This window comes from Dendronephthya gigantea, unplaced genomic scaffold (genome assembly GCF_004324835.1).
Source record: "Dendronephthya gigantea isolate DGI-Jeju-01 unplaced genomic scaffold, DenGig_1.0 000458F, whole genome shotgun sequence".
NCBI classification, from domain to species: domain Eukaryota; kingdom Metazoa; phylum Cnidaria; class Anthozoa; order Malacalcyonacea; family Nephtheidae; genus Dendronephthya; species Dendronephthya gigantea.
Window position 1 is genome coordinate 1 of NW_021163468.1, and position 56945 is coordinate 56945.

The 56945-nt window shown below is 37.7% G+C and overlaps 3 protein-coding genes and 2 long non-coding RNA genes across 10 annotated transcripts; 3 read left to right on the forward strand and 2 right to left on the reverse strand.

Moving 5' to 3' along the window:
- Positions 1-1027: 1027 nt before the first annotated feature.
- LOC114543445 (ATP-dependent DNA helicase RecQ-like) lies at positions 1028-2013 on the reverse strand. Its single transcript, XM_028562419.1, has 3 exons — positions 1702-2013; positions 1377-1516; positions 1028-1144 (listed from the first exon to the last, which is right to left on the reverse strand). Exons 1-3 carry the CDS (start codon positions 1989-1991, stop codon positions 1080-1082), a joined length of 495 nt encoding a protein of 164 aa, XP_028418220.1. The 5' UTR covers positions 1992-2013; the 3' UTR covers positions 1028-1079.
- A 24261-nt stretch (positions 2014-26274) lies between these two features.
- LOC114543448 lies at positions 26275-26764 on the forward strand. The gene is made up of 3 exons (XR_003690042.1): positions 26275-26316; positions 26396-26482; positions 26723-26764. It is a non-coding gene; the product is annotated as an uncharacterized LOC114543448 (long non-coding RNA).
- Positions 26765-31589: 4825 nt separating this feature from the next.
- LOC114543443 lies at positions 31590-32028 on the forward strand. Its single transcript, XR_003690037.1, has 3 exons — positions 31590-31629; positions 31830-31905; positions 31988-32028. It is a non-coding gene; the product is annotated as an uncharacterized LOC114543443 (long non-coding RNA).
- A 229-nt stretch (positions 32029-32257) lies between these two features.
- On the forward strand, positions 32258-38938 carry LOC114543446 (calcium/calmodulin-dependent protein kinase type II delta chain-like). Of its 6 annotated transcripts, none has more exons than XR_003690040.1 (5): positions 32258-32299; positions 32528-32704; positions 32790-32960; positions 33306-33386; positions 38925-38938. XR_003690040.1 is itself a non-coding variant. In XM_028562420.1 (4 exons), exons 2-4 carry the CDS (start codon positions 32693-32695, stop codon positions 33381-33383), a joined length of 261 nt encoding a protein of 86 aa, XP_028418221.1. In that variant the 5' UTR covers positions 32258-32299; positions 32528-32692; the 3' UTR covers positions 33384-33523. The 6 variants fall into 6 exon arrangements, 2 of the variants coding, with proteins under 2 accessions (XP_028418221.1, XP_028418222.1); XR_003690039.1 differs by lacking the exon at positions 38925-38938 and adding an exon at positions 36097-36136; XR_003690038.1 differs by lacking the exon at positions 38925-38938 and having other exon boundaries at positions 32528-32640; positions 33306-33523.
- Positions 38939-50028: 11090 nt separating this feature from the next.
- LOC114543444 lies at positions 50029-52630 on the reverse strand. Its single transcript, XM_028562418.1, has one exon. The coding sequence runs from the start codon at positions 51950-51952 to the stop codon at positions 50039-50041; it is 1914 nt and encodes a 637-aa protein (XP_028418219.1). The 5' UTR covers positions 51953-52630; the 3' UTR covers positions 50029-50038.
- Positions 52631-56945: the final 4315 nt, after the last annotated feature.

Here is a 56945-nt window from a genome sequence, read left to right on the forward strand (position 1 = left end):
TGATTGAATCATTGTCCAAAAATGAGAATTTTTTAGGCACACAAAATTGTATTCTGCTACAGGTTTTAAAATCATGGCAATAATTGTCAATCATTTTGGAACCTCAGGGGCATGCAATTATGTATGTTCAAGAAATAGTTGTTTTGGAAAATGTTTAATTTGCCCATACTATAAATATAGAGTAGTATTTGAGGCTCATGAATTGAAAAGATGAGAAATTTGTTATGATTTGTTTTATTTATTGACAATGTCGATTGTATCGATTTTGATTGTATCACACATTTCATGAAACAAAAAATTGTTTTCAATGGTTGTAATTGTAAAGAAATCTAATACTTACAGAAACTTTAGTAGAGAATGCACTATTAGCCTATAGAAATTTTTTATATCAGTTTTATATAAATGTATTGTAAATAACACATTTGCACTTGCACTGGTCATATGAACACAAATCTTATGAATTTGTACATTGTAGATTTTAAGAATTTTTTTTAAAAGAATATATATAAGTATTGGCAAATTATTTACACTAATTGCAATTTTCCTGCCTGTCAGTCATTCAAAATTACAATAGAGGAATGGTGATTGACATTGACAATGCATTGTCTGAAACCTAAACAGTCCCATGTTCCATTATTACAATAATTACCAATCCTCTACTGCAAATTTGATTGGTTGTCCATAATGTTCAAGCACAAGGAACAAATACACTGCTTCTTACAAACATCACAACAAAGGTGGAGTGGGTTAATGTATGCATCCTGTTCGTAATCGAGCGATTTCAGCAGTAACTTCCTAAGACATATATTGTCACTTGAGCAAAACTCACGCATATCATCTTGCATGCCCACCCTATTTTTTGCAATGTCCTTGTTGTTGTAGTGCAAGTGAGCTGATGAAGGTTTGCCATCTCTGCCAGCACGTCCTGTCTCCTGGAAATAGGCCTTTACAGTACTTGGAGGCCCAATATGAATGACCTGACGAATGTTGGGAATGTCCACACCCATCCCTATAGCCAGTTGCAAAAACCACACGAATAGTACTCTGTCCAGAACAAAGCTGTTTTAAAATTTCATCTTTCATTTGTGTGGTTTGAGGGGCATGAAATTGTGCAAACAGCCGGTTTGCTGGGATTGAAGCAGATCTGGGAGGAAAATATTGTTCAGCACCAAGAACATGTTCGAACATCCTGTACACAAACCCACATAATCGTAATGGTACATAAACAATTGTTAATGGATAGTTTATTTTCTCCAGTAAAAGACCCTTTGCTATCGGTATTAAAATTGATTGAACTGTATCAACATCTTGACCATGTCGAAAGGTTTTTTGGTAGAAAATATTTTTCCGATCTGGATTGGCAGTGACACACTTACAATTCTTTAGTCCTAATGAATCCTGAATATATTTAATGTCAGTCTGACTTGCTGTTGCTGTCATTGCAATTACAGGCACATCTGGGAACAGTGCACACAGCACTCCTAATCTGCCATAATCCTTTCTGAAATCACTTCCCCTGCAATGAAATTGAATGTATTAAACTTAAGCTTCACATTGAGCACATTATATTGACATAAGGCTTAATTTCTGAAAAACTACTTACAGTATTTAAAAATTGATCAGCCTAGATTTTTATAATGCGATCCTAGCATGAAAATCAGAAAACACTTTTAGAAACGTAACTTGATAGTTGATACTAACCAGTCTAATATACAATGAGCTTCGTCTATAACGATTGCAAGGACATTTTCTTGGTATATTTCGCTTAACAATAATTCGCGTCCATATTTGCTTGAAATAAGTGTTTCTGGATGCGCAAAGACAATGTTGTATTGACCATCGCGTAACTTTTTATCTTCACATTCGCTGAAGTCAACATCTATATTTTGGTCTTGAGAGTCGTCGTCAAATTGTTCCCTTCTCGATTCTTTTACACCAACAATAGACGCTCGAATGCCACTCATACTTAGACGCGATACTTGATCACTCATTAGGGAATTTAATGGCGATACAACAATGACAATCGAGGTAACTAACATCTTAGAAATACCTCTCGGTGCTCGGATTAAAGCGTCACGCAAATGGTATTTTGCAAAGAGGAACAATGGCAAAAGATGAAAAATTAAGGATTTGCCATAACCGGTCGGTAAAACACATACCACGTCCTTCTTTAGATACAAGCTCTCTAGACAAATAACTTGCTTTGGTTTCAGAATAGTTTCTAGGTATAAACTATTTAAAACCGCAAATTCTACACACGATAAGAAGGCAATGTAGTCCAGCATGGCGGAAACGCAACAGAAATTGCCGTCAAGTGGAAGTTTGTAATATGACACTTCGCCCACACCCCCTAAGGCGATGAAATTTTGGGGGCTCACGTGACCAGCCGCAGCCAGGGTCTTTACTCCCCACCACCACGAGTAAAGACCCTGGGTACGAGGTTGTAACTTTACATGTCAAACTCTTCGCTCGTTGATCAATCATCTCGGTCGGGTTCACAAGAGTGATCGGGATTTCCATGCGCTATGTGGCATTAATGAATGTCCACGTACGTACACGAACTATTTCTCTCTGCGAAACCATTTTGTCAACAAGCATAGTCAAGTACTTCAAGCAGAGGAAGTTGTTGAACGAGATCCACGTGCCAACGACGAGGGAGATGAACTTGACGTTTATAATGGTAAAAACGATGACGATGATTTTTTCGTCTTTGTTTGCGAGGTCGAGAGTAATCAACGATCAAATGTATTGGGCTTAATCAAGGTCAAAGAGGAAGGCAAGGTACCCCAAACGATTGTCAATTCGATGGTGCAACATACCACCCAGATTGTCGAGAACAGCGTCGATGCACTTCAGTCTGGTCTCTCGCAATGTTTATCGAATGCGGGTTTGTTTACCAAAATACGCATAAGTTTGTTTACCAAAAGTTGTTCAGTACAGTCTGTATATATATATATATATATATATAATATATATATATATATATATATATATATATATATATATATATATATATATATATATGTATATATCCAAATATCCAAATAATTGACTGTAACAAAAAGATCACAGAACTTGACAATGGTTGGAGAGCGCTCAATACCATTACTGGCAGAGCGATAATATATATTTATTGAAAGACTAGCTTAGCTACTCGGAGTTTCACGCTATAAAGCGATCATCAGGCTAATGGCAGGTCTGGTTGCTATTCTCTATATTTACATCGTGATATAAGGTGTCGAATTACGTGTCTACATTTCGTAAAGAGTTCAGAGCGTTTGTTCAGCAGTGTTCTAGTTTTGTCTTTCATGATATGGAGTTTCTCCTCAAGGCAGAGGTTGCATCTTCTTGAACCGGCTTTGTAGGCTGGGAATATATATATATATAGTTGTTTCAACTCTAAGGGTAGTTTCGACTGGGGTCAAAACGACTCTACAATAGAGTCTTGTTACTCTACCAAAAGGTAATGTTACTCTTCGAAGGAGTCAATTTGACTCTAATTGCAAAGAGTAACCGAACTACGAAAATTACCGTTTCGTCTAATTTATAATTATGCAAACGTTGTTTTGTTGATATACTGGTTGCGCCCAATCACACTGATCAGTGATCACACACGGCAATAATTTTCAATTTCACTGAGGCAAACAGTTATACAGTATTTATATAATCATGCACATGCACAGCGAAATCGAGAATTCTTACCTAGAATAATGTTCTTGAGAAATTCTTATTTTAAGCAAAATTTTGCTCAAAATATGTAAAAGGGGATAAATTATTCTTATCAAGAATGAATTTTACTTGAATAAGTAAACTTTTTTTAAGCAAGAATAACCGTTTCTTAAAACAAGTAAATGTTCTAGCTTGTATTCTAACTAAGAATTTTGGTATTCTTAAAACAAGGAAGGCGTCTTTGTGGATTCTTGGCAAGAAACATTGTTAACTTAAAACCGGCAATCAAAAACGCTTGTTGCCAATTCACTTGCCAAGAATACTAATTTCAAACAACCAATTTATTTCAAACAACCAAGAATATTTTTACATTCTTACTAAGTAACATTTAATAACCGAGCAAAGATTCGCAAGTTTCGTTTCATATGCAGACGAAATGAAGGTTTTAATGCCTATTTAAGCATTCTGAATGGACGTAGTTCGTTTCTTATGAAAATATATATTTTAAACTTCGCTAACTGCAACTGGCGGAAAGAACTGTGGATTATTGTGGATTACTGTGGATAGGATTTACTGGACATTATGTCGCAAAATTTCCTGCAGAAGATTGCGCAGATTGTTTTAAAAGTGGCTGGGAATCTCAGTCTTCTAAGAGGTAAGGATTTAAAATTATACGCGCAAACAGACGAAAGCTATTTTTGAATTTGCCGCGTAAACAGTAAACGTATTTATAAACAATAAACAGATATATTCACAGTTTTAATACTCATCATTCCCGATAAATGAACGACGTTTATATAAATATATTATAACGTGGTTATACTATAGGCACTATGCCATAAAAAGTGTACGTGATATTGACGTTAGCTATAAAACCATGGTCAAATTTTAGCTGAAACATTTGTACTCAATCTTAGGATCATGATATACTGAATCTTGGTTACTGGATATACATAAGTTTTGATTAAGAATTAGGATGAAATAACTGTTTTATTGCCTTTTAAATTTTTTTATATGCATTCTTAGATGGTGGATTAACAAGTGGTGATGTTTATGTCTAAACCTGTAATGAAAGAGGTCTCATTGGAAAGTAATATCTGTGGTAAGTAATGCATTATAAGGAATTGTGCAATGCTGTTAGATTATTCACCTAAGCATATGGCTTAGTTTTTAATGTATAATATAATATACCGGTAATTATATACTTATTGACCAATTGATTATATACTTATTTATCATGTAATAGATAAAAGGAAAAATCATTGACAGCTTACCAGATGACTACCCTTTATGCCTAATTTTATATCTGTCAGAGCATGCAAAACTGTGCATAGCATCCCCAATCATATATTTCACACATATTATGCACTGCTTAGTTTCTTTAACATTTGTTATCTTAACTCTGATTTCTCAAGTATGCTTGCCTTTTTGTTTTATTAGGAACATGGATTGAGGTAGTGAGCAAGAAATTCAGTGGAAAATTTGCTATACCAATGGTTAATTGGACCCACAGTGTTTCAGCACTTAATTTTCAAGGAAAAAAATACTCCAGGTGATCTTATAAATATTTTCATGTTTGGCATGATATACAAAATTTAAGAACAGCTGGTCAATAATCAAAGGGAAACATTGCTCAGGAATGAATGACTTTAGCTTATGTGTAATAATTGAAGACATGCAGTGAGTTTGCATAGATGTGTTTGTCTTCTTCCATGAATATTTTTATTCAACTACTTCATACAAGGGCTTAATTTCATTATCTGAGCTCTATCGGATACTTTCCTAAACTTGCCAATTGGCAATTTTTAATTAAGTCCTTGAAAGACTTGTTTATTTGAGCAAGGTATTGCACAAACCTAGCAGTACTTTGAAAAAACTATTTCTGTCAGATGTAAATGTATGGCATTTATATATTTAGTATGGCCACTAAATAAGTAATTTTAATATTTTGAACTAAAATAATGTATAAGAATAATGTATCTGTGATGTTTCAAAGCCAGCTAATAAACTTAATTACTAGAAATGTTTTCTTTTGTCTAAAAATTTTGTACTTATTATAAGTAAAATTATTCTTGTTTTAAGTAGTTTTTTTTATTTGTAACATTCTAGGTAAGAATTGTGTGAGTAGGTTCCTTAATATGCAATAATAATTTTGCTTATTTCAAGCAATGTGTTACTTAAAACGAGTATTTTTTCTTTAGAAAATTCTTGTTGCAAGAATTGTTTTTCTTAAAATGAGATTCCAGGTAAGAATAATATTCTTGCCTGGATTCTTGCCAAGAATAATATTCTTACTATACTGACAAGAACAATTTTACTTGTTTGTATTTTTTTTCTTAAAATAAGACTCACGATTTTGCTGTGTGCATGTATTATGGATTTGGCTTGATTTACATGAAATTAGGTTATAAATTATACAGGGACTGAAAAGCGTAAACATGCAGTGCTTCCACTTCCAACTCTAGGCCTTTATGTAATGTGATTTATTTACGCATAGATATATTGCCAGGCATGAATTTTGCATACCCTTTCCGCAGCTCAGTTTTCTGAGCATCAATAATGACACATTAAATTTTACGCCGTTTTGGGATAATTTTGGCTAGGAGTAATGGTTCTCCTAGCCGCTTTATTTCTGTTAAACAAAACGATATTTATTAATACATTGCATTAAAATTCCAAATAGTTACGCTCAGAAAAGGGTGGAGGCAAATTACCGCCAAAACAACGAAGCAAAGCAAGTTGACCCCACCCCAAGGAAAGGGATGCATGCAGAAAGTTTCAGAAAGTTTCGTAATACATTAATACAGGATCAGCGGTCTGCGCGACCGTATAAACGAACATGGGCAAAAAGGCACTTACAAAGCCCGTTAAAAGGCATAGATTATCGCCCTTGCTGATAATCTACACTTAACTGATATTAGTTTAGCAGAGTCACAATATTACCGCGCCCAGAAGAAGCTTCTCCATCACCCTGTTATAAGCACTTTATTCCCCCCCCCCGGAATGCAAACGATCGCCCTTGCTGACCATGTGCAAGCTGAGGAAGAAATAAAATAACCGCACAATTCGAGCAGAAAACTCCCCGCACGTTTTACGCTCGAAAATTCATCCAAACTATGTTGATAGGGAAGAAAAACGTATATATTTGAGGAATGCGTTCGATTTCCAACGCCCCATAGTTCGAATTTGGGCATCAGAGTGCCCGTGTTCAGCTGCGTGGGAAGCGGCGCCTATTCGAAATGAATGAGACTTATATTTGGAAGTATCGAGTCCACAGAAGCGGAAAGCCTTTTTAAGAAGATTGGCAAACTCGTCACACGAGACTGGAATGCCCAGTTGTGATAGAAAAATAGCTCCGGGCTGGGTACCTCGCAAAATCATGTACTCCTCTAATAAGCGAACAGGACAGCATGCCGTTTGCCTGTAAATTTCCAAACTAAAAGGTCTACTGTTATAATTGTGCTTGAAGTCCTCGAAAGTCAACCTTATGCCTGCAACCCGGCCATCATCGGGAGATATTTTGGAGAGTTGTCGCAATTGAAGGGGTTGGTTATTTGACTTCTTAGTTATTTCTCCAATTCTCAGGAACGCGAAAAATGCTAAAGAGCACATTGCCCGGTATTGACATATTTGGTACGGTGACCCAGCAATATGAGGCGCAGCCTCAATAAGACGATTGAGAATTGGTAAAGTTATAGGCAACCTACTATCTAAGCGGAAGCCTTTCTTACCATACCCCTTTAAGATTTGCGTTACGTAGAAAACTCTCGTTGGATCCGGTAGATCGGACATGCGATGAGTATAACCAAGTGCAGATACATAAGTGTTAACTGTTGAAGAGGCGTACTTGAGGTCAAATTAGTACGGTATGAATAACGCAACGACTGAGGGCGACAAAGGCAAAGTGAACGATCCCTCATTAAAAATTGCCACATGAAATTGCGTAAAAAGTGCCCATGCCCGTTTATAAGTCGGCACTGAAGAAGGTTGCAAGCTACTTTGAGCTAATTGAGAAACTATAGTCGCCAATTTTCCGGCAGCAGGTGAAAGGGAATAGGCGTTGGAGCTCGATGCATGTCGGCCGGCGCCAATTGTGAAAATTTTTGGAGCTGTAAACGAGACAAACAATCAGCTAGGACATTTTGTTTACCCGGTATATGCTTTGCTTTGAATAAAATATTGTATTCTAAACAAACTAAAACCATCCGGCGAACGAGTGTCATGATATAAGAATCCTTTGATGTTTGCTTATTAATAACAGACACCAAAGCTTCATTATCCGTGAGAAACAAAATACAATGATTGCGCATTTTTGATCCCCATAAACACAGGCTGAGGACAATCGGATATAGCTCTAGAACGGCAATATTGTAACTCCGCCAGTCAGTTGGCCATGCGCCATAGCACCAGTCGCAACCAAACAGGGCCCCAAAACCAATACTACCCGAAGCGTCAGTATATAAATTCAAATGGGAGTTATTACGCCAATGGTTGTGCAAAAAGAATGATTTGCCGTTGAAATTCGACAGAACCGTTTGCCAGACACGAAGATCATGTTTCACACTTTGCGTTAAGCGAATAAAGAAATGAGGGTGTGAAATGCCATGCGTTAGATCAATTAAGCGTCGCAGGAATGCGCGACCTGGCATAATGACGGAACATGCGAAATTAAGTAATCCAATTAAGGACTGAAGTTCTTTGAGTGTAACCTTTTTACGAATTAAAAAGCGTGCGATAGATTGAACACATTTCTCGATTTTATCCATCGGCAATCGGGCCTGGAATTGTATTGTATCTAATTCAATCCCAGCGAACGTTAAGGTTGTTGAGGGACCCATGGTTTTTCCCGGTGCTATAGGCACGCCAATGAAATCACAAAGAGCAATGAATACTTGTAAGTTTGTTTTACAAGCAGAATAATCCGGTGCAACAAACAGGAAGTCGTCGAGCAAATGAAGGAGTTTGCCGATGTTAAGCCTTTCCCTAGCGATCCATTCGATAGCCGTACTAAAAATCTCAAAAGTGCGACACGAACTGGAGCAACCCATTGGCATTGCCCGGTCGTAATAATACAAACTCCGCCATTTTATGCCAAAGAGGTGATAATCCGCTGGGCTGATAGGAATGATTCGAAAAGCATTTTTTATATCTGTTTTCGCCAGGAAACAACCCCGGCCCGCTTTTTTAATAAGTTGAATAGCGTCGTCAACGATAGCGTACCGCACAGATGTTTCGAAATCGGATATACCATCATTAACCGATGCTCCCTTTGGAAACGATAAATGATGAATCATGCGAAAATCACCCGGTCGTTTTTTAGGAACCAGGCCCAAAGGCGAAACACGAAAATTTGGAAAGGGCGGATAATTAAATGGCCCAGCAAGGCGAGATGCCTCTAACTCTTTCGTTAATTTTTGGTCAACCGCTTCTGGTTTGTCAAGAGCAGACCGTAAATTTATTGCTTCAAACGACTGTTCTGTGCCAGAGAAATGAATGCGAAAACCCGAAGTAAATCCGGAAATTAGTGTATCAACAATACTTGGATTATAACCTTCTAACAATATTTGTAAATTATGAAGTTTTACGGGTGTTGGCAACGGACGTTGTTGAAATAGGCCTAGGCGATCGATCAGTGGGAGATGAAAATTACAATTCACGGCACGGTGCGATCCGTTGCATTTAAAACAAATGTGCTTGAAATCACAACCGGCACAAAACGTTCCGCGATGAAACTTAAAACAATATCCCCGAGGAACAGACACTTTTGAAGGGTGGCGCGTATGATTGCTGCCTTGCGTGTTCGGCTTAGAAGTAGTGGGATATTGACATTTCAACCATAACTCCCAGTGAACAGTCGCCCAGGGAACGCGCGTGGCCTGTGTTTGGCGCAAAAATCGAAAATTCTCATCGTAGTAAAACCAATTATGACCCCTATTGGCCAAATCCTGGATGATTTGACAATATTTCATGAGCGCGGGGGACTCATGGGGGTACCGTTGTGTATAAATGGAAACAAAAATATGAAACGAACGAAGCCAATCGCTAATAGTTTTGACCCTTTTGGATTTCGCAGTCGGCTCAAGGAGAAGAGAAGCAGGTTGACCGTTGTCAGAGGTACGTACACTAATCTCGTATTTAGCGGCCGCGTCTGGGCCACCTGACAAAGTACTTATATCGACAAACTCCTCATTCCATATTTTAAGCTTTATTTTATCCGGAATCCGCGAATCAAGAGGCAAAGCGGCAGAGTGGAACGATTCCCGTGGACCCGGGGCACTTGAACATTGAAGAGAAAAAGGAGTGGTCTGACCTGTAAGGTTTTCTTGTATGGACGTGAGCGCGTCGTTGACCAGAGAATCTGCATTGGGACCCTGGTTTGAGATTTCGATTCCGGAGGTAGAATCCGTTGGGGCAGACGCCATTGTGGATGTGGAAGACGCAAAGGTTGGTAAAAAAACAGCTAGCTTTTGCGTGACTGCCTCGGTAACCGAAGACACCAGCGTTGAGATAAGCTCACTCGAAAGAGAGGGCAAAGTCACTTGACTCACGGGCACAGTTGACGTTGACGGGGCGGCACCAACAGATACAGCATTGGACGAACTTCGAGTTCGACGAGATGTTGTTAGTTGGTTCTGAACAGACTCTCGCAAAAACGGCTGATGGAGCGGCGACACGCTTAGAACGACGTACGGGTGGCATTCTAAGAAATAAAACTTTAAAAGCAGAAATAGATACTTATGGCGTAATGAGTTTTTAGATAGTAAAGCAACCGCACCCAAATTTTGTCGTTGTGCGAGAAATAAAACTATCCCCCGTAATGGCGAACATTCAATAGTGAGGATTCGTCCGTTTTTTGTCGTAATTGAAAATTGGAACTTGTGAAAGAATGATTAGAAAATCAAACGTCAGCAGGATGAACATGGCAGATCCGAAGATCGCCGCACCGTTCACCCTGTGGCCAACAAAACTCACAAAAAGTGTGAGAACTCTCATACAGATGAGAGATAAAGACAAAATCAAACGTCAGCAGGATGAACATGGCAGATCCGAAGATCGCCGCACCATTCACCCTATGGCCAACAAAAAACTCACAAAAAGTGTGAGACCTCTCATATAGATGAGAGATAAAGACAAAATCAAACGTCAGCAGGATGAACATGACAGATCAGAAGATCGCCGCACCGTTCATCATATGGCCAACAAAACTCACAAACAGTGTGAGAACTCTCATATAGATAAAAGATAAAGATATAATAGATAAAGGCGCTAAAGCGGTATTTAAGAAGTAATCACGAGTAAAGTTTGTCAAATGTCAAGGTTATATTATAAAAGTAAATGTAATGTACGACAGCTTGTTATATATATATAATATATAATATATAATTATATATATATATATATATATATATATATATATATATATATATATATATATATATATATATATAAATATATATATATATATAGTACTATAAGGTTTCATAAAGTACTACGAATTACTTATATAGTAAATAATCACCAAAACGTTTAGGAGGCCAACACTGCCTTCTTGGTTTAGGCGATAGCTATCCGTTTTGACGCGAAACTTCACAGTCACGACCGCTGGACTCGATTTCTTCAACAACTGTTTCCGAGACAACGTGTCCGCGATGTTTTCTGGACCCGGAAGATTTAACAGTAAAATCATAATTCTGCAATCTCAGAACCCACGTTTCGACTCGTGCAGAGGGCCTATGGGTTTTGGAATAAATCACTTCTAATGGTTTATGGTCTGTCAAAACCTCAAAGTGAATCCCGAACAAATACACATGAAAACGCTCACAAGCCCATACTATACTTAATGCTTCTTTCTGCGTCTGAGAATACCGCCTTTCCATGTCAGAAAGACATCTACTAGCATATGCCACAACCTTCATTACATTTTGTTGCTTTTGCACAAGCACTGCACCAAGACCAACAGGACTAGCATCTGAGATTATTGACGTTTCTGCATCTTTATCAAAAAAAGCCAATGAATCAGCGGTAGACATCGTATTCTTAAGCTCTTGAAACACCTTATTCTGTTCATTACCACAAACAAAAGGTGTAGTTGTCCTGGTTAACTTCCGCAGGGGTTCAGCCGTTATAGCTAAATCTGGAATGAACAGACTACAGAAATTTACCAGACCAAGAAAACTCCGAACTTCAGAGGCTGTTTTCGGCTCCGTAGCATTCACCACAGCCCTGACTTTCTCCTCAGTGAGCCCAATTGTAGTGTATATGCCTTGTCTCTGATACGGATTGATACAGATTGATCTAGTCTTCATAAAATGTTTTATTCTCTTTTATTCTATGTTACAGCATCATCCAGCAAGCCAACAACGCTGCTAATTACGCATGCATATTTATACCTTACAGCCTAATTAAATATTCAATATATATATCACATAGACTACAAGATCTGGAGCTGAACGCCCATGGTCATTTAATTTACTTTATCCTTTTCACAAAGTTCATAATGAAAAACGGTTATGGTAGGATTCGAACCATCGATTTAACACTTCGGAGACCATTGTTTTCGCCACTAGACCACAAGGTCTTGTGCTGAACGGTTATGGTTATTTAATTTACTTTATCCTTTTCACGAAGTTCATAATGAAAAACGGTTATGGTAGGATTCGCACCATCGATTTAACACTTGGGAGACCATCGTCTTCGCCACTAGACCGCAAGGTCTTGTGCTGGATGACCCTGGTTATTTAGTCTACTTTATCCTTTCACGAAGTTCATAATAAAAAATAGTTTTGGCGGGATTCGAAACATCAATTTAACACTTGGGAGAAAATTGCCTTTGCCACAAGACCACAAGGTCTTGTGCTGAATGACCCTGGTTATTTAGTCTACTTTATCCTTTCACGAAGTTCATAATAAAAAATAGTTTTGGCAGGATTCGAAACATCGATTTAACACTTGGGAGAAAATTGTCTTAGCCACTTGACCACAAGTTCTTTGGGTGAACGGCTATGTTTATTTGATCTACTTTACTGTTTTAACGAAGTTCATAATGAAAAAGGGTTATGGTAGGATTCGAACCATCGATTTACCACTTGGGAGACCATCTCCCTCGCCACTAGACAGCAAGATCTTGTGCTGAACGGTAATGGTCATTTAATTTATTTTATCCTTTTAACGAAGTTCATAATGAAAACGGTTAAGGTAGGATTCGAACCATCGATTTAACACTTGGGAGACCATCGTCTTCGCCTCTAGACCGCAAGCTCTTGTGCTGGATGACCATTGTTATTTAGTTTACTTTACCCTTTCCACGAAGTTCATAATGAAAAACGGTTATGGTAGGATTCGAACCATCGATTTACCACTTGGGAGACCATCGCCCTCGCCACTAGACAGCAAGATCTTGTGCTGAACGGTTATGGTTATTTAATTTACTTTATCCTTTTAACGAAATTCATAATGAAAACGGTTATGGTAGGATTCGAACCATCGATTTAAGACTTGGGAGACCATCATCTTCGCCTCTAGACTGCAAGGTCTTGTGCTGGATGACCATGGTTATTTAGTTTACTTTATCCTTTCACGAAGTTCATAATAAAAAATGGTTATGGTAGGATTCGAACCATCGATTTACCATTTGGAGACCATCGCCCTCGCCACTAGACAGCAAGATCTTGTGCTGAACGGTTATTATTTAATTTACTTTATCCTTTTAACGAAGTTCATAATGAAAAACGGTTATGGTAGGATTCGAACCATCGATTTACCACTTGGGAGACCATCGCCCTCGCCACTAGACAGCAAGATCTTGTGCTGAACGGTTATGGTTATTTAATTTACTTTATCCTTTTAACGAAGTTCATAATGAAAAACGGTTATGGTAGGATTCGAACCATCGATTTACCACTTGGGAGACCATCGCCCTCGCCACTAGACAGCAAGATCTTGTGCTGAACGGTTATGGTTATTTAATTTACTTTATCCTTTTAACGAAGTTCATAATGAAAACGGTTATGGTAGGATTCGAACCATCGATTTAAGACTTGGGAGACCATCATCTTCGCCTCTAGACTGCAAGGTCTTGTGCTGGATGACCATGGTTATTTAGTTTACTTTATCCTTTCACGAAGTTCATAATAAAAAATTTTGGCAGGATCCGAAACATCGATTTAACACTTGGGGGAAAATTTTCTTAGCCACTAGACCACAAGTTCTTCGAGGGAACGGCTATGTTTATTTGATCTACTTTATCGTTTTCACGAAGTTCATAATGAGAAAAGGTTAAGGTAGGGTTCGAACCATCGATTTAACACTTGGGAGACCATTGTTTTCGCCACTAGACCACCAGATCTTGTGCTGGATGACCCTGGTTATTTAGTCTACTTTATCCTTTCACGAAGTTCATAATAAAAAATAGTTTTGGCGGGATTCGAAACATCGATTTAACACTTGGGAGAAAATTGTCTTAGCCACAAGACCACAAGTTCTTCGGGTGAACGGCTATGTTTATTTGATCTATTTTACCGTTCTTACGAAGTTCATAATGAAAAACGGTTATGGTAGGATTCGAACCATCGATTTGCCACTTATGAGACCATTGTCCTCGCCACTAGACGCAAGATCTTGTGCTGGATGGCCATGGTTATTTAGTTTCCTTTATCCTTTTACGAAGTTCATAATGAAAACGGTTATGGTACGATTCGAACCATCGATTTAACACTTGGGAGACCATCGTCTTCGCCACTAGACCGCAAGGTCATGTGCTGGATGACCCTGGTTATTTAGTCTACTTTATCGTTTCACGAAGTTCATAATAAAAATAGTTTTAGCATTGATTCGAAACATCGATTTACGACTTAAGAGACAGTTGTCTTAACCATTAGACTGCAAGGTCTTGTGCTGAACGGTTATGGTTATTTAATTTATTTATCCTTTTCACGAAATTCATAATGAAAACGGTTATTGTAGGATTCGAGCCATTTATTTAACACTTGGGAGACCATCGTCTTCGCCACTAGACCACAAGGTCTTGTACTTGACGGCCATGGTAATTTAGTTTACTTTACCCTTTTACGAAGTTCATAATAAAAAATGGTTTTGGCAGGATTCGAAACATCGATTTACCACTTAAAAGACAGTTGTATTAGCCGTTAGACTGCAAGGTCTTGTGCTGAACGGCGATGGTTATTTAATTTACTTTATTCTTTTCACGAAGTTCATAATGAAAAAGTCATGGCAGGATTCTAACCATCGATTTACTACTTGGGAGACGATTGTCTTCGCCAGTAGGCTGCAAGATCTTTTGCTGAGCGGTTATGGTTATTTAATTTGCTTTATCCTTTTCACGAAGTTCATAAAGAAAAAAGGTTATGGTAGGATTCGAATCATCGATTTAACACTTGGGAGACAATTGACTTAGCCACTAGAATGCAAGATCTTGTGCTGAACAGCCATGGTTATTTAATTTACTTTATTCCTTTCACGAAGTTCATAATGAAAAACAGTTATGGTAGGATTCGAACCATCGATTTACCACTTGGGAGACCATCCTCCTCGCCACTCGACTACAAGGTCTTGTGCTGGATGGCCATGGTTATTTAGTTTACTTTCTCCTTTTACGAAGTTCATAAAAAAAAAAAGAAAGCTTTTGGCAGGACTCGAAACATCGATTTAACACTTGGGAGACCATTGTCTTCGCCACTAGGCCACAAGGTCTTGTGCTGCACGGTTATGGTTATTTAATTTACTTTATCCTTTTCACGAAGTTCATAATGAAAAACGGTTATGGTAGGATTCATCCCATCGATTTAACACTTGGGAGACCATCGTCTTCACCACTAGACCGCAAGGTCTTGTGCTGGATTACCCTGGTAATTTAGTCTACTTTATCCTTTCACGAAGTTCATAATAAAAAATAATTTTGGCGGGATTCGAAACATCGATTTAACACATGGGAGAAAATTGTCTTTGCCACAAGACCACAAGTTCTTCGGGTGAACGGCTATGTTTATTTGATCTATTTTACCGTTCTTACGAAGTTCATAATGAAAAACGGTTATGGTAGGATTCGAACAATCGATTTAACACTTGGGAGAAAATCGTCTTCGCCACTAGGCCACAAGGTCTTGTGCTGCACGGTTATGGTTATTTAATTTACTTTATCCTTTTCACGAAGTTTATAATGAAAAACGGTTATGGTAGGATTCGTCTCATCGATTTAACACTTGGGAGACCATCGTCTTCGCCACTAGACCGTAAGGTCTTGTGCTGGATGACCCTGGTTATTTAGTCTGCTTTATCCTTTCACGAAGTTCATAATAAAAAATAGTTTTGGCAGTATTCGAAACATCGATTTAACACTTGGGAGAAAATTGTCTTAGCCACCAGACCACAAGTTCTTTGCGTGAACGGCTATGTTTATTTGATCTACTTTATCGCTTTCACGAAATTCATAATGAAAAAAGGTTATGGTAGGATTCGAACCATCGATTTAACAGTTGGGAGACCATCGCCTTCGCCACTAGACCAAAAGGTCTTGTGCTGGATGGCTATGGTTATTTAGTTTACTTTACCCTTTGTACGAAGTTCATAATGAAAAACGGTTATGGTAGGATTCGAACCATCGATTTACCACTTCTGAGACCATTGTCCTCGCCACTAGACTGCAAGATCTTGTGGTGGATGGCCATGGTTATTTAGTTTACTTTATCCTTTTACGAAGTTCACAATAAAAAATAGTTTTGGCAGGATTCCAAACATCGATTTAAAACTTTGGAGAAAATTGTCTTGGCCACTAGACCACAAGTTCTTCGGGGAACGGCTATGTTTATTTGATCTACTTTATCGTTTTCACGAAGATCATAATGAAAAAACGGTTATGGTAGGATTCGAACCATCGATTTAACACATGGGAGACCATCGTCTTCGCCACTAGACCAAAAGGTCTTGTGCTGGATGCCCATGGTTATTTAGTTTACTTCATTCTTTTCATGAAGTTCATAATGAAAAATGGTTTTGGCAGGATTCGAAACATCGATTTACTACTTAGGAGACAGTTGTCTTAGCCACTAGTCTGCAAGGTCTTGTTCTGAACGGCCATCGTTATTTAGTTTACTTTATTCTTTTCACGAAGTTCATAATGAAAAAAGGTCATGGCAGGATTCGAGCCATCGATTTAACACTTGGGAGACAATTGCATTAGCCACTAGACTACAAGATCTTATGGGGAATGGCCATGGTTATTTAATTACTGTATTTCTTTTGACGAAGTTTATAATGAAAATCGGTTATGGTAGGATTCGAACCATCGATTTACCGCATGGGAGACAATTGTCTTCTCCAATCGACTAAAAGTACTTGTGCTGAACGGCCATGTTCATTTAATTTACTTTATCCTTTTCACAGATTTATAATGAAACACGGTTATGGTAGGATTCGAGCAATCGATTTGCCACTTGGGAGACCATTTCAGTTTGACAACCTTCAATCCAGCTGTTTTTGTAGCATTCTAGTAAAATTTTGTATGTTCCTTCACAGGCAGCTAGTGATCTAGAATAAAAATAACCAATGATTCAATATTTTGTCCACCACCACCCAAGGTGTGTGTACATAGCTTTTACTAGTAAAAAACTCTAATATGTCTTTCCCTGAACAAGTAAAGGTGTCGGGTTTAAATAGAAATAAACACACTTACAATGATTTCACAACTTCTTCTTCTTCTCGTTCCCGTTTGCTTCTATCCGATTCGTTAAACAAGTTTTTAAAAAAATTCTCTAAAGCTGATAACGTGATGTTATAATTGAATCACCATCTTTTGGTGTATGGAAATGAATATTGTGTTTTCGTACTGCTTAATTCACGACCAATATGTCGGTTGGTCGGCAGCTCTATATATTTTTTATGATATTTATTTCATCTAACGAGTTTCGTACATCTCGACCAATTAATATGGCATTTAAGAGTACTAATTGCACGGATTTGGATGGATTGGCTGCGGATGGCATAACCTTGAGTATTTGTGGAGATATTGCTTTTCGATGTCGGGTCAACATACAACGAGTTGGTTTTGAATCTAAATACAAAGTCTCATTTGCGATTGCTAAAGAAACGAAACATGGATTTGTTAGTCTAGTCCTGTGTACGAAGCCTTCAAGCAGGATCTAACAATGTGTGTGGATGTTTCGCCTAATCCTGGTCCTCAATCTTTTGATAATAATCAGTCGGATGAGATGTATCAACATCGAAAGCAGTTACGTTTGATGAACACGTTTCGACCCGCTAATAATCCTGAGGAGCTTAGTTCGATGCTTGGGCAGTTGAATCTACAGAAAGGTTGGTTGTTCCATATGACCTATAGGAATATTTGCTATAATACCTACTTCGCAAACACCACCGCCACACTATACAATCACTATCATCCTGCAAATCATCAGGAAGCTATCCCTGTTAGAATCACGGACCGTGTCCCAAAGCCTGTAAATATATATGGCAGAAATTATATTAAGAGAATCAATCTCATCAATATTCCTTTATCAGGCATTGCCAACACTCCTGATACAGCTGTTACTCAGCTTTGTTCTTTTGGTCTTCTCAACTGACGGTCTATTCGGAACAAAGCGAATTTAGTCAAAGACTATGTGGTTGAGAATGAATTTGATATATTTGCGATTACAGAAACCTGGCTTCACCCTGACAAATTTGATCATATATCTTTTGGGAATTTCACCCCGAAGGGCTACTCCTTTAACAATATCTCGAGACAACAAGGTAGAGGGGGAGGCATTGGTATACTATACAACAACACTTTAAAAGTCAAGCTGGACTCGGCGAAAATGTTCTCACATATTAAGTCTTTCGAAGTGATGGGTATGCAAATCAATGTGTCATCTCAAATTCTAAATATAATCGTATTATATCGACCTCCATGTAGACGATAAGTCGGAATTAACAACAAAAAAAATTCTCAATCTTGTTGATTCTTTTAATCTGGAACAACGGTACAGCAACCAACACACTTTGCTGGTCACACGTTAGACCTTATCTTGTCTCGCCATGAGGAAAATATTGTTCAATCTATTGACGTTCATGATCCATCTATATCTGACCATTACACGGTTACATATGAACTCAATTTTAAAAAACCATTGTTTCAGAGAAGGGTCGTGGAGTCACGTAAAATTAAAGCAATCAATATGGACTCGTTCCTTAATGAAATTAGGCTATCTCCGATTAACACTGGGAACACGGCTGATATAAGTGCGAAAGTCAACCAATACAACTCGGAGCTGCCCAAAATTCTGGATCATCATGCACCACTTATTTCCAGAGAGATAATTATTCGTCCAGCTGCACCTTGGTACACTGAAAAAATTAAAAACGAAAAACGTATCAGAAGGAAACTCGAGCGGGTATGGCGTAAGTCAAGACAATCCTGTGATCGTCTAAAATACAGTCAGCAATGTCGCCGTGTCAGTGAGCTATTATAGGAAAGTCGTACTCGTTATTATTCTGAAATTGTTAGAGATAATGGGAGTGACCAAAAGAAATTATTTAAAACCGTTGGAAAGTTACTACATTATACCCCTGATTCTCAATATCCTGTGTGCCAATCTGATGAGAATCTAGCTAACAATTTTATGACTTTCTTTGAGGACAAAATTAATAAAATATATGAAGATCTAACGGAATCCACTTAGCTAAATAAAATGTCGTTGTTTGCAGCTAAATGAAATGTCGTTGTTTGCAGTAATCCTCAGTTATTCTCCTGGTTTCTCATCGTTCCCAGTCTCTTCATCCTTACTGCGAAAACTGGTTTGAAAATATTAAAGATTTGGTGGAGAAATACTTCAAGTGTGTGGTCTTCTTTTTTCTTTATATTTTGTTATGTAAAAATGTAATATTTTGGTATGTTGATTTTTGTTTAAGTTCGTGATGTATTTCTATGTAGCCTCAGTCTTATCCTAATGGGAATTTTTTTTTAGATGTGAAGAGAGGACGGCCAACCGAATTAAAGCTCTAAATGTGCTTTGTAACATATTAGGAACGTTATCTCCACTATATGAGGTATAAAATTTTAGTACTTTGAATAAATTTTAGTCCATTTTTCTAGACATTAGCGATATTATGAATCTTTTTCTAGTTTTATAACTCCTTGTTTTTTACAGGAAGAAATACTTGAGAATTCAGTGTTGCCACATTTAGACCACATTGTCAAAGATCGGGATATTTCTGTGCGGATCCGAGCTGTCCAGCTTCTGGTCGATGTTATTGAATCCTCTGATTCACCGAAAGTTTGCGATGTTTTGCATATAATCGAGAAGGTACTCAATACAATCATTTTCAGACGGTTTCATTTCTCCACTCCAATTTCCCTCTTCATTCGTGATGAGCTGATACTGTACTTCAATAGAAAACTCTTTCTTATCAGTGAAAGCTTCCTGACCTGAACCTAACTATATATCCGCAAATTGGATCGTTTTACACGGGGGTCGTGAATGCAAACGCATCAGTGAAGTAAAAGGATATACATTTCATTTATCAATTCCAGATTGCCACTGTCCAGTTGATCCTCTCAAACGATACGTTAAGCCGTCATGTAAAGAACATGTAAGGTAATTATAGAGACTGCAAGGTATATGTAGGAACATCTAGAGACATAAAATTACATCTAATCACTGTAATTTGTCTTTGTTGCTGCAGCCTCAGGATGAAACAGCATAGAAAGACATCAAGAAGGCTGTATTAGGATTAGTACGCTTGTTCAAGGTAATGAAGGACATGCAGAGATTGTCCACACATATTCGTTCATTGTGATGAAGTTATTTTCGTGAACAAAAATAAGTGTAATTTAATGCCACACTTGCTTCTCTTTCAGTAATTTCATTCTATTTTTGCAGATGAAATTGTTTCGTAAACCTCAAGAACGAGCCGAACGAATATTCAATATATTAGTGTACCACATAAAAACTCATTATGACAATGGCTATCGGACGTATAGTGCATCGGAAATACGGCTTTCGGTAAGGCAAATTCAATTCTATTTCTCGCGATTTTTCTATGATGTCTCACATTGTGTTTTCTTAAAGATTCTTCAATGTTTCCTCAGTCTGCGAGCTGACAACGTCTAGGCCTTGTGCAAGACAAAAGTAGAAAAGTTTAATTCACTTCGTATTTTGTTTGTTCTGAAAAAATGTTGGTTAATGACGATAGTGCCACGTATGTCAGGTATTCTGCTTCCAAAATTCCTTTTCTTGTTTGCGTAATACATTCTCATTTTTGTTTTAGTTCTGCAGAAGATAAGACAAACGGGATTGTTTCACTGCCTTACAGCGAGGCGATGAATGTTATTCTTGTGTTTACAAAGGAAACTTTTCTATCATAATATATCATCTGGCATTAAGTTTCGATTGAAGTTCAACTTTCTTCATTTTCTAGGAATTGGAATGGGAGGTGTTGGATGTTCTTCTGAGGAACTTTCCAGAGGCACTGCAAGATAAAAACTTGATACTTTCTGGAAAGCAATATTTACGTTCAATATCTACAGTCTTCTCTAAAATGGGAAGGGAAGTGAAGTTGTGTACTTTTCACACCAAAATCATGAACTAAAAATTTTACTTTGCATTCAGGTTTCAAATTACGATTTTCTTCCTGGATTATTTCGTGTTCCTAACGATATGCGCCGACCTCATTTGTACGCTAGAATTTTCCAGTACGGTTCTTATCAATCAGTTTTTTGCATATATCATAATATCTTACCATAAATATACCAAAACCATACCATACCATAACCATACCATATCATATAACAATCATATAATCATATCATATAATCATATCAATAATCATATCATATAATATCATATAATCATATCATACCATAACTAACCATAACTAAATCATACCATACGATAACCATATCTTACCATAATAATATCACACCATACCATACCATAACGAAATCATACCATACCATAACCATGCATATCATACCATAATTATATCACACCATACTAATGATTTAATTGGATATTTTATTGTAACACGTGCAGGTATTAACGGAGCTGTGTACGTACCACATTTTATTGGTCAAGATGAACAGGTAAGAATCTGCGTGACTTTATTTCAGCGGTTGTCTGTTCTTGCTTAAACGTTGTTGTATATTTCGTCTAGTGTTGTCTGATGCGTACTTGGTTGCTCATTTCGCGACGTTAAGCGTATCTTGTCTCACCGTATGTATGTTAGAAATGCCTTCAGTTATGGCAAGGTATGGCTACTTAAAATAGTCTGGAATTTGAGACGTTTTTTATTTCCATTAGCACTTTGTAAGAATGAAGTTGATTTAAGTAGTTGCAGCGTTTTAGAAGTTTATTTCTTTGGAGATATTTGAAATCGTGCCTTGATAATGTGCTCAGTGAATTTACAGAAACGTTTTTCAATAAACTCCAGCCTAAACGTAACGTCTCTTGTGATGCGAGATACTCCTTCACAAATATATGATTTTTTAAGTAATAATTACTAAATTTTCTGTCCTTAGACTGCTCCCACAATATCTGGAAAAGTTACTAAACTTTCGCCAACGTCTCAAGTTGCCATACCACTGCTAGAATTTCCCTCTGGTATGTTTCTTGAAGTTACGTAAATTATGAAATCTGTTACAAAATATCAATGTACCCCCTAAAGAGAGCTAGGTTGTGTAAACACACAATCGTATTCGGCGAAAAGTTGGTAACATTCTTTTAAATCGTTTAAATCGCATTGTAACAGCTTTGTGCTTTGTACAAAAACTTCACAGCGATCCAGTTGAAACAAGTCTTTGGAATATGTTTGCCTTACACAGAATCATCGAAGTTGGCTCAACGCGATAACATCTAAACTTTTTATTATTGGTTTTGTCAAAATGATTAAAATATAAACGAACTGATATGTTTCACCTTAGATACTCTCAATACACTGTAGCTCTTGCTGATAATGTCATTCCATCCTGGTTTGTCAACTGTCCGCTATTGTTAAGAAAACAATTCGTGCCATTTACGAAAGTAAGTCCACATGTCATTCTATTGCCAGGGGATTGCTTGCTGAATTTTCAATAGATATATTTGCAAGAGCGACCAAGTTTTAATATTCTTCTAGTGAAAGCTCTTAGGAACGTATTTGTCATTTCCAGGCTTCTTCAACTGATAGAAAAACTCGTGCAGATGATTCTAGCCAGGTGCCAAACACAAAATTCGATACCAAAGCATCTGACCTTCTTACCCGCGATTTAAAGCCCACTGGTACCGTAGGCTCAGTACAGAAATCTTGTGACTCAAACATCTTGTGACGACCAGCGGTGGGAAAGACTGAGATTTATGAAAGTTTAATTCCAAAACAACTCTTTGGTAAGGTCAACGATGGGTCAAACCTGTTCAATGTTTCGGTTGGGCATTCCGTTGGCGGAATGTCAAATTGATATTGTATTTCAGATGATTTATCGCCGAACTCATTAAAGAAGGAGCCAGAAAACGCCTTGAAACTACAACAGAACTTCTTAGCAAGAGCACAGACAGCGTACATTGATTGTAGATCTTGTCAAAGATCGCCTCGCATCGTGTAGAGAAGAAGGAAACTAATATTGAAGATACCCGGGATGATGTTGAAATGAAGAAAACCGAACTCAAGGAGTCAGGTTAATGTTAAAACAGATCGGCCATTGTTCGCGCATTTACGAAATGAACAAATTATCTGCCAACATTTTAGACAGCGCAGAACAAAAGATGCTGCTTACAGAACACGGCAGATCTTCACCCTCGTCGATTTTATTACAAGATTCCGGTCAAAAGTTGAATCTTGGTTCGGCATTGTTCAACGAACTCGATATTTGAGTCGCAGTCCGAGATATGGACCAAGCGCTTTTATGGTAAGAATTTCTCTTCAAACTCGCTTTGCATGAAATTTATTTCGCGCAAGAACATTCACTATCCATCCCTTATATTGCTACTAACACGACTGGCAGGGGAAGCAGAAAAGAAAGAGATCTTTGATTTAGACTAGCTTTTTCATTTACAATCGTTTCAGATTGATGTCGTACCAGATTCCAAAGACACTGTTTTACACAAGGAAGAAACTGAAGGCAAGCGAAATTACCTTTGCAATATGGAGGAAATATATTATAAATAGACTATATTTACCTATTTTCTTTCACAGGGAACAGTCAAGGCTTATTAACTCGTGAAGAGTTTCAAAAGGTAGCAATTAAGATCACGAATCATCATCGGCATTAACTCAACATCTGTTAATTTTAGCCTGTCCTGGTAATCCCTTCTGGATGCAAGTCCTTTGAAAACTTTTTGAGTTAAGACGAGGATAAACTTAAATGAATCCGTAAGTCAAGTAATAATAATGATAAATTGGTCTTATACGGATTATTAAATACTGAGCATTATAAACCGGTAAACTCAGAAACCGGTAATCTCAATTTTGCACTTCGAATTACGTAATTTAATCCTTGTGGTTGAAGGTGAGGACTTGCAACGTTACTTATTTATTACAGGGTGACGATAGCGTGGGGAATTCAGGGGTCGGTAGACTTAGGGAAAGACACTCGTAATATAATAGATTTTACAAAATATATCCTTAGGTTTTCCTATGAGTTACAATAAAACCTTTACAATTGTTCATTGATGAGCTCAGAATGTTTCGTTATCACGTGGCCTATGCACGACTCTTAATGGTTACTGTTAATCTGTTGTAACCACCTGCTGTACTGGTACGATTATTATCACATTTTGTTTGAGCTTTACATACCCGGGGAAAACACTCAGCCACGTCGAGGTTATTAGCTAATTCCAACAGCTTGTCGTAGTATTCATTGTGGAATAAATCTACAGAGGCACGTAGTTTTGCCATTTCATCCTTTAAAAGATTAATCTGTTTTATTGATTCCGCAATATCGATTTTTTTTTTCTTTAATTGGACCGTCAATGACAAAGTATGTTCCAGAACATGTTGGGTGATAATGAGAGCAGCCATAAATTCAAATTTCTCCACGTTGCGAAAATGAGACTGTGCGTCACTAGCTAATCTAGGAAATGGCCCTTCCTGCGATCCTCCAAACTGCATAAAATTGAGTGTTTCGTAGATAACTTTGAATGCATCCAAACAACCATCGCGGGATCTTATTCGTTCTACCCATCGTGTCGTGGAAGGCTTTGCGAGCTTGTTACGGGTTAAACCAAACTCTTTCATCTTTTTACTTAGACACTGTGAGCGGATAGGGAAACTGATAAAAAAGCTGGCGATATTTTGTGCCTGACTCAAAATATTTTTCACTGGAAGAATTGAACACGCTTTGGCAACAAAGGTTTAAACGATGACTGGAGTAATGAACATGCAACGCCTTCGGGTTTTTCTCTAATATTCTCCCAGAAATACCTTTTACCTGGCTGGACACAGCACTAGCACCGTCATATCCCTGGCCTCGACAATTTTGAAGGGAAGCCCGACATCTTGAAGTGTACTTTGACTAATGAACGGAATCAAATCCAAAGGCGAAACAGTTCGGTATACAAATGAAAATGTTCTTGAATCATGTAAAACTTCAAATTTATTCAAGGTATGTTATATAATTAATAATGCATAATATATTTTCGAAATATTATAAATTTGAACTTAAAATCAGTGTCTACCGTCTACTTTTTTGCATATTATAAAAGTAGCAAGCAAATTCAAATGACCATAAACCCGGCATTATTTTAGAATTCGAAATTTTGACAGGATATAATTTTGTAGTTTTGATAGTTTATACACCCCAACAGCCAAACAATTTTATGATACTTATCCCTATATTGATCATTAAACCCTATAAATGTATTAAATTATCCAGAAAGTATAAGCTTGGAGTTATCATTAAAAAGTGCCTTGCACCAGGTGAACTATATTTATTCAAATCTATTTACTAATTATTGTATTTTACTAATTTTGTATTTACTAATTATTGTATTTACTAATTATTGTATTTTACTAATTTTGTATATACTCATGTGTATGTTATAGTGATAATTTAACAATAGAGTTGATGTTCGCGGTCATAAATGTGTTTTTGGCCCGACTTCGAACTCATTTTAGCCCGAGCGTAGCGGTGTTAAAATGTGTTCCGCGAGGAGGGCCAAAAACACATTTATGCCCGCGAACATCAACTCTATTACTATAATATATAATACTATAAACTATTATTACTATAATATATGTTGAACATCGTCAGCCTTCATCCCCTTAGCTCAGTAAGTCATGCGACATTCCATGTCAGTTCCAGTAATTGTTCATCTCAGACCTTGAAAGAAAAAAAACAAACATTCCAAACACTCCAAACACTCCAAACACTCCATGTCTTCTGACCTGGATTAAAGTTTACTGCTTTTATCATCTTTTTTATTTCACGTTTCCATTTTGAACATGTCCAATTGCAAAAAAGTATCCAGCCGACTTAAAATAGTTTTATTTTTGCAGTTACTTTCCAGAATATACCGTTTGGTTAAGACTTGTGTATTATAGTATATCATAGTTTTAAAACTTCTTTTTCTGTCAGATATTTTCAATAATTAGCTATCGAGACCATCCTCAGTTGTTCGGGCTGGAATACACAAGCGGTCAGCTGAGAAATTACTCGTCTTCCGACAGGTAGTTTAAAAAAGCAGATTTTGTATGAAGCTATATAAAATATTTCTTGTTCTGAATGTTTGTATTTCACTCAATCTAGGGATATATCATTGGCTGGTTAGCTACACGGGGTTAGAGGCAGTGGAAATGGAGATGTTTGTGTAAAAACGACCCCAACGAAGAGACGGTACTGTACGCTTTTTCATAGATGATTGAGCGAAAATTATGGTCAAAATTTTCTGATGAAAATCTCGCACTGCTATGATTGCCGTAAATACGAACCCTCATTTCATTCTCCTCCTGACGTATGGGATCTCATATAACACACAAACAATTACACTTCTCGTCAGGTATTCCTATTAGTCAGTCCAATACATCACATACAGCAAAAGAAGAATTGTTTTTTTAAGATGATATATTTTTCAAGGTTATCGTTGGGGTCCATTGTATAACGTTGTTGACGAAGAAGTAGAAAGCAGTCATTTAAAATTCCTCGCTGCGTCTCCAGGTGAAATATTTCTCTTTTTATTTCACTTTAAATTTTTGAAATATCTCCAAAAGCTTATATTGTCTTATTACTGGTTCCTTGCAGGAAATTTAACCGAAGATGTGTAGAGATTTAACTGCAATATTTCCTACAGCGGTCTACTTCATGCAGTCACCCAAGACGTAAGTTGACAATTTCTTATTTTGTACTTTTCTGCAGACAAAATCCTGTGTAGAGAATATTATTGCATTTTTACTGAGTTTTAATGTTCTGTCAAAATCTGGATTAAGGCTGTTTTCCACTCACGTGTTTTTCATACGCACGTTAGTTTTCTGCATATTTTAGTATGCATTAGTTGACCTAGATTTACAACAATAATCGTTATAAAGGAAGCGAGAATAATTTAAATTGGCAGATTGAAGCTTATTATAATCATAACCATGTACGCACGGACTCGAGTTTACTTGATAGTCGATAGCGTCGACAGCAAATGACATTGAAACGTTTGTATGGATATTTCGAAGTCCTGACAGTATAATTAATATCCCGTAGGTTATTTCAAGCAAATATTTGACTAGCGACGTCGAACAAGGCCAGTTAACCGCGTCGTGGATCGTAAACTGACCTCAATACAGAAAGTGGGGACAAAATAGCCAAAATACAAAACATTTTGTTCTAGGCCTCTCAGTTCCCGCCTCGCCGCGTATAAGGAACGTTAAGAGGTCTAGGGACTACGCTGCGGTAACTCTGGTTGCTGAGTTGACTGGGTCCGAATCCATGAAATGGTAGATTTGAATTTTTCTCGCCAGAAGTACGGCTGGAATATTAAGTCTTTTAAACTCCAATATATATTTCAAACGATTTTAAATATTTTGTAAGGACTTTTCCCGGAGAATAAAGAAAGACTTATCATTAATGCCATCACAATGCTCATTGCTCACGAAGGTATTGTATATCTTTGCCAATAATATATTTAGTGTTCACCCCTAAAATATACATATTCTGACTGCTATTACCTTCACAGGTATTCAATATATACATAAAATAGTTAAAATGTTTCGTCTATTTGCAGGAGACCAAAACAAAATATCAGATAAAGATCTCGAAGCACTGTTTCACGCTTTGAGACATTAGGTTGGATCCAAAGCAGGTTTCACAACGCTCACTAGGTGAGAAACGTTTATCTTTAACCACAACACACGCTGTTTACTCAACCAGCTCACTTTCTCTAGACCGTGTTTCTGTTTTGTTTTACAGCTTCTATGAGAAGGTTGGTGTGAAAACTGTGAAAGCTTTGAAGAGGAATAATGAAGCCGTGACTCACGCCGCTGTCGACATACTGTGTGCTCTGATGCAGGTAAAGAGAGGGCTTTCCTTTAAGCGGCCAAAATGGTCAGACCGGTCATATTTAAATTTAAAATAGAGTATTTCGTTAAGAATATAGTTGCGAAATTTCCGAGCTAGACAGATGCAAGTAACGATATACTTGAACGCAGAGTTCTTGAAACACTCTAAAATACCAGTAATCTGTCTGTACCGAGATCAACAATAGGACCGGTCTGGCCGTTTTTTCCGTATAAAGGAAAGCGCCAACACTTTAACGATGAATTTCCTGGTAATATGTTGCCAAATCTGTCACTGTCATTAGTGTTACCCCTTTAACTTGCAATCCACATAAACTCAGCCAACTTTGAAATCTGAATGTTAACAGGATCCAATTTTATCGAAACCAATTCTGTTTTTTTATATAGCCAACGCACGATAACTATGACATTCGACAAGAACAGATAAACAAAAGCTCTTTGTTATCCTCTGAAAAATTCTAAGCAGTTTGTTGGAAATTCTCACGATAAATGGTAAGATGTGCGGTGTTGGTTGCCTATAATCTATGCTGAACCCTTGCATTTTATTTTTCCATCCCTCTTGTATGTATATAGCTTTGTTTTGGAAGAGAAATTCCCTTGCAAAACCCAGCAAGTGATTCGTAGCAACTGCCTTTCTAATTTGAACTACCTTTCTAACTAAACACAAGAAATAGATTAACCATGAAAACTTTTCTTCTATATTCGTTCTACTGGGGTTTTAGTTATAAGTGGATTGCTTGATTTTCTGACGTTTGCTCTGTGTCCTCCTTACAGGTTTGTTCTAGTTGCTTTGCAATATATTAAAATAATACGGGGGTGAAGTTGGACATTCATGTTAAACTAATAGTAAGGTGTGATTGCTTCCAATATTTGAATCAACTCATGTAGTCTGTTACAATAAATCGACTATTGCATATTCCTCTTAGTGAGCCAACAGATGATGAACAGTTTGGGAAATTACTGGAGAAAGTTGCAGGTATGCTACAAAGAAATTTGAGGAGCTTTTCATTCAACTTGTCTTCTTGGTAGTTTATGGCTCTTTGACTGAGGTTGAGAGTTGATTAAATAGCCTTTCTCTCTTTACCTTTTTGGTGAAGTTTACCACGTCCACTAGCTTGACCCATGCATAAGCAACTCATGAAGTCTGTTATTTGTTTGTCTAGAAATGGGTCATTGCATTTATCGATTGTTCCAGGTAGGTTTACGACAAAACTAAATAATAGTACCAATTTTACCATTTCTTCGCTTGTGTATGTTTTACTATTGCCCGCTAATGGTTCTTACCAATCGTGGTTTTGAATTCGTTCCTCAACAATTTCAGCATCCGTCGACAACAATTGTGAAAGGTGCTGGCATGGTTCTGAAGGCGATAATCGAGGTACGTTTTATTCATTCATTCATCCATTGAGAATTTTCTGCCTTTGACGAACGTCATTTATAACGCTCTGCATTTTTTTAGCCGTGATGAATGTACATATTAGTTCAGTTGATATTTAAGAGGTTTTAAAGGGTCTTAATTTTGAGAGGTATTATACACACTTCAAATCAAGCCAGGAACAGATGACGGAAAAATGAGTGACTATAGATCCTCCGGCAGGAATCGAACCTACGCTTTTGCGATGCCGGTGCAATGCTCTTGTCACTGAGGACGTACAGTTGACTCATTTTTCCATCAACTGTTCCCTGCTTGAATTTGAAGTGCGTATAATACCACTCGAAATTAAGACCCTTTAAAACCTCAAGAATATTCCTGCATCGTGTGAAGTGCCTAAAATCATCTGTTGTATTTAGTTAGAACTTCACTTTAGGAAGCTGATGAAGAAACCGCGGCAAAAATACAAGTTCTGGCGCTTGCCGAGGGCGCTCTACAAAACGCTTACGCATGGCCATGTTTAGCAAAGCACTGATAGACGTTCGCTATTGAACAGGTGCGAATTAGCGTGATAAATTAACAAATTGTTGCAGAGGTATAGCCTCTATTCCATCCGCAGGACCTGAGTTGTATTTTAGCAACATTCTCAGATTCATCTTAAAACTTGTGATTTTATAATCCTCTATATACTAGCCATCTGTAAATAGTTCAATTGAGACTAACAAGCATACTCCATAAGTAATTTATAATCATTATTGTTGGCATAGCATCATCCAACAGCAATGGCATTACTTGCGAGAATAATGTTCGTATTAAAGTAGTTATAGTTTTAATGTCTAAAATATACAAGAAAGTTTAAATGCGAGATTTCCTGTTCATAATTTTTGGTTCATAAACAATTATGTAATAAATTTGAATACGATTTTCACAGCCTGCTGGTTTGCTCTATTACCTTGAAAGCCCTGACGAAGTAAGAAATCTTTGAAAACTTTTTTGCGAGGGCCATTATTTACATAAACCCATTGAGGTGATTCTGACTAACCAATCGTATTCATGACTAAGTGATATCAACTGCTTTGGTAACTAAACTCCATCATTCATCCTTAAACTGTGCCAACTGCCCCACTGACGAAATAATTAAATGGTAATTCATTCAGAAGTGTAAAACCTTTTTGTAAAGAAACAATTTTGTTGGAAAGTTTTTATCTTTCCTTCAGCCACCAGAGACTGAAGAAGATCGTTTATCAATTCGTGACAATGTAAAGCTTGCAGAAGTACGTTTTAAATCAACAATCGTGTTCCAAAATTTCATAATGCATGCTTGCATGTACGTATAAGCCTGTTATTTCACGTGCTATACTTGTGTCTTAGAGCTCTGGAAAAACGAGGGAACGTTGAGGAATCAACTTGAAGGATATCTCTCGCATTGGAGGACAAAAATAGGATTCAAATCCAGGAAAGATGTGAGAATTTAAATCCAGTTTTTTTATTACAAGTAAGTGTTCATATTAAAAAATGGGAAAATGTTCTAGTCGTTTGAAAGATGAAAAAGCAATGATATTTAAGCGGATCTTTTTTACAGATTCAGTCAAGATCTGACAGCGTACAACCTGATTTGGAATTACAAGGTGAGTCTCGAAGTTAAGGTTAGTTTCCGTTGAAAATATAGGAAATGGAAATGTAATGGAGGATTTCCTGTCGCTATGAGTATAACAAGACAAATTCAATAGTCCTGACCTCTTTCTCTAAACTGTTCTCGTAAAAGAGTATGAAACAATTTCTTATGTTTTCAATGTGACAGACGCGAGAGGAACTTCTGGGGCACTCGAATCTGATTTGCACGCATTTGCAATGGAAAAAGATCTGAGTGGAAACTACGTTGTCTTTTGGAATCACCTTTAGTTTGAAGTCCTGTATGAATGTTTAGCTGATGAACTGAAATAGGTTAGTGATAAGCCTAACTGCTCTAGCTTTTTAACAGTTCTTCATAAAGCGTCCCCCCCTTATTCCTCGATAGGAATCAAACTCAGTAACGTATCTCTGCTATCAGGTGACTATTATTTGAGAGTCTTGTTGGAACAAAACGACGAGGAGACGCCGATAACAAATGTGTGAGTCCACGACATTTATCTATCAGGGTTTGCAAATATTCAAACTACTTTCCATGTGCTTTTCTGTCTGGCTTCCCCCTATTCTCTATATTGCTGCACAGTTCACGCAATGTTATTTGTCCTGCAGAATGTAGTAGAGAAGTATAGAATCATGGATGAAACCATTCAAGATTCGATCGACTTTTCTATTTTGTTTTCAGGCTCGAGTTGTCTAACGATCTGTATCACTGATTCCTATTGACAACTAAACCAACTATGAAAGCAATGTGCCTTCAGGTGAGGATGTCGTTTAGCGCGAATGTAGCCATGTGTAGCCTTCGAAGAATGAATTAAACAAATTGGAATATTTCATTCACAGGCGATGACTAAAGTTTATGGAAAATATCACGAAGAGATTGGAGCTTTTAATGACACCAAGCTAAGGATCATCTGTTATTGATCCAGTGTTGCTGCAGGAGCCTGAACTAAACTAACTTTATTCATACTGTTTCGTATTTTTAGCATTTACATGAAAATGGCATCACTAACAGGGATTGGAAGGTAAGCACGCCCTAATTTATTTATCACTACTGTCTTTATATCCTAAACTTTAACGACCATAATTTAACTTTTTCTTCTCTAGCCAGAAAATGTTTTATTGTGTTCCTCGTATGACGAAACGCTTATAAAGGTTTGTGTCGGTTGTGTATTGAACTTGTGTTTAAATTGCCCTTTAAATTGTATTTGAAGAAACCATTCGATGTGACCATTGCCAGCAAATCCTGGAAGTCACTATAATCTCAATTCCGAGTTTTGTCCGTGATTTCGTTTTACGAAAGCAGAGCGCATTCTGCAAACGTTTTAGGTTCAGTTATTTCTCATTGTTACAGTTTCTCAATGATAACAATTAATTTTTTAGATCAGAATTCCTATATGGAAACAATCTGTGGTACACCAAGTTACCTCGCTACCAAAATGTTAATCCCGTAGCCTGAAGAACGATCCTACAAGAAATCGTGTGTTATATGTTTGGTATGCCATATACTTCAGTTTACTCAAATTCACGTAGTGAACACGATTTGTAATGAAGCTGGAGGTAGCTTAACCTCATTTCAAAATTGGAGTACGTCAATGAAAAGTTAACGTCTTTTAGACTTTCCGGATCTTCTTTATTTTCAAAGCAGGCAAATAACCCATTGGAGAAACAAGTCAAAGAAGGGTCGTATAAATTTCCGAACAACCTCTGGAAGAATGTTAGCAGTGAAGCTAAGGATCTTATAACAAAACTGCTTACTGTTGGTCACAGAAAATGCATCACGGTTTCAGAAGCTCTGGAACATCCTTGGATGAAGGTGATGATGAAATTACTAACCGCCTTATAACACCCCGCATCTAAGATTTTTCAAAATCGGCTGACCTTTTTCGTCTGAAGTCCCAGCTTTTTCGAATTGTTAGAATTAGTTTGGTTGAAGTTTAGAACTGATACAGCTATCCAGCATAAATAAAGTCAGTTTAGTTCAGGTTTCCTCCTGTAGTAACACTGGATCAATACGGGATGACCCCTACTGGACCTCCATGAAGGACAATTTAGAACTGATAGAACTATACGGTATAAATAAAATTAGTTCAGTTAGGAGAGAAAGCTTTTAAAAGTGTTAGATTGATCCACGATTTAACAAGGTTTTTGTCTTTTGTAGGATAAAGAAATGATAGAAAAAGCAGAAAAAATGATAAAACCGACCGTGGATGGAAGATCAATGTCTCCGCCCTTATAAAAGGTATGTTGAAAACTACGATACTTGTCCCGTTCTTCCGTCCAATGACCCTTATTTTCAACTCGCAATTGCAATGAAACATTACATGTTTGCAAGTTACATCGAAATTTAACCAGCTTTCCGAAACAATCTCAAGGCGCTGTTACACTACGCAACTTTCCTTGCAAATTGCAAAACCATTCTACTCCTGAGGCATCTAAAGTTGTCAAATACGAACATCTATTACGATCTGCTAACGTTTCCTTAGTATTTCGAACACTCTTTACAAATTAACATCCTTCGGAGTTATAATTGCATTGCAAGTTGTAAGGAAAATTGCATATTGTATAGTAGCGCCTTCAGTAAAGTTGAAAACTCACCGTGCAATGAAACATTGCATGTCGGCAAGTTAAAAGGCAGAAAATAACTGTCACCGTACATGGTGAAGACTGGCCGACGGTCACGTTCAGCAGACGAGGCTCTGCGAGCAAATAAAATACTCAGTGGCGTAGCCAGCACGACATTTAGCAGCATGACTGAAAATGCTTCATGTAAGATCACATCACTAGTTATTCCGATAAATAAAAGAACAGGGGCCGGTTGTTCGAAAGGTGGATAAGTCGCTATCCAACGGATAACTCACTATCCAACGGATAAGTTTTATCCAGCGTGTGATTTGGGTTGCACGAAGCTTGTATAACTTTAACCAGAGGATAAAAATCGCTATCTACCGGATAAATTTATCCAAGGTCCGGAGGTGGTTTAAATCCACTATCCAGTGGATAAATTCAAAGATACAAGGTAACACTGTAAACATTTATATAAAATAGGACAAAAATGCAATATTCCTCTTACTGTGTTTCAACAAACTAATACACATCATGATTGTATTCACTATATATTAAAAATGTTTTCGAAGTGCAATTTGTCGCAGCAGCGTTTCACGTTGCCTACACATTCCGTTCGACCGGCGATTTTTTGGACATCCTCGCATTTATAACAGGTGGTAAATTTACTATACGCTTCTAATCAGTTTATAAACGCGAATATGCAAAGAAAGATTCAACCTATTCCAAGGAAACTTGCTAATATCTAAGTAATTTCATTCACGAACATTAAAATAGTGTTTCTAAATTTGCTATGGACCGAAAGGCAAAGCGTTGCAAGGTCAAGGAATAAAATTGCAATGTGTTTAATTAATAAAATCACTATGATGTGAAGTGCAAAGTTCGAGCAAATCACTTGTTCAAGCTTTTCCATTCAGTAACTATACTCGAGAATTCGTAATGATTATGAATTCAATGTTGTAAATGCTTAGCAACAGCTGACGTTGTGGTACGAAATTTCAGAATAATCTGTTTTCTTCTGGTAAATTTTAACTTATCTATTGGGTAGCTATCCACTTCACTATCCACGCTTCCTGCAACGCGTTTTTATATAATGGATAACTATCCAGATTTATCCGTTGGATAGGACTTATCCGTTGGATAAGTTATCCATCTTTCGAACAACCGGCCCCAGTTCCATACCTATACTTTTGTACGTGTGAAACTTTTCGCTTGATTTTCTTTTAATTGTGAGAATCCGACCGTGCAGCAAACATTGAAATAAAGCGATAACACTAAACTTGATTGTGGATAGCCCTGAGTATATACCGCTATAATAGCTTTGTTCCTCATAATGATATGCTGGATTCCTCGTCCAGGTATAACTTCTAAAACACGCCTTATTTTTACTTGTATTCCAATGCACCTAAGTTAGTAAAAAACCTGACAAACCCGCTGGTAGGGTGTAAAGAATTTATTTCTAAATCAAAAACTCGCTCTTACATAAGCCACTTATTGAAAAATTTTCGCTATATTTCAGTCAGATGGATCTCTCAGTCATTTCTCATTCCTTAGTGAACAAATAGTATTTCAGTGAATTGCTAGAACATACCTGAAAAACAGCTATAAACTTCAATTCTCAAAGATATGTTGCGTACCATGTCTTTGGATGAATGCGGATGTAAAGCGCGGTTACAGTTGGTGATAGGACATTTTCCACCAGCGAGTCTCTAATGAAATGAATAATTTGTTAAACAATTAATCTTAATCACACATTAAAAGTTATATATGACCGCATGGAAATGATGTGATGCATATAACGTGACAGGGTAATCTGTAGAAGCCTTGCTTATTAATCCAGCTAACCTGACTAGTCCATTTTTTTGTAATGATCGAATTTTTGCCCGTCGGAACTACAGGACACAGAATAGGTCTTCACCCACTAATTATAATCACGACGACTTTGAGTGAAATCGCTCCGACAAACATCTTTCTTGCCGAATGCATTTGGTCCTGGTTATTTTTCCGTGCAGACCAGGAAGCTGCCTCATTTAAGCGACCATGTCCTGTCGACTTATCCGCATTCCCAACACTTGTTGCTATTATCTGGGATGTTATGTGTCTTCAGTACGTGGGCCAATAATTAGTATCAATTATCTTCTGGCACCAAAACACCATCGAACAATCATCAACAAAAATGAAATGATAATGCATATAATTTTGCCATACACGGCTCCTCCAGAATTGAAACCAGTCGAGGTACAGCGTTATTTCCATTGATTTTGTGAAATCTTTACTTGGGGTTAACATCGAATTTTATCACATTCCCATATAGGGGAATTATGAATAAAAAAAATGTCCAATAGTCCTAATATGACATAATAATAAACTGAACATATACCATGTAGCCTGCAATATTTACCTTGCTTGGTATGTCAGTCCATCAAATCCATGTATGGCACAGCGATGGATGGAGGTGTAGTCAGTGATAAGAGAAAGGTAATTGTTAGCAACTCCTGGGTTGCCATACTTTATTTGATCTAAAATTGAAACACAAGGAACAAGTAAATTATTATATTATTGTCCAGGGTTGTGAGGCTATCAGCATTGTGATATCCCAGGTTCATGCGTACCGCTACCATGGGACAACATTCCTTAGCGAACAAATAGTATTTCAGTGAATTGCCAGAACATACCTGAAGAACTGCCATAAACTTCAATACTCAAAGATATTTTGCCGTACCAATTCGACTCTATATGCCATAGAATCTACAATTGAGATTACAAGAACATAACTATCACACAATTGAAACTATAATTGTATATGAATCACAAGGGCCTATACAGTATAGTAACAGCATGTATTTTTGACTTCTATAACACAAGAATATACAGAACAAAATGCAGGTTGTTTTCTTTCATATTCACATAATACCCCCAACCCCTGACAGTTACATATATATTGGTAAATGCAATTACATAATAGGAAAGGGAGAAAAAAAATCTTTTTTATAACACCAGTGAAATATTGTGTACGCATAATACTTAGCGCTATGACCCATGCTGTCATGCTTCCATCACCAGATATCATGAAATCATCTTGGTTTTTTAATGTTGAAATTAATCCGTTTAATTTAAAAAGCACAAAATACCACCAAAATATAGCTCGAAAATTTCTAATCAAGAAATTAATCAATATTGCTGTTAACCTGACACTGCAGTGCAGCTCTAAAAATCATATCAAATTACACAGGATTACAAAATGGAAATATAACTCGCCTTTGGAATTTCGTTATTTTCTTCGTTATTTTTTATCCTGTCGTCTTTTAACCGTTACATATAAACTGTAAAGGCATTAGTTATCTTTTCTGATAGGATTTAAGTCAGGATGGGCAGAAAAACTCGAAAAATATAGATTTTTTTATTTGTTATTGTGTATAGCGAGGCGTTGCTCAGCCGCATGCACAAGTGGTTGTCGCGTGAGGTTAGAGGTGTCAAAAACGTAATGTTGCCTACCCCGTGGGGGTAAAATAAGCCCAGAAATCGATTTCTGGGTAAAATTGTCCCTAGAGGTCATAATTGTCAAATTTTCGCTAATATGGTGATAATTATATGCACATTTTCGGGTTTCCGTTTGTAAACACATTTGTTGGAAATATCACTACAAATCGCCAAAGCAACTGTATTTCGAGTAAATATATGAAAATATTGATCCCAATGTAAGCTACAAATATTTGGAGGTTTTTAGGCGAGATTTTTGGAAGGCTTTGCGTATTTTTGCTTCTCTAACATTCAATTTAAAAAGTACAAGTTCTGCAATAAATATCTTGGCTTATAGGAAAGCTTTTGAAATGAACTAAAGTTATACAAATAGGTAAATGTTTTTTCTTTAAGATAATACAATTTCTGGTTGAATTGATAAAACACTTCCAGATAAAACCGAAATTATCTGTGTGCGCCGTTTACGACCGGACAGCAATGAGTTTAGTGGTCTCATATTTATTAAAATGGGTGAATTATTCGCAGAGAAACACAAGTTTAAATGAGCTTACCACTTTGAAATATCCTCTGATCGGACGTCTAACTGAGAGGATCCCTTAAACATCGAGAATACTTCATTAACAAGTGCCGCATTCTGTCCTGTTTGAGAAGGTACAAGAACTTCATCTTGGGTATTGGTTACTCTTTGCTCCGTTGGAAGTTCCATTCTGTTGTATGAGGACAACACTTGTAGTTGGTGTGATGAAAGGATGCAGATTGTCCGTTGGATGTTGTGCTTTTGTATTTGAGACGGACCACATTAGATATCAGCGAGAAATTGACACATTCATGGGATTCGAACCCATGAACTCCTAAAAGGAGTATCCGCAAAATGTGTTCTTTGTGTGGCCAGGAAAAAGAGAGAGCTACAGGGCTTCTCCCAAACCGACTGGCAGACAATACGAAACGTAGAGGACAAGACAGTACAACACAACACAAAACACACAACCGACGACACAACATCCAACAACCCACAACCCACTAACTCTGTAGCTGAAACGACAAAAAATATGGTGAGTTGTTCCTAGAAAATGAAGCATCACAATTAGCATGAAGGCAATTGCTGGCTGGGTTTAACTGACGGCATGGATATGGGGTGGCTTCTTAGGGTTGGATACCGAAACTAAACTACGATCGTCTTTGTCTGAAAAACAAAAAAAAATTATTAGTAGCTCCCTAGAAAACGAAAAGCAAAACACAGTTAGACAAGCAGTGAGCCGTGTTTCCAGATACGGGGACAGAGATTCTTAGCTAACAGCGGGGCCACGGGGTCTACTTCTATTTAAAAAATTAATTATACATACCTTGATCCTACCTAAAGAAAGAACTCACTTACCTGAGAAAAACGGTCGCAGACGGCTCTGTTTTATAGCCTGTAGGCTCTTGCATAATTCAGCAAAATTAAGACAACTTGATTGGTTATTTCTGTACACAGTCAATTTGTCATTGGTCAATTTTTGTACTCCACGATTGGTTCAATAAAAACCAATCAGATTGGTTAATCTATATTCAAAATTTGATACCGTTTCTTTGATATTTGCAAGGTGATTGCACAACAAATGTTCGATTTCACACGTTTTGGAGCATATTCCAGCCAATGTATCACAGTATGAGTGTATTTGTTCGATTATTTCTCTCATGAAGTTCACAAGAAATTACAGTTCATCATTATTAAAAGGCTTTATTCCCCTACCAGCTTTAGAACCCCACTCGAACAGGAAAGTCGGAATTTAAAAGGCAAGTAAATCTTTCAAACTGTTGTAGCACTTGAATTCTGTGGTACATTTAACTACTGAACCTTTCAGAATATTGTAGAATTGGGCATGGCATGGAATAATAGTAAATATAGCAAACTGACAAATTCGCAAATGTAGTAAATTTCAAGGCTAAATATTGCAAATTCCAGTGGAAATACGGCGTTTTACCGCCATGCAACATAGCTATTCACAGCTACGATATTCACGTGTTGTATATATCAATATTACACATCAAAGCGGCCTAATTCTTTGGATATTCCCAAAGCAAACGAAAACCGGTTGCGTGGTTTAGCTCACTATTCAGGATTATTTTGATATCTTTAGCGTCAAAATCAAGCCTTTAGAAGATTTTTGCCCATTTTTTATATAAACATACCTGATGAATGAATTATCGCATCACCGGAAAATATTTCACAATAAAAAATTTCGGGCCAAAAGCCGAAAATCTGACCTAGGTCCGATTCGAGCTTGCCTTAAGCACGTGATTAGCAATGATTATCGCTTAGAACTTATAAAATGCTCTTTCTTTGATTATTTTGCACATACTACACCAAGAATTACTCAGAATTAAAACAATGATAACATGTCAAATTCTAGACATTTTGAACAACAGAGACCAAAAAAGCGAAAAAATATGGAATTTCCAAATATATCTTGCAATGGGTGAGTAATTTCTGATAACAAAGCAAGCTATTATTTTAATTCTTGTTTTCACGTATAATACAATGCAGGTTATAACTATATGCTGGTTGGAATATACTATTCAAAGAATCGTTTTAACCGCTATCGTTTACTGGTATTCCGGGGTCTTTAGCCCAAATACTTGCTGAGATATTTAATGTTTTTCTTCTGTGCGACAATATTGTCAGGAGTAATAGCCTAATAGGACCAGACGGGAATTAGATATTATAGTACTTGTATATAATAATTGTAGGAAAAAATATTCCCTGTGATATATCTTCATAGGAAAAGTATCAAAACGGATTATTTTCAACATTAAAAAACCAAGTTATCTGATGATATCTGGTGATGGCAGGCATGACAGCATGGTTCTTAGTGCCAACTACTTCGCGCCACGTGTTATGCCTACACCTATTTTGCTGTACAGTTCCATCATTCATTTTACACTGATGTTATATAAAATTTTTTTTTATTCTCCCTTTCCTTTATGTAATTGCAGAACGAATATTCAATATATTAGTGTACCACATAAAAACTCATTATACAATGGCTATCGGACGTCTATTGCATCGGAGATACGACTTGTGGTAAGCCAAATTCAATGTTATTTCTTGCGATTTTTCTATGATGTCTTACATTGTTTTTTTGTAAAGATTCTTCAATGTTTTCTCAGTCTGCGAGCTGACAACGTCAAGGCCTTGTGCAAGACAAAAGTGGAAAAGTCAATTCACTTCGCATGTTAATTGTTCTGAAAGGAAACGTTGGTTAATTGATATGCAAGCATGTCAGCTATTCTGCTTCCAAAATTCCTTTTCTTGTTAGTGTAATACATTCTCATTTTTGTTTTAGTTCTGCAGAAGATAAGACAACCGGATTGTTTCACTGCCTTACAGCGGCGATGAATGTTATTCCTGTGTGCTTACAACAGGTAAACTTTTCTATCATAATATATCATCTGGCATTAAGTTTCGATTGAAGTTCAACTTTCTTCATTTTCTAGAAATTGGAATGGGAGTGTTGGATGTTGTTCTGAGAAACTTTCCGGAGCACTGCAAGATAAAACTTGATACATTCTCGAAAGCACTACTTACGTTCAATATGTACAGTGTTATCTAAATGGTAAGGATGTAAAGTTGTGCACTTTTCACACCAAAATCATGAACTAAAATTTTACTTTGCATTCAGGTTTGAAATTATGATTTTCTTCCTGGATTATTTCGTGTTCCTCATGATATGCGCCGACCTCATTTGTACGCTAGAATTTTTCCAGTACGGTTCTTATCATTCAGTTTTTTGCATCTATCATAATATCTTACCATAACTATACCAAAACCATACCATACCTAACCATAACCATACCACATCATATATATATCATATCATACAATCTATCATACCATAACTAACATACCAATCAAATACCATACGATAACCATATCATACCATACGTACATAACCATATAATCCCAAAATTATATCACACCATACCATACCATGACCAATCATACCATACGATAACCATCATACCATAATTATATCACCATATCATACCATAACCAATTTATACCATAATTATATCATACTATACTAATGATTTAATTGGATATTTTATTGTAACATGCAGGTATTAACAGAGCTGTGTACGTACCACATTTTTATTGGGCAAGATGAACAGGTAAGAACCTGCTTCACTTTATTTTCAGCGGTTGTCTGTTCTCGCTTAAACGTTGTTGTATATTTCGTCTAGTTTTGTCTGATGCGTACTTTGAGATTGGTTGGTTGCTCATTCCACGACGTTAAGCGTATATTGTCTCACCATATGTATGTTAGAAATGCCTTCAGTTATGCAAGTATGGCTACTTAAGATTGTCTGGAATTTGAGACGTTTTTTATGTCCATTAGCACTTGTAAAGAATGAAGTTGATTAAGTAATTGCAGCGTTTTAGAAGTTTATTACTTTGGAGATATTTGAAATCGTGCCTTGATATGGCTCAGTGAATTTACAGAATGTTTTTCAATAAACTCCAGCTTAAATGTACGTCTCTTGTTATGCGAGATACTCCTTCACAAGTATTGGGTAATATTTCTAAATTTTCTGTCCTTAGGCTGCTCCCAACATATCTGGAAAAGTTTACTAAACTTTCGCCAACGCCTCAAGTTTTCATACCACTGTTAGATTTCTCTCTGGTATGTTTCTTGAAGTTACTAATTAAGAATCTTTTATGAATATCAATGTACCCCCTAAGAGAGCTAGGTTGTATAAACACTCAATCGTATTCGACGAAAAGTTGCTAACATTCTTTTAAAACGTTTAAATAGCATTTCAAAGCTTCGTGATTAGTACAAAAACTTCACAGCGATCCATTTGAAACAAGTCATTGGAATATGTTTGCCTCACACAGCATCATCGAGGTTTGTTTAACGCGATAACATCTCAAACTTTTTATTATTGATTTTGTGAAATTGAATAAAATATAAACGAACTGATATGTTTCACCTTAGATACTCTCAATACACGGTAACTCTTGCTGATAATGTCATTTCATCCTGGTTTGTCAACTGTCCACTGTTGTTAAGAAAACAATTCGTGCCATTGATTACAAAAGTAAGTCCACATGTCATTCTATGGCCACGGAGATTGCTTGCTAAATTTTCAATAGATATTAAGAAGTGGTGTTTAAACTTTATACAGCTTAGGCAGTGTTGTTACATAAACTTGTCCATTTCATGTTACATAATTTTGCTTATATGCAAGCTCGTTTTCAATCATTTGTCCTTGTATTCCTTTAGAGTCTTAACAACGCAGATATATCTTCAGATGCTGCAAACCCATACCCTTAGTCACTAATCCCCCCACCAAATTCCATTCACTCCCAAACTCCCTTGAGAAATCAAAGGAAGACTCAAGCAACACACTTAGTTCAGAGATGATGGAAATCGTGGGTGATATGATGGTCAAATATACATTTTCTTTTATTTGACCCAACCAAAAAGGTCTGTATGTTGGTTTCGTATTTTTCTGCACTGTGTTTCAGGGAAGATGACTATTTTGTTGTTTTTATAGAACTGCAGTTGTTAATGACTCCTGCGCAATGGAGCGTCAAGAAGTTGGTTGCTTGGCAATGTGTTGATCACGGTTACAGTCAACAAGCGGGCAACTTCGAACATGTCATGCGCATATTGTTCGGCAGGAAAAGTGTTTGTGTGAGATGATTCACTGCAGAAGGGCACGGAGCCTGAGGTTTTAAAAGTTGAGCTTAAGAGAAACAAAAACGAGGCCTCAATTAGTCAGGTAAGGAAAATTCTTTCAGTATCATTGTTTAAATTGGCATACACTGTCTGCCCAGCGTATTCATGCTTAAACAACAAAATATATTTGCAAGAGCGACCAAGTTTTAATATTCTTCTAGTGAAAGCTCTTAGGAACGTATTTGACATTTCCATTGATAACGACAGTAATATCGTGTGTTTGAACGTTAAAGCTAAACTCAGGGATATTCTAAACAATACAAATCATGGCCCTAGAGTTATTTCCGATAAAAACCTGTCGAAGTTGGTTCGTCATATTGCAATGCATGTTAAATAAATTTGGTCAGTAACTTAGGGTAATTTAAATGTCCGGATGTGATATTGACGGTATACGAATGTTTTTCTTTTTAAGATTGCGTCAGTTATTCACCAAAATCAGAAGAAAACTACAGATACCTAGGCTGTAATTGGTTACAAAGAATACGTCAGATCAAGAGGATTCGAGCTAGAGTTTCTCATGCGGTACCGGAACAATGTAGGTCGCTAGACTTAAGGAAAGACGCTCGTAATATAATAGATTTTACAAAATATATCCTTTGGTAATTCTTATGAGTTGCAATAAAACCTTTACAACTGTTCATCCTTCACTGATGAGCTCAGAATGTTTCGTTATCACGTGGTCAATGCACGACTCTTGCCCTGGAGGAGGAACCCAATCCGGATATAAATGACTTTTTTATCTAAAGTACTTCACGGAAAGGCCTTCAGTTGAAATATGAAGAAAGTCGGGCTGATGTTTCAAAGATTTTATGACGCGAAGTTGAATCTTGGTTCATCGTTTCTTCAACGAAACGGGCACTGATAAGACTTCACAGATAAGATATCACAGTAGAAGCCAGTGCTCTTTCGCTGTAGCTTGCCTAGCGGCACAGAGGTCTCAACAGATGGTAGGAAATGACAACAGAGAGCGAACATGATAAAATTTTTATGAATAAAATTATTCCGAAAATAACAAAAAAGATCAACCTGGTTGGGTGACATCTAGAGGTCTAATTTTATTCTTTCTCCAACTATGAGATTTGATGTGAGCCTCATTTTTGTTTCTTCTGTCCATCTATTATTTCTTGAAAACAAATACCATGAAACATGGTTCAAAATATTGAGACATTTTATAAGCACGATGTTTGTAGAATACTTTGCAACGCTTAACAAAAATCCGTAACTGGTATTTTCAATTTGTGTTTATAGCTTCAATCTCGTTCTACTGCAGTTTCCGATAGCACAAATGAAAGGTAGGATACATTAATTGTAATTTAAATTTTAATCTAAATTTGATGAAGTATCGTATACCTCAAAACCTTCAACACCACTTTGCTGGTATTACTAAATGACGCTCAGAAAACTTCGAAACATTAATTTTGCACTTTAGCGAGTTTCGAATTATGGAGTTTTTTATTGCTGAGAGAAGAAGCACTGGCTGAAGCCGTTGCTAGATCATTCCTCATTTTTTTCATTTTCAGTAATAATCAGTATTATTCACTCGCATATATTTATGTATCTTTCTCTCTGTAGTGGCATTCGCAAGTAAGTGAAAGGAGTGAGCCGTTTGAACCCGTTCTTACTTACGGTCACTTATTGAAAATTACTAGCTATACTATTTACAAAAAGTGCTGAAAGACTTCTCTTTAGGCCTCGACTGAAAACCATTATTCCATTGCACTCTTTCATTCATCTCTAAAAAAAATCACTTTATATTTTGAAACATCTATGACATGAAGAGAAAGTGCAACATTTGGAGAGAAAAACTCACCAAGTGGAAAATTATCAAAGAAAGCCAAGTCAAACCTTCCCAACCTTAAAATTTGCAACCCGTCACCAGAGTTGTCGATGGGAATTAAAACATTTGTTGAAGTTTGCAAGTCGATTGTATTGCTACAAATATCACGAACATTTTTTTTTAATTTGTTTTTATTCTAATATCCATTCTACTTTACATATTTCAGTATAAAGTTGTTTTGTATTGACAAGCAATTGCTTTTGACTTACAGATGTGATTTACTACAATATTGAAAATGGCTTGATTGACGAAGGTGGACTTGGTGGAGTTGTTGAGGATTATGCCATTGCAATGGCGACATAATTGATGAAATCAATGGCGGAAAGAATTCTTTAGTCAACTAGAGTCGTGTTAGAGTACCATGTTTAGAAGGCGCTTGCGACGGACGACGAAAAACAGCGATTAAATTTGCAAAATATGGCTGAAATTGTGTTTTAGTGGGGGTTAAGTGAAATGAAATATGTCGTATCGCAACAAAACATCGTTATTTCTTTGGAAATTTATAATAAATATATTAAAAGCATTTTTTTCATCATATGGCGAACATTTTTAGAAAATAGAAAAAATTAGACTTTTCCGGGTGAATCAGTAATTTTATGCCTAATTAGCAGTTGACCTGGAATGGTAAACATAATTTGCTTGTAAAATATAAAACTGATGATAATTTCACCCTCCAGTGACCACCCCTAAAAGCAACCATTCTGAACCATATAAGCAATTCAGAAAGACTGTAGCTTTGATAATTCAGGATTTAGAGCTATGGCGGTTATGACCGCCATGGTCATTTTACCCGAAAACAATTGAGATAACCTGTTTTGCATGAAATGCACACAAACTCCTTTGCAGGGCCTTGACTAGTAAATATACCTGAGTTACACGGGCTGTTGATATCACAATTGTTTATCTCTTCACGCACTTGCAATAAATCACATCATTAGCAGGGGATGGGTTAACTTTGCAATTCCGGACTTGACTTGATATGTTCATATCAGAGAGATGTCGCTATTGGAGAGGTACATATTAAGACATGTTTACATTTTCAATTACTGCTGCCATCTTCTTTTGATATATGTGAACGAGTAGATAAGTTATGGATTTTTCTGATAACAGCACCGATTTCATGTATTGAAATGCAACGCTCAATACCCTACACACAACTAGTAGCGTAGTAAAATTCAAGAAAAATGGTACGATAATTTATTCAGCTTTAGAGAGATTACATGTTCTGACGTTTTGGGTTCATTACGAGAGCTGTTTGGCACTGCTACTTTAAACGCAAGTCGAACGGGAATTTCTTTAATATTTATTGAAAATATATTCTATAGAAAAGATTAAGTTTAACTATATATAAGTAAAAGGTATAAAGATACATGCATTCCAATCATTTTCTTAGTTCATACGATGAATCAAACTAAACTTAAACATTAACATAAACACTAATCACACTACAAACATACATGCAAACAGATAAAGTTCAGTACCTGAAGGGTGGATCCCCGTAGGACTTTGTCTAACACAACTATTTGTAAATCAACCGTTCGTTCTATCTCGTACTTCTCCTGACGCTTAACTGATTAGCAGTCACTCGTACAGTATCCTTTTATTAACTTAATAACTAACATAACTAGATATATTTATTACATTAAAATTAATTTGATTATGATGGAATGTTGTTGGCTATTCAAACCAACCCTCCGGGGCCACAGTTCGTGGATGCTCGTTCATGGGCTACTAGCTTCTATTAAAACACATAAACGTTGCACCGACCTTTTGTAATGACCATGCTGCGTTTTGACCAAAACATTCCTTACCACACCATCCTTTCCAGGGTAAACTTCTTCAACTCGGGCTAACTTCCATTTCCGCGCGCGGTGTCTCATAATCGACCATCAAGACCAAGTCGCCAATCTTCATCTGTCGTTCTTTTAATCGCCACTTTCCTCTTTTCTGCAACGTCGGGAGATACTCTCGAATAAATCTCTTCCAAAATTGCTGAACCAGGCTTTGGACAAACTCAAACCTTCGACTTAAGATTTCACTTCTTTCGAATGACCCGTGAGGAACGCTGTTCGATGCTCGACCGATGAGGAAATGGTTAGGGGTAAGGGGTTGTAAATCATTGGGATCGTTCGATGGGTATCCTAAGGGTCTTCCGTTGATCAACGACTTTACTTCGGCAAACACTGTGTTCATTTCGTTCCAAGATAACCGTTGGCTTCCGATCACCACTCGAATGGCACGTTTCACTTGTTTTATCAAGCTTTCATAAATTCCGCCTTGATGAGGGCTCCGGGGCGTGGTAAAAATCCAGCGAAGTTGATGTAGGGTTGCGAAATCTTCGAGCTTCTTTCGCAACTTTGTAAATAGCTCTCTTAATAATCTCTCTGTTCCAACAAACGACGTACCGTTATCGGAAATTATCGTGCTTGGCCAACCATGATGGGAAGCGAATCGTCTCATCGCGTGGAGAAAGGCTTCGGCTGACATACTCTCGACGATTTCTAAATGGATAGCCCGTACTGTAGCACAAGTGAAAATTGCACCCCAGGCTTTAACACTCTTGTTTCTCGAAACTTTAAGACTGAATGGACCGAACAGATCCACGCCATGCAGTTACTGTAAATGGTGGGGAAAATGGTTTCACTCGCTCTCGAGGAAGGTCTGCCATCAAGGTGGAGTGGGGTCGCTGACGAAACTTACGACATATCAAACAGTTCTTGATGATTTTCTTTACCATACGCCGTCCGCCAATAATCCAATACTCACGTCTACTTTCAGAAAGGCTTCTTTCACAGCCAGCGTGGCAAACTTTCTCGTGGAATTCTTCCATTATTAACTTTGATACGTGGTGGTTTCCGGGTAACAGGATGGGATGTGTTTGATCATAGGGAAGGGAAGCTCTCTTGAGGCGTCCACCAACTCGGATGATGTCGTTCTCGACGAAGGGTACAAGATCCTTGCAATGATTTTTCCAGTCGACTATCGTGCTCTGTGCTCTTCGAATCCAGAATTCTTTGGCCTCGTTTAATTCACCAGGTTGAAGAGGACCCAACTCTATCCTCGACTTATCTTGTACACTGACTCGAGCGTTACGACCAAAACGGATACAATAAGCCGTAATTCTGACTAACCGTTGCCAATTTGAATACTTCTTTGGATCAATACATGGGGTTTCGGGATTGACACTGCCCACAATTTTGGGTTTCTTTCTTTCTGTGTCATTCTCTGTATCAGTTTCCACGCTCTCGTTTGGCCATTCACTTTCTGGCAACTTAAGGAATTTCGGTCCTTGAAACCATCGACCAGGCATGTCTTTGACTTTTATTCCTCGGCTTAGATCATCTGCCGAGTTCAAGGCGGAAGGAACATGTTGCCAATGACTTGACTCCCACGTTGACTGTATCTCAGCTACACGAACGCCCACGAACGCTTTCAACATTGTAGAATCGGACTGCAATCAATGCAAAACTATCTTTGAATCGGACCACAGCTTAACCACTTCTGGCTTCGTCTTAAACTCGTTGTAAATGGTAGTTGCCAATCTCGAAGCAACCAATGATGCCATAAGTTCTAATCGTGGAATAGTTGCCTGACGTAAAGGGGCAACTCTAACTCTCGAGGCGATTAGACTCACTTTAGGACCTTTGGAAGTAGGCCAGAGAAGATAAGCTACTGCTCCATAAGCTGTAGCACTTGCGTCGGCGAAAACGTGCAATTCGGATGGTCCACAAATCTAGCGAGGACGTAAACAACGTGGGATTGCAATCTCATTTAACTCTTCCAGCTCTCTGAAAAGTTTGTACCACAAATCGCGCATTTCATCAGGCAATGGATCATCCCAGTCGTACTTCTTTGCCTTCCAAATTTCTTGGAGAGCAACTCTTGCCTTGATGGTTACCACGGAGGTCTAACCCAGAGGGTCAAACAGACGTGAAATTCTCGAAAGAACTGTTCGCTTTGTTAACGCTTCTTCGTCATTTATCTTCTTTACCGAGAAACTAAACTCATCCGACTGCGGATTCCAGTTGACTCCTAAGGTTTTGATTCCCTCTTCACCGTCAAGGTTAACTTCGTTTGTCGCTGTACTTCCTTTATTTAGCTCAATCTCGTCCTGCTTTGAATTCCTTTCTTCAGGACTTGAAACGTCCTTGTCTCTTTCGTCTTCACTTGGCGATGAAACGAACCATTCCTTTATTTTAAAGCTTCCTGTAGCCAACACACTGTCGACTTCGTTTATGCTTTTCTCTGCTTCGCTTTTTGAATTCGTTGAATTGATGAGATCATCCATGTATCGGTCACGTTTGAGAATCACAGCAGCTCGTGGATACTGAGACTCGTCTTCATTCGCAATTCTGATCATAACAAAGCTTGCCATGTCAGGTGATGGTTTGTCTCCAAACGTAACTCTTTGAAGCGCATAAACCTTTGGATCGCGACTTTCATCCAAATCTCTTCATAAATAACGATGGACCAGCGTGTCTTCTTTTGGAAGGAGGATTTGCAAATACATTTTCGAAATATCTCCGACGAGACCAACGAGATCTTCTCTAAAGCGTAATAACACTCCAAGCAGATTTCCAATTAGGCAGGGACCTTTGTAAAGGAACGAATTCAACGACACACCATGATATTGACAAGCAGGGTCAAATACGACTCTCAAGGGGTACTCTTTTTCTCCGGTCGATAAACTCCGTGATGAGGCAGGTAATACTCCGGTTTATCTTTGTCTTCGACTTCTTCTTTCGATAACTGACGCGACCAACCATTTCTCTCGTATTCGTTCATGACTTCATGGTACAAACGAGCTTTATCACCGTTCTTTCGCAAACTTCTTTCCAGCGAATGCAACCTTTTCTCGGCAAGAACATAGTTATTGGGTAGAAAACCCTTATCTTTCTTCCAAGGAAGACCAATTTCGTATCTTTCTCCCCTTTTCTTACAGGAATTCTCCATTAACTCGATCGCCTTTCTATCTTCAATTGACATAGCTGATTCGGGACATTGATACTGAGGGGCTTGAATACCGAGGGTTTCGAACTCGTAGAATTTTTCAAGATTAACAGGTTGGACCAGACGTACTGAGTATATGTTGGATGTCTTCTTTGAACTATCAGCACCAATGACAAACCAGCCAACCTTTGTTCGTTTCGCGACAGGCTCAAACTGACGACCTTGACGCACTTCATCTTCTGCGTGTAAATGACTGTACTGGACTCCCAAGATAAGATCGATTGGACCAGCTTTATGCGCAAATTCGACGTCTCGAAGATGGGTGAACGACTTCAGCTACGACCGATCCAAACGTGGAACACTTAGAACAGTTCTCGCAATCTCATGGGCTTCAATTTTATGCTCTTCAGAACCGTTTAGTGCTGAGATGGAAAATGACACTCTTCTGCTTTCTGGCTCGTCGACTTTCTCTCCTCCAACTACAGCTAGACTTATCTTCTCTCGTTTTCCTTGCAAGCCAAGAGATCGTGCAAAATCCTTTCTTATAACCGTTGTACCCGCCCCGCTATCCATGAGTACATTTCCTTCGCGTGTTCGACCGTTTGGCGCTTTAAAACAAACTCTGACGACTGGTAGAATGCTTCCTCTGTCTAATATAGATGACATAGCTCCCATCGTCCCAGGTTCTTCGTGCAACAGTTGGTGGTGCATACGGGTGCATCCGTCTTTCTCACATCTTTTCTTAGATCTACACTCCTTCGACGTATGTCCTTTGTTTAAACACGAGAAGCACAATCTTGCATTCTTCGCTAAGGTCAAGCGTTCTGGAACCGTGGAATCAGCTAGGGTGGGACACTCTACGACTTTGTGATCTCCATCACACACGAAGCATTTCAAGGTTTTTTGTGCTGAATGTATGCCATTTCTGTCCTTTCCATCGCCTCTTCGCGTGTCGTACTTGGGGGGTCTTAGCGTTACGTCGCCAAAATCAGGATCAAACTCCGCCTTAACTTGTTTTCTGAGGAAGGTGGCTATATCGTTAATCGTTGGGGCTCGCTGCTTGTCTCTAATCTCTATAACAACGCCTTTCCATTTTTGGATGAGATAATCCGGTAATCTCATTACTATCTTTCGCAAATTATCACTCGCGTTTACGTCAGCGAAGTACTTGACTTGATGCATCGTCGCCACGCAATTAACTAAATCGATCGAAAGTTCTCGAAGCGCATTCCTGTCATTCCTTTGGATTTTATCACCTTTGGTAAGCCGATTTACCAAACAACGTGCATTTGTGCTTGGCTGTCCGAACTGTTCCTTTAAAATCTTTAATGCCGTTGCATACATAACGCCCTTGGAACCAACACCTGAGATCGCGCGTTCTGCGTCTCCAGTAACATGCATTTTTAGCTGAATCATTCGCCTATCGTCTGTCAAATGTGGTTTGTCGTGAATATGGATTTTGAACCGGTCTATGAAATCAGCATAGACAAGCGCGTTGCCGCTAAATTTAGGAAGTTTGATGGTCGGTATATCCCTACTGGCTTCTAATTTATAAAGTGCATCAGCTATTGACACGGCTTGTGACACTTCAGGCAATACGGTTTCCTTAAACTCTGTCAAATCGTCTATCCATGCATCAAAGGGACGGGAACTTGTTGTAGATGGCGCTGGGTTTGGATTTAAACTAACTCGTGTTGAAATGGGGCAAACTGGGGGGGTTTCGTTTACTGGGGAGGATTCGTTTGCTTGTGGAACTACATTTTCTTGTGGGGATTCATTCACTTGTGGGATTATATTTACTTCGTTTGCTGGAATGTTGTCCGTATTTGTAGACCGAGTTTCAGGCTCTTCAAGAGGCGGCATATCTTGCATACTTTGCATATTTTCCGTGGTACTTGGGATTTGGGATGCCCCCGGCATTGAAAGTGTACTAAGATACAGTTCAATTTCTTCTTCTATCGAATAAACGTCATTCGTTAATTCATTTTCCCATTTATCTAGTGCTGCTGTTTGCGTTTCGTCTGCGAAATCGTACAATTGCGTGTGCAAATCGCGTGCCTTTCCAAAATCGCATCTCAGTTCCCTTATCTCCTTATCAAATCGTTTTTTGTTCTCACTGTTCTGTTGAATGTACTCCTTAATACGTTTTATGGAACGGGTTATCCTGGCTCTTAACTGCTTTCGCTTAGTTTTAATTGTACTCTGAAGTTCAGGGGTTTCGGCTACAGAGGCTGATTCTGAGTCCGACATTTCGTAATAACTCTCTGATTCTCAAATTACTTGTACCAAACACTCTCTTTGCCTACTAAACGGCACACATATCCTTCAGAAGTTGTTTGGCACTGCTACTTTAAACGCAAGTCGAACGGGAATTTCTTTAATATTTATTGAAAATATATTCTATAGAAAAGATTAAGTTTAACTATATATAAGTAAAAGGTATAAAGATACATGCATTCCAATCATTTTCTTAGTTCATACGATGAATCAAACTAAACTTAAACATTAACATAAACACTAATCACACTACAAACATACATGCAAACAGATAAAGTTCAGTACCTGAAGGGTGGATCCCCGTAGGACTTTGTCTAACACAACTATTTGTAAATCAACCGTTCGTTCTATCTCGTACTTCTCCTGACGCTTAACTGATTAGCAGTCACTCGTACAGTATCCTTTTATTAACTTAATAACTAACATAACTAGATATATTTATTACATTAAAATTAATTTGATTATGATGGAATGTTGTTGGCTATTCAAACCAAGAGCTAAATCCCAACAAGGCTACAGGACCCGATATTATACCTCCTATTGCTTAACGAAAGATAGCAGAAGAAGTCTCTACTATGCTTAATGCTAGCCTCCTCCGCAAGCATATCTTATGTATTAATATTAGGCATTTATATTTCGCTTGGGTTAGCTGTGTCGGGGAAGGCGAGGAAAAAGTGGGAGAGATCAGCAATTTTTTTTCTCGCTCCCCGACAAAGCTAACCAAAGCCAATTATAAATGCCTAATATAAATACATAAGAGATGCCTGCGGAGGAGGCAAGCTTAATGCATTATACAATAAAGTAATCCGACATGGAGTGTGACCGTTGGACTGGAAACGGGATGAATGGATTTCAGTGCACAAAAAGGGCGATCGCCTTTCCAAAACCAATTAGAGCACCGGTTACCATACTGATAACCGTTGACAAAATTTTCGAGCATCTTCTTTGAAAGCAATTGAGTGAACTGACGGAAAAGATCTTTGACAACTTTAATTGGTAAAATACGGAAATATAGCCATGCCAAATTGCCATATTTTGTATTTCGCGCGGAAATTGAGTAACTAATTTAGTTACAAACTTCCAGCCGTAAGATTCCGGCTTTTCTCTATCCTTGTTTTAACGATTCCGGCTTTCCTCGTTCCTTGTTTTAAAGATCCGGCTCATTCCCACGGCTCTTCCCATTCTTTGTTTTTAAGATTCCGGCTTTTCTCATTCCTTGATTTAAAGATTCCGGCTTTTCCCTTTCCTTGTTTTAAAGATTCTGGCTTTTCCTATTCCTTGTTTTATCGTCCCCCGTTCCCTTCCTCGATTCCCCGTAACTGGTTTTAAGGCTAGTTTCCACTCAGGAAAATCTCCTTTGGATCGGAATGGACAGTAAAATTTCTTTTGTCGCTGAGTTCTCAGGCGGCGTTTATACAAAAGAAACTTTTCCGTCCCCTCCGATCCAAAGGAGAATTTTCCTGAGTGGAAACTAGCCTTTAAAGATAGCCCTTTTCCGCCCCTCCCTTGCATATGAACTAACCGCTAATTAAAAATTTTTGCGCTGTCACATGACCAGCCTTAACCAGGGTTTTCGCCGCAGCGTGGGTCGTGGAGCGTAGGTAGAATAGCCTGGCCTGCGAAGTTGGAATATGTCAATGTACACACACACCCGAATTACGAAAATTGCACTTGTCAGCAAATCGTCACAAAGGTTTAGTAAAATGTCACGTACCCTCAATATTCCATTATGAATAGGAAAGTTTACTTGAACGAGATCCGCATGTCTTCGGTTATTTGATACAAAAATCAATTCATATGAAGAAACATTGGCGTTGAATTAAAATCGTATCATCATGCACATGGGATAGAAACTTCGTCATAATTATTAATTCGTTTTTTGGCTTCACCGAAAAAATAAGCCTGGAAAAATTTGGCATAAAACGATAGACAAAAACATGATTATCTTTAATTTAATTTCAAGATCAAAGAACGTTTTTTGGATCAATATTTAAATATAAGTTACGCTTGTGTTCCTTACAACGGAAACAAGACCACGTGAATGAAACAGCTCACAAATTTTATAAATCTAGCAACATCTATTGTTTGCTTTACTTTAGTTTATTGAAAGGTTCCTGTTACTGTTTCAGGAAAGTAGCGGTAGTATATTTACTGTGTTTTAGGCAGAAAATGGTTGTTTATAACAATTGAGTCTCATCATAGGTAAGTGAAGTTTCCTTCTCTTACAACAACAATAGGGCCATTATGGGATACCAGATATGGATACTGCACATCGACAACTTTACAAAAGAAGATAAGAGTTTCCAGCTTCCCGCCTGCTTCAGGGTAGCGCAGAAAGAAATAGGAATTTTTTCCCCTACCACGGTTAGAACCAATATTTTACAAATAACCTAGTGAAATGCCACTCTGACAACTTTATGATGGTCTGGGACTTTTATTGTTGTCTTCAGATTTCCTTCCTTGGTGTATATTTGAACTGCCGTATGATCGTTTGTTGGTATCATGATTTCATTCTGCTGGGAAATACTCAATGAAAATGCCTCACTTGAGTCGTTGTCAAATTTGTATTTCAATTGACACATCTTGTTACAAACATACACATCAGGCCTCTGTGTTGGATGATGATGATATCATCGTCTTTGCATATTGCGATTCTAACTACAGAAGATATTTTGTCCTCGAGCAAATCTAATTTGTCTTCTGCTTTTACATTGTAATTCTCGTTCAATATCGTCAACAGGAATCTTCACCAGTATGTTTTTAGCACGTAAACATTGTTATTGATATCAACAGAAAGGGCCATTAAAATATTGCCTGTAAATTCAGGTAATTCAATCCGTTTAATTTTTCCTTCCTCCTGGATAATCATAATTTTCTCATAAGGCGGAGTACGAGGGAAAGTAAGAACACCCCCTGACTGTTCACAGCATATAGAGAAGCTCTTTTTTTTCATGAAGGGTCTGTTCGTTTGGAGGATGAGGCAATTCCTCTTTTATAGAATTTCTTGCTGAAATTTCGTGCCAGCTTATTATTGGATGAAAACTGCGAGTGGGAAGTTCAATCGTTGGCATGCAGGCGGACACTTCAAATGAACATTTATTACTGAATTTGCAAACATATTGAAACAACACATAGTTGATTAACATAACCGACAGACGTTCTCCACCCGTTGAGTTTTATTCAACAACGATTTGACTCCATCGTTCAAAGACACTGAGAATATCTCTTGAATCAGTTGAATGGCTTGTAAGCTATGCAGCTTCTTCCAAAACGATAAACATTCGGTGATTGCGGTCTCAGGATAATCGAGATGTTCCACTATTTTTGAAACTATTCGTAGCTTCGCTGCAAAAAATTCGATCTTCGATACTAAATGCCTCATTCCAGAAAGCAGTGGTTGCTGCCTTGCGCGCTTCCTCGAATCGTTTTCTCGCAGTTTCTAACTCTCTGTCCGAGTTGATTTTAAGCTTTTTCCTGGCTGGAGGAAGCTCTATTGCTTGGTTAAGATACCAGACAGAATAACGCTCGAAAGTTCACCTGGTTCGTCGTGAGTTTCGCTCTCTTTCTACTAAAGATTTGATTTATCGAGAGAAACACTGAGTAACTCTATTCCTTCTTCTAGAAAATTATAACTGGCGAGTGAAGTTGATCTAGAAAGGCCATCGATTTTAGACTTGATATCATATAACTCGCGTACGACAATCTTACGAATTTCGCCGTCTTTCAGTTTGTCTGCCGTCGAGGCTATGACCTTATTCCATAATAAACCAAGTGTTGAACTGAGTATACTTGTCACAATTAAAGTCGTATCGCGTTTCTTATTAACTGTACCCAAAAATTAAGGCTTTATTAAAGCATCTGCTAAAAGGTGAGGAGGCAAAACATCATTTAGAACCGAAGCTTCTTGAAGCGATACGAAAGCGTGCGTCGTGGTTTGTCTAGAACGTCGTGGCCTTTAACCTCTGGCTTGGACCGATGGTAGAAATTTGGTGGAGGAGAATTCGAGATTTGTTGTGACTTGAAGATAATCTTGTTTAGGTGCTGACGTAGATAAACCAGGTGATTCGTCATCTAGCAGGGAAATAGTTGGAATGGATTCCTTGTTTTCTGCACTTCGAACTCCGGAGCGCAAGAGTACATCGTCGGTAGGAATGTAAGCCATGAATGCTGCGATGTGCATCTTTTGTTCGTCTGATGACATGCCTTTCCAATCGGCATATGTTTTACGAAACATGTGGTAAGCTGGTGCTAGGACGTAAGGACCGTCATCATATATGGCTTTGACAACATTGCTAAATAAACGGATACTGCATGCTTTCAAGGCATCTAGGCACTCTGAAAGTGTCGCGTCTCGATGACTACGACCCTCTGAATGCACGTGGGCGGATATTTCATCTTTGACAAGACGTTTTGCCACTCAATTGGATTTTGGCCGCACACTCCGCCAATGGAAGCTTGCTTTCGAACGTTTTTAATCATTTTGTCCCTCATTTGCTTCTCTTTATGAGTTTCAAAATAATCCACGAACTGACTCGCGGGACGATTGCTTGGTGTGTTCCTTTTTTATTTGAAGCCATTTTGATTTCAGTTGCAATAGCTTACGGTTGTAAATATGAGTACTTTCGCTTCCGTATCTTCTTCTTTGCACGTGGCACCACCGAAAATATCACTCAGGATAATTTTTTTTTGGATTGAAGGAAAATTTAACGACTACAATTTTATCTACATTTGCTTGGGCATGCTCTTTGCCCAAAAGGTAAATGGTCTTTCCACTCGTTTCCTTAAGAATCCCGCTATAAAGTGCTTCATCTTCATCTGTACCAAAAGCAAGCATGTTGGCAAGAGCCGGATTCCCTCTTTTCACTGCTTGCCAAAAATATGCGAAATCCTGCGCTGATGATTTCGATGGATCAGAAATGGTCCTGGAAACCAGGGATTCCTTAAACTCTCTCGTCCAATTACTGAC

Coding starts and splice junctions, on each gene's coding strand:
- LOC114543446 (XM_028562420.1), top strand. Junction 32,961..33,305: donor TGGAACATCCTTGGATGAAG/GTGATGATGAAA, acceptor TGTCTTTTGTAG/GATAAAGAAATGATAGAAAA.
- LOC114543445 (XM_028562419.1), bottom strand. CDS start 1,991: ATGAGTGATCAAGTATCGCGTCTAAGTATGAGTGGCATTCGAGCGTCT. Junction 1,517..1,701: donor GCTCATTGTATATTAGACTG/GTTAGTATCAAC, acceptor ATTTCATTGCAG/GGGAAGTGATTTCAGAAAGG. Junction 1,145..1,376: donor TTCATTAGGACTAAAGAATT/GTAAGTGTGTCA, acceptor TTTTCCTCCCAG/ATCTGCTTCAATCCCAGCAA.
- LOC114543444 (XM_028562418.1), bottom strand. CDS start 51,952: ATGTCGGACTCAGAATCAGCCTCTGTAGCCGAAACCCCTGAACTTCAG.